The sequence below is a fragment of the Archocentrus centrarchus genome, chromosome 19 (genome assembly GCF_007364275.1).
Source record: "Archocentrus centrarchus isolate MPI-CPG fArcCen1 chromosome 19, fArcCen1, whole genome shotgun sequence".
Classification (NCBI taxonomy): domain Eukaryota; kingdom Metazoa; phylum Chordata; class Actinopteri; order Cichliformes; family Cichlidae; genus Archocentrus; species Archocentrus centrarchus.
This window is the reverse complement of record NC_044364.1, coordinates 17044469-17105416: the sequence shown is the minus strand read 5'-3', so window position 1 is coordinate 17105416 and position 60948 is coordinate 17044469. Positions and strand designations below refer to the sequence as shown.

Here is a 60948-nt window from a genome sequence, read left to right as displayed (position 1 = left end):
AAACCTGTTCGCAGGTTGCTGATTCACCCTGTGAACAACTGAGAACAGATCTAGACTTCTTTGGGGAAGAAGGTATGGGTGTAGGTTTTGTGTGAGCAATGGGAGAGCACATAAGCAGGGGTCTGGTCTTCCTCCAGGGCATTTTCTTAATTTCATTGGCTTCTGGTGAATTTTGTACCTTTTTCTGCATCAATCCATGATGAAAATGTACCAACCATCTTTGATATTTTTCTAAATAAGCTCTCTGCATTTGTTACAGGCGATAAGTCCTCATATATTTTGCATATAGAGGAAGGAGAATGACATTGACAGTGACACAGTACAATGTGCTGGTCTGCAGATGCATCCCTGCAGGAACCCATGAGGTTGAAAACCTGACAGAACAGCAGCTGAAATAACAGTTAACAAAGTGATCAGGACAGGAAAGACTATCAAACAAACTTCAGCTTCCCTTTGTGCTTAAAGATAGAGTTAGGAAAGCTGCTACAGACAAAAGACCGTTTATGTGTCTTTCACATGTCCTTCATCCTAACCAAGACTTATTTTGCCAGCATTTACGTGCCTAATAAATAAGATTTGCTGGGATTTTAGCGCCACCTTGAGGTCCACGCTGCTCTGCGCACGTGGATCCGCCTGAAGGCCGTCCATTAACTTTTCTTGCAGTCAATGATTATCGATAACTGCACCGATACAAAGTTCAATAATAAAAACCGCCTGAGGGAACATGATTAAGAGAGGACCATCATCATGCAGAGTACCACGTTTTCCTGCAGGTTTTTGTTTCAGTTCCTCAGCCGAGGTGTCGTGGGACCAGGCAAACCGCTCCGTGCGCAAAATGCCCTCCATCCCGTGCTAGGATGGATCCCCGTGAGGGGCTACTACAACTCTGCAAAGCCCCGGTACGCTGGGCCGGGAGGGGCGACCCACGTCCGAGTGGTGGACCTCCGCAGCGACACGGTGACCAAGCCGGGTCCGGCCATGCGCCAGGCTATGGCGGAGGCTGAAGTTGGAGACGATGTGATGGGAGAAGACCCGACAGTTAACGGTTAGAGTCATGCAAAGGTTCAAAATCAGCTTTTAAATACCGAGCTTTGGTGCAGAAACCCGATTAAAGAGAGAACAGGGCTTAAAGCAGGAAACAATGCGTATAAGTAGTTAAAAAGAAACAGGGGATTGCAGAGGAGGATAGCACTTACAGAAAGGGATTTTTTTTTCTAGTCTCACTAAAGTATTATTGATGCTTTTCCTGGTCTGTCTGTCCACATGTGCATTTGCATATTCGTATCAGCCCTAATGCAGAATAGTTAAGTTATTAATTACTTCTAAGAAATATAACAAGCCTACCACATTCATATATGTGGCACTCCGGAAGTGGTGTAGAGGTGTATGAATAATATAAAAGCTATTCAAATTATTGCTGCATTATGTTTATGGTATTTGAATTCATGAATGTTTTATATTAAATTTGAACTTTAAAATGCCATGACATGAAAATGAGAGGCGTTCTTTTTGTGCGTGCAGCCGTGGGGCGGAACCTTTGTCATGTTCCAATTGTTCCGGGGGGAGGACGTTGACAGCGACACCGGGTACTTAAATGGGCCGGATTATCCAATAATGCAGATTAACCACAGTCGGAGGCCAAAGCAAGAGGCCAAAAGGAAAAAGAAACAACCTCTTAAACTTTACATCTTCAAAACATTTCTGTGACAAAGATAATGCGTAAGTTATGAGTAGCAGCAGTGGATATACGACACGAAACTTTGGATCTGCACCTCATAACTGTAAAAGCAAGTGACCAGGGAATTCTAGCCTGCATTATTTTATTTGAAATATTCCAACAAAGAAAAAAATATTTATTTTCCATAAGTGAACATATGCCAAAATTTGCGCATTGCTTGAGAAAAGCTCTGAGCTTTACTTGCGCGTTAATTTTTAACACTTATGTAACGAGCAGGACTGTGAACAACTGCAACAGACAAAGCAAAGTGCTGCTGAAATGAAGGAAAGGAGACAACCAGAGAAATAGGGAGACCAAGGTCATTATAGTTAACTAAAACTAAACTAATACCTAAAACTAGATGTGAAAAAAAATCTGTAAAAAATAAAAACTGGACCTTTGAAAAAAAACAAATGATTTTGTTAAATAAAAATATTCTTAGTTTTAGTCTTTGTCGGGTTGGTAAACTCGACCTTCCTGATGAGGCTTTGATGGACGTGTTTACTGAAGCTTTGGAAATCTACATGACAATGAGTCAACTGCCTGCAAGATGTGTTGCTTTTTTTATTGTAATGCTTATACTAATTTTCCTAAATCTCGCCTCCATACAAAATATTAAAAAGACTAAAACTATTACTAAAACCAGTTTTTCATGCTTTATATAAAAAGGGACTTCCACCAAATGGATCACCAGGTTTGTAATGAATAAACACAGTTGTGACAGCATTTTAATGTTCCTTAATTTTCATAAAATACATTTTTGATTATCAAATATAAAAAATAAAAAAAACAAACAGGACCAACTAATCCTGAGAGGTATATCTAACTTAATGCAGTCAAACTATGCAGATTTTTGCTGTTTTACTTATTTAATGTTTTGGCTGCTGTAGCTGTTATTTCCCAACTTTTGGGTTAAAAAAAGTATATGTGTTCATATCTTTTAAGCATAAATAGATGCTCACACTTTTGTTTATGGTTTTTGCTCACTCATGTATTCCCTTTTGCTACTACAGTGAGAGTTAGAGCTGCTGTTTCAGCTGCTGTGATGTCTGCTGATCACCTTTTGGATTCTGTGTGGGTCCTCCTGTTGATCAGCACATCTGTTTTTGAGTCACGTGTTCACTTCCAAGCCCGTCAGCAGGAGGGACATTGTCTCAATAAGTAAAATGGGGAGATATGACTTTATAAGTAAAACAAAGGTATTTATGCTGACTTGGCAATCTATACAACACAACCCCTCTGTCCTTTGAACTTAGAACTAGAGAAATGTTTTACTGCACTGCACGGATCTAAAGTCTCCACATCTTTGTTTGTGAAATGCTGATCAAACCTAAAGCTTGATTTCTGCAGAATTACAGGAAGTTGCAGCAGATATGTTTGGGATGGAGGCCGCCCTGTTCGTCCCCTCTGGAACGATGAGTAATCTCATCGCAGGTCAGCTTTGCTTTCAACTGGCAACGTGTGAATCAGTTTTTATGAGTCGTGAATGGTGGTAAACATGCCTGCATTTCATTCTGCAGTGATGGCGCACTGCAGGGAGCGGGACGACGAGATAATTGTGGGGGACCTGTCCCATTTGCACATCTACGAGCAAGGAGGAAGTGCTCAGGTGAGTGTGCCAGAGCAGCTTTATCTGCAGTGCGTCTGTGTGGTTTTTTTAACTTGAAAAGATTCAGTGTGTTTCTTGTGTTTACACAGCTGGCTGGTGTCCACTCCGTCACAGTGACCACACTCCCTGATGGGACGTTTAACTTGGAGCAGCTGGAATCAAAGATCCGCCATAATTACCCGGACCCCCATTACCCACGCTCACGACTCATATGTGTGGAAAACACACACAACATACAAGGAGGTCGTGTGTTGCCTCTGGCTTTTTTGCAGGAGGTGTGTGCGTGTGTGGATGTCTTTCATTGTGTTAGAATAATATATTTTTTATTATGTCTGGCTTTATATCTTCTGTATATTCTAAAAATAGTTTGAAGTGAGTGGTTACATCACTGCAGTTGTGTGTGTGTTGCAGTGGCAGAAACAAGTGAAAGAAAAGCCAAGATTTCCATTTTTTCCCCCTTTTCCTGAAATCTTTAACACACCCATAAAGGCAAAGTCAGTGATGTAGTTCATCACTTTCACCAGACTTTTTCATTAGACACTGTGTTAGCAACATTAGCGTTTTTTCATTCATCCATGCATCTTCTTCACAGGGTCACAGGGGGGCTGCAGCCTATCCCAGCTGCCGTAGGGCGAGAGGCAGGGTACAGACTGGACATGTCGCCAGTCTGTTGGAGGGCTAATTCAATTTTATACAGCCCCAATTCCAAAAGCATCAGAACACTGTGTAAAATATAAATAAAAATAGATTGCAATGATTTGCAAATCTCATGAAGTCATATTTATTTATAATAGAATGTAGAAAAACATCAAATGTTTAAACGGAGAAAATGTTTGAATTTGATGGCAGTAACGCATCTCAAAAAGTTGCAACAGGTTCATGTTGAGTGTCTGGGGGGCAGTCAGTGGTATCAATTCCTTCATCCTCCAGGAATGTCCTGCATACTCTTGCCACATGAGGCTGGGTATTGTCGTGCACTACGAGGAACCCACCGCACCAGTGTAGGGTCTGACAGTGGGTCAGAGGATTTCATCCCGATACCTAATAGCAGTCAGGGTGCCATTGCCTAGCCTGTAGAGGTCCTTCCATGGATGTGCCTCCCCAGATCATCACTGAGCCACAACCAAAGTGGTCATGCTGAACGATATTACAGGCAGCATAATGTTCTCCACAGCTTCTCCAGATCCTTTCATGTCTGTTATGTGTGTTCTGGGTGACCCTGCTCTCATCTCTAAAAAGCACAGGGCACCAGTGGTGGAGCTGCAAATTATGGTATTCTGTGGCAGATACCAATTAGGCTCCATGGTGCTGGGCATTGACTACAGGGCCCACTAGAGGCCCTCAGGCCACCCTCATGAAGTCTGTTTCTGATTGTTTGGTCAGAGACATTTGCAGCAGTGATGTACAAGAGATCATTTTGTAGTTCTGGCAGTGCTCATCCTGTCCAGCTCTCCTTGAGTAACTGCCTGTCTGCTGGAATCTCCTCCGTGCTCTTGAGACTGTGCTGGGAGAGACAGCGAACTTTCTGGCAACAGCACGTATCACTGTGCCATCCTGGAGGAGTTGGACTACCTGTGCAACTTCTGTAGGGTTCAGGTATCACCTCATGCTGCCAGCAGTGACACCGACTGTAGCCAAATACAAAATAATGAAAGAACAGTCAGAAAAGATGAGGAGGGAGAAAATGTCAGTGGCCTCCACCTGTAAAACCATTCCTGGGTTTTTTGGGGTTTTTTTTTGACCACTGCCACTTCTTTTAAAGCTATGGTTTCTTTGTTGCCATGGTGATGCATCCCTGCTTGAGACTCTATTGTCCGTGGTCTCCAGCAGGGAGAATTCCCATTGAAAGATATTAGTTACAAAGTCATCATGACTGCCAAGAAAAAAAAAACATTTTGATGTCAAAGCAATAGCGAAACTTGCCCTATTCAAATATAATGAGGATCCAGCTTCTCTCAGAGATTTGAGCATGTTTGGATTGTTTGTTTCCATCTTTAAGGTGCGTGCTTTAGCAGATCGATATGGGCTGTCCGTTCACATGGATGGAGCCCGGGTGATGAATGCTGCTGTAGCTCAGGGGGTGACTCCATCTACCATACTGCAGCACACAGACACTGTCAGTGTGTGCCTCTCCAAGGTGGGTCTGACGGATATAAAAACACAGACAGTAGTGGAGATTCATCTTAACCAAGGCAAAGCTGGATTAATGTAACTGTCAAAATTTTGGGTGTATATCAGGGCTTGGGCGCCCCCGTGGGTACCATGCTGGCTGGATCTCAGGACTTCATATCCCGAGCGTTACGGTGCCGTAAGGCACTCGGTGGGGGAATGCGGCAGGCAGGCATACTGGCAGCAGCTGGAAAACTGTCTTTACAGTGTATGGTAGGAAGACTGGAGGAGGATCACCGCAACGCAAAAGCATTTGCTCAAGGTGAGTAGCTACTGGATAATATATTTAATAAAGCCATGCACAGTGATGGCATAGTTACCTTGAAAAAGTAATCCGATTACTGATTTACTCCTTTAAAAGGTAACTTAGTTACTTTACTGATTGCTTAATTTTAGAAGTAACTAAGTTAGATTACAAGTTACTTTATTAGTTGCTTTCAGCAGCTGCTGGTGTTGTGCCAAAAAGTGATCGATCGTCAGCCATAAAGTGATTCTGATGTTTCTGTGTGCTTTTATGTGTAATGTCTTTGCTTATATTGGTAAATAGAGTGCAGTCAACATGATTTATGAAGGGCTTATATATTACATGAAGAAATAACTTGTTTTCCAACAATCTTTAGGAGTCTGTTACTGTACCTACGTTATAATCGATCCAGAGCTTTTTGGCCACTTAAAATATCTTTACAGAACTTTGATGTTATATTTGTGATTTCTGCAGCCTTCTTAGCCAGATTTCTATTTATAAAGACATTTTTAATGTCAGACAGTTTTTACCTTTTAAAAAAAAAAAAAAAAAAAAAAACGAATATTTAAAAGTCACTTAGCCAAAAACTGATTGCAGCTTCTACCTTGTGATAGAAATGCTGTTTGTGGCTCAAAATGTCCTGGTATCATTCATGAGAGATATGTTTGACACGTTTCACAGATTACAGTTCAAAAAGTCAATTAAAGCCATTTAAACACAGGCAATCATTTTTTGGCAAACAAAAAAAAAAGTAGTCAGATTGGAGTAACGCCTTACTGACATCACTGGCCATGCACAGTCTTAGCTTCATACAGTCAATATTTTCTGAGTTCTGAGGGCCTGGAATTACTGGAATTAGACAAATTTGATATGGAATGACCCTTCTGCTTTTGACTATAAAAATTAAATACTTCACTGCTGCCTTTGTATTCCTGCTTGTAATTAGCTTGTTCCTTCTCCTCCTTCAGCTCTTCTTGACTGCGATCCTAACCTGTTTGCTGTGGACATCGCTACCGTAGAGACAAACATCCTGCGTTTCCACCTGCAGGATCCCAGTTTGAGTCCCAGTGAGTTCTGTGCCCGCATGGCTCAGGTTGGTGAGGGCGAGGAGGCGGCACTGGGGCAGGGTATACAAGTTCTCATGTACCCTCATTTTGGGAACTCTGTCAGGGCCGTGTGGCATCTTGGGATTTCTCCTGAAGACACTCAGCTGGCCATCCAGAAAATGCAGTTTGTGGCTTCTCAGCATGCGGAAAAAATCAGGACCAAGTGAAACTCAACATTTTTACTGTCATAATGAGGCCTAATCTTTGAATACTTACAGAGTGATACAGTATTATAATAAGGATGTGAACCTATTTATATGATTATTAATTTCCTTTTTACACATTAAATGTGATTAACCACGGCATCTTGTGTTTAATTTTGGGGTATTATTATTTATCTTTTATTGATGTGATGTGTAAGTAGAGCAAAGGTTCCAAATGTCACTTTGGCACAACTACTGTGACAGTCCTGGTATATTGTACTTGTGAATGTGAGCAGCGCTGTATTGTACTGCAAAATTAAGCATTAATATACAGTACCAGTGAAAGGTTTGGACACACTCACCCATTCATATGAAAGAGTAATTTCTGTGCACTGCTTAAAATTTAGCATATTTGGAAATCTGTTTAGCAGCTTTTGTTATTACTGACTTTCTTTTATAAACGATGGTTTCTTTGGGGCCACAGTGTAATAACCATGGGTGTAGATTTGCATCTCAATAAAAACATGAAAGAAGCATAAGACTTACTTCAAAAAACCCACAAGTATTTGTCACCTGATCTACATACAGATGTTTCCAAAATCAACAGAAATTAAGGAAATTGTCTGAGGCTCAGAGTTTCCTGGTGGAGGACTGCTTACATGCTGGCAATCGCTGGCGCATGGCCTAAAATTAAAAACTTTTGTGAGATCTTGCACAAGTATCTCGGGATCATTTCCAGTTGGATTTATTATTACATCAAAACAAAGAAGTCATATACAGAGCTCCAGACCAGATTACATCTCTCTGAGTGCTAATACAATTTCCGTATCAGTTCACAAAGTCTTATGCCCTCTCTTTCCCTGGTCTGCCTCTTGTTACTGCTTAAGAAGATCATAAAAGGGTGTGAGTATATATTTTCTTCTGTTTTTACAGCTGTCAGGGGGTTATCTCCCTTTCTGACCTCTGGTCACGTTCCAGCCTTGCGATCATCTGACCCCCCTCTGCTACCTGCTACCTCAGGGGTGGGCAAACTACGGCCCGCGGGCCGTATGCGGCCCGTTAAGCCTTTTAATCCGGCCCCCCGAATTTGAATCAATTATAATGGTAAACCTTGTTAATGTTTTACTCTCCCTGCAATTGTGGCGTTTATCGCTAGATGGGATACTCTGACACACTGACCTTTGTTGAGGTGCGCTCTTACGCTGCATTCAAGTGGTGTCAGAAGACCCGTCTTGCCGAGTTGTTTTTCCCAGTGGGAAAGTGATTTTTACGATCATTCCGACACCGCATGAACGCATCATTATTCAGCGTTTTCCCTCTTTGACAGCTCAACCCTTCTGCAATGATGAGCGGAGCTAAAAAAAGAAAAGTGGACAGAGAATGTCGAGTGTTTAATAAGGAGTGGACAACTCAGCACCGTCAGTTCATCGCGTTCTTAGAGGAAACTGATGCAGAGCACCATGACCTACTTTATCACTCCCGTGTCCGCTGGTTAAGCTTGGGAAAAGTGCTTCAACGAGTGTGGGACCTCAAAGAGGAGATCGGTGCATTTTTGGAGCTACTGGGGAAGGCCGACGAATTTCCTGAGCTGAGCAACAAGAACTGGCTTTGTGACTTTGCGTTTGCTGTGGATATATTTTCACACATGAATGAGCTGAACGTGAACATACAGGGGAAGGATCGGTTTGTGCATGACCTGTACACAAGCGTGAAAGCCTTCAAAGCCAAACTGGCTTTATTTTCCAAGCAAATCCTAAATGAGTCATTCACTCATTTCCCCACACTAGCTACACTGAAAGAGGAGGCTGGCGCAAAAGTTAAGAAATACAGCGAGACACTGGATGCGCTCCACAAAGAATTCTGCCGTCGCTTTGTTGATTTTGAGAAAATTAACAAGTCACTTCAGTTGGTGGCCTGTCTCCTGTCACAAGACCCCGAAACAGCACCAGAAGCAATGCAGCTGGAACTGATAGACCTTCAGGCTGATGCTGTCTTGAAAGAGAAGTTCAACTCTCTTAAACTGAATGACTTTTATGCGTCACTTAATGAAGCGGTGTTTCCAAACCTCCGGAGGACGGCACAGAAGATTCTGGCGTTGTTCGGCTCGACCTATGTGTGTGAACAGACGTTCAGCGTCATGAACTTCAACAAAGCCAGCCACAGATCCAATTTGACTGACCGACACCTCAGATCCATCCTGAGAATCGCCACAACAAAACTGACTCCAGACTTTGATGCGCTTGTTAAAAAGGGACACCAACAACACTGTTCCCACTGAAGTCAAAAGTAAGTTTCTCTGCTCTTAAACATGCATTTACGTGTTACATGTCATTTCTGTTAAGGTGTGCTCATAAGTGGTGTGCAGGTGCACTGCCTTCTCAATATAAACAATGCACACCAGATATATTTAACATGGCCACATACTGGCATGTTGTCACTGTTTCGATCTGCATGTCCAACCATTTTTGAAATGTTGAGGAGGAGAGTGATGATAATATCCTGAAGGATATCAAAACTTTAAATGCTTCAAAATGGTAACTGTTAGTATTTTTTTTTTAAACTGTATTTTGTTAATGGAATTTTCAGTGTTTTAAGAGTCATTTCAATAAAGAAATACTGTGGGACTTGGAAGAGATATTTTGTTGTATTGCTTTTGTTAATTTTCTATTAAAATTAAAGCACGTTTTCTACATATCCCATGTTATTCTTTCTCTTATGAGGTGAATTACTAAAACACTCCATCCATCTGCTCCTGGTCCGGCCCTTCTGTCAAATTTTAGAACCCTCTGTGGCCCACGAGTCAAAAAGTTTGCCCACCCCTGTGCTACCTGGTTTCTGTGTTTCTGCTTTCGAGTGACAAACAAACGGAGAACAAAGATAACAGACAACACGCACTTCTACCCTTTATGTCCTGTTATTAAGACCTTGCATTTGAGCAAACAATCATCTTCTACATACACATTACTATATATAACATAATCATATAACTTATACTTCACCTTCTGTTCAACTTCACTTCCTTATCTGCAAATTTACCACATGTCTATTTCACAGGAAAGTGGGCTTGGTAGCGCAGTAGTGTGGTAGCTTGGCAGCTCAGCTCCAGTCTTTCTGTCGCCTTCCAGCTTACATTTACTGATTAAATTTACTGAATACATGGCTTTAAAAACGTCATCGCTGAATAAAAACATATATGAAGAATGCCAGCCAACGGAGAAGATGTTGTTGAGTGTTTCTCTTATGCTAAGTTAGCCAAGTAAAGTTGTTCACTGTGTAACCTAAGTAAAACGCAAGTGCTGCTACGCAGGGATGGCGAATATCCCCACAGTATCGATCTCCATGAACAGCATCAACATGCCGCGATGTTCCCTTTACTGGTGAAAAGGCTCTCATGTTCCTTCCAGAGTAAAATATTGATTGACTCAGGAACAAATAAAACTGAAATAAACCAAACATCAGCCACTAGAGATTATCTGAGTGAATTGTATCTGTGTTTAATTTCTTCTCAGCAGCAAAAACCAGCGGGAGTTTTGAAAACAATGTGCCGGCAGTCAGGCATTCACCCCCCATATAGCGAGCCTCGGGCCGGCCAGCTGCTGTTAGACTAGTGGAAAGGACATCTCCAAAAACGTCGGAGCACTTTTGCAATTAAGCGATATCTTGATAAACTGAGCAGATATTTGATGTTTACACATCTACATTCTTGCCTGAAAACACCATAAAAGTTTATTTTGTGTCACAGAAGCAGCAATATTTCAAAATTTACTCATAGTTTTAGACGGTCTACTCCGCCAAATGCATTCTGGAATACTTGGCTGCACCAAGTCCACACCATAGATGCAGACTCGATAGAAGGGGCAGAGCAAGAACACACCCAGGTATTTTGAGCAAACTTGCCTATATAAGAAGTTCGAACTGAAACAAAACTTGGGCTCAGAGTGATGTTTCACAAGTACACAAGTCCACACAAGTCTCCATATTGAGAAACGGCCTCTTTTTTTTTTTCCTCTTAGGTCCCTTGCGGAGTTCCGTAAAAAGAGGACCATCATCATGCAGAGGACCACATTTTCCTGCAGGCTTGTGTTTCAGTTCTTCAGCCGAGGTGTCGTGGGACCAGGCAAACCACTCCAATGCGCAAAACGCCCTGTACCCCATGCTGGGATGGAGCCCCGTGAGGGGCTACTACAACTCTGCAATGCCTCGGTATGCTGGGCTGGGAGGGGCGACCCACGTCCTGGTGGTAGACCTCCGCAGCGACACGGTGACCAAGCCGGGTCCGGCCATGCGCCAGGCTATGGCAGAGGCTGAAGTTGGAGACGGTTAGAGTCAAACAAAGGCTGTGTGTACTTGTGAAATGTTGTCACTGTGAGAAGCGTGGATGTGGTAGCGTGGCCGAGTGGTCTAAGGCGCTGGATTTAGGCTCCAGTCATTTCAATGGCGTGGGTTTGAATCCCACCGCTGCCAGTGACATTTCGGGGCTGTAGAGCGGGTCACCTACTGATCGGAAGGTCGGTGGTTTGATTCCTGGCTTCTCCAGGCATGCCAATGTATCCTTGGGCAAGATACTTAAGTGTGAATGTTAGATAATAAATGCACTTAGCTTACTTAATCATGGAAGTGCTTGTATGAAATGGTAAATTTTGATGCATATAAGCTATATAAGAACTAATCCATTTACCATTTAAAGAGAGAACAGGAATTAAATCATTCAAATAGTTCAAAAGAAAAAGGGAATTGCAGAGTAGGATGGCATTTACAGAAACTGAATTTTTTTTTATTCTCATTAAAGTATTATTGATCTTTTTCCTGGTCTGTCTGTCCACCTGTGCATTTACAGATACTTAACTGGGCCGGATTATCCAGTAATCCAGATTAACCACAGTTGGCGGCCCAACCAAGAGGCAAAAAAGAAAAAAAAAAAAGCCGCATTTACATCTTCAAAACATGTTATCAAAACTTATTTTATAACAAAGATAATACATAGGTTAGCTGTAGCAGCAGTGGATTTAAAACATGAAACTTTGATTGGATCTCAAAAATAAATTATGCCTGCTGCACGTCACAACTGCAAAATCAAGAAACCAAGGAATATTTCTAGCCTGCATTATTTTTATTTGAAATATTCCAACAAAGGAAAAAAATGTATCTAATTTCTCATATTTCATAAGTGAACACATCCCAAAACTTGCTCTTTGCTTGAGAAAAGTGCCGAGCTTTTGTTAGGGTGTGTTTTTTATTTGTGAAGGAAGACACCTGAAACACTTTAATTAAAAAAATAAGACATTTAATCTATTAAAGAATCAGGTGATATCACATGTATATGGGCCATTCTTGTTCAGAGGCCTTCCCAGCCACCTGCCTGTGCTCCCCTCCCGAGAAGAGCACTGCTCTAAGTTAAACATAACAATTTTATACTACCAGCGCCTAGCACAAGCACTATCAATTCAAACAGATGGAGAGAGCTGTGGTTTAGACTTGGCCATCTCAGAGTGGTTCGTCCAGTGGTTGGTTCCGGCATCATCAGCAATAAAAGTTCTGTACAGAAACACACGCCTTCCCCTCTCACATATTCCTAATCATTACTTGGCAGTTTTATTCTCCTTAACAACAGGGTGTGATGGCCTACACACACCCTCCCCCCTTATACACAGATGTACATGTTTTGGCAAAACCTTTAAGGATGAGATAAACATATTCCTCTCTGAGACCGAGAAGGTCACAAATAAGATAAACATATCTCCCAAGAGGCCTGAAGTTAGTCTGGCACTATCTTTCTGTTGCTCTCTGTCTAATGTATTATTTAATTGTCTATTATTTGCTTCAGCCACTGTTTATTTATTAATAATTTGCTGGAGTTTACTTTTAAACATTTGTCATTTTATTCATTGGGTTAAAAAATAAAACCCCAACACTTCACTTTCACGTTAATGTTTAACAGTTATGTAACGAGCAGGACTGTGAACAACTGCAACAGACAGAGCAAAGTGCTGCTGAAAGGAAGGAAAGGAGGAGACAACCAGAGAAATAGGGAGACCAAGATCATTATAGGTAACTAAAACTAAACTAATACCTAAAAGTAGATGTGAAAAAAAAAAATCTTTAACTAAAAATAAAACCTGGACTTTTGAAATCTAACAAATGATTTTGTTAAATAAAAATATTCTTAGTTTTAGTCTTTGTCAGGTTTTTAAACAGGACCTACCTGACGAGGCTTTGATTGACGTGTTTACTGAAGTTTTGGCTGCATGACAATGAGTCAACTGCCCGCAAGATGTGTTGCTTTTTTTATTGTAATGGATATACTAATTTTCCTAAATCTTGCCTCCATACAAAAGTAATTAAAAAGACTAAAACTAAAACTATTACTGAAACAAATTTTTCATGCTTTATATAAAAAGTGACTTCCACCAACGGAATCACCGGGTTTGTAATGAATAAACAAGTTGTAACAATATTTTAATGTTCCTTAATTTACTCAATCATAAAATATATTTTTGATTATCAAATGGAGCATGAGGAGTCACTTTAATCAGCCCGAGCCAGGCTGAAGATAAAAATGTGGAGAAACAGCTCAGACTGAGTTTACTGACAGACCTGTGAGTTAGAGACTGAGACAGCAGCAGACCCCGGGGGTGGAGCTGACCTCAGGTCAGTTATTATTTAATAAAAACTGTTTTTGCTGCAGTTTTTGACAATTCAGTTTATGGCTATTTATTTGTTTAAATAATTATACAATAAAAATAGAATCTAATGATGGAATAGAAACCTCACTTTATTAATTTTTTAATTGAGAATTTCATTCTTTCTTCCATTACTGAATAAATCGGAGAAATGAGATTTACAGAAAAACTGCTTTAATGTTTCCATTTTAACCATTTTCTGATCGAAGATCAGCTGATAGATGACGGCTCTCTGACAGCCACAGCAGAGACTTTTCACTGAGTTACTGTTAAAGGTCAGAGGTCAGGCATACTTTCATATTTAGCTGAAAATATTCAGAGCAGCTTTCCAAGTCTGTGATGAATGTAAAGTTTTACCAATAAAGGCAAACATGTTATAATAAATGTCTCAGCTTTATAGGTCTGAAATATTTCAGACAGGTTTGGGAGGATGACACATTTTAATGAAAGAATGCAGATCGTGTTGGGAAAATGAATCCATTATGAGCAGATCCAGACTCTCTTTCTGGTTCATGTTGAGTGTGTGTGTGTGTGTGTGTGGGGGGGGGGGGGGGGGGGGGGGGGGGGGGGGGGGGGGGGGGCAGTCAATGGTATCAATTCCATCATCCTTCAGAAATTACCTGTTTACATGATGCTGGGCATTGTCGTCCACCAGGAGGAACCCAGGACCCACTGCACCAGTGTAGGGTCTGACAAGGATTTCATCCCAATACCTAATGGCAGTCAGGGTGTTGTTGATTAGCCTGTAGAGGTCTGTGTGTCAGCAGCTCCACTACTGGTGCACCAGTAGTGGAGCTGCCAAATATGGTATTCTGTGGCAAATACCAATTAGACTCCATGGTGCTGGGCATTGATGACAGGACCCACTAGCGGACATTTGGCCCTCAGGCCACCCTCATGAAGTCTGTTTCTGATTGTCTGTCAGAGACATTTGCAGCAGTGATGTACAAGAGATCATTTTGTAGTTCTGGCAGTGCTCATCCTGTCCAGCTCTCCTTGAGTAACTGCCTGTCTGCTGGAATCTCCTCCGTGCTCTTGATACTGTGCTGGGAGAGACAGCGAACTTTCTGGCAACAGCACGTATCAAGGTGCCATCCTGGAGGAGTTGGACTACCTGTGCAACCTCTGTAGGGTTCAGGTATCACCTCATGCTGCCAGCAGTGACACCGACTGTAGCCAAATACAAAATAATGAAAGAACAGTCAGAAAAGATGAGGAGGGAGAAAATGTCAGTGGCCTCCACTGTTTTTTCCTGCTTTTTTTTTTTTTTTTTTTTGACCACTGCCACTTCTTTTAAAGCTATGTTTTCTTTGTTGCCATGGTGATGCATCCCTGCTTGAGACTCTATTGTCCGTGGTCTCCAGCAGGGAGAATTCCCATTGAAAGATATTAGTTACAAAGTCATCATGACTGCCAAGAAAAAAACATTTTGATGTCAAAGCAATAGCGAAACTTGCCCTATTCAAATATAATGAGGATCCAGCTTCTCTCAGAGATTTGAGCATGTTTGGATTGTTTATTTCCATCTTTAAGGTGCGTGCTTTAGCAGATCGATATGGGCTGTCCGTTGGTCAGAGTTTGTTGGTCTGGATGGAGCCCGGGTGATGAATGCTGCTGTAGCTCAGGGGGTGACTCCATCTACCATACTGCAGCACACAGACACTGTCAGTGTGTGCCTCTCCAAGGTGGGTCTGACGGATATAAAAACACAGACAGTAGTGGAGATGGTCCGTCTACTTCACGGCCAACAGATTTTCATTTAGGAATCAGAAAACAAAAGTCTGAAAACAGCTCGTTTTCCATTACCACTTCAAAATTGGGAAACAAAAAAATGGAACATGAGCTGTTTCCCATTTTTTGGTTTTCTTAAAAACAAACGGAAAACAAAAAAACGAACCGTCATCTGATTTTATTTACGTGCTTGAAAATCAAACTGTAGATTTAAAAAATGGCAATTTTCTGGTTTCGGGGCTCATTTTTTTAATTTATCAAGATATTGTGTAATTGCAAAAATGGTCCGATGTTTTCGGAAATGTCTGGTGGGGGTTCTAACAGCAGCTCCCCCCACCAGATGTCAGCTGACCCGGAGAGAACGCCTGACTCCCAGCGCATCCTTTTCCAAACCCCCGCTGGCTTTCGCCGCTGAGTGGAAGTTAAACACAGATATAATTCACTTAGATGATCTGTAGTGTGAAAATGGGACAAACACAACTAGAAATACTAAGGGTGTGAACCTATTTATATGATTATTAATTTCCTTTTTACACATTAAATGTGATTAACCACAGCATCTTATGTTTTATTTTGGGGTACTATTGTTTATCTTTTATTGATGAGATGTTCCAAATGTCACCATGGCGCAACTACTTTGACAGTCCTGGTATATTGCAGTTGTGAATGTGAGCAGTACTATATTGTAAGAACTTTGTTAAGCATTAATATACAGTACCAGTCAAAAGTTTGGACACACTCACCCATTCATATGAATGGGTAATTTCTGTGCACTGCTTAAAATCAAGCATATTTAGAAATATGTTGACAGCGTTTGTTATTACTGATTTTCTTTCTTTTATAAAAGATGGTTTCTTTGGGGCTACAGTGTAATAACCATGTAGCCATGGGTGTAGATTTGCATCTCAATAAAAACATGAAAGAAGCATAAACCAGCATTTGTCACCTGATAGATTTATGTTTTTCATCACATACAGATGTTTCCATCAGTGTAAAGTGGTGCAGATAAGGCACAAAAATCAACAGAAATTAATGAAATTGTCTGAGGCTCAAAGTTTCCTGGTCGAGGACTGCTTACATGTGGCCACAAGATGGCATTACTGTATAAGGCCTCGATTTTTAATGACTATAAGCAGCAAAAGAGTACAATTCCATTCTGATATATGTTTCTTACAGCCGGGGGAAAAAAAGCATACTAAAATGACCAATATATTTTCTAATTAAAAAGAAGCCACTGGCAGCGGTGGGATTCGAACCCACGCCATCGAAATGACTGGAGCCTAAATCCAGCGCCTTAGACCACTCGGCCACGCTACCACGTTACACACCTTCTGGAAGCGTGTGTATTCATATAATAGCCTACCATTGTCTCAATATTGAATTTGCGTAATGTTTGTCAATTATTTTCGAGTACACAACTACATTTGTACTTATGATAGAAGCCCTAAAGGTACCTTTAATCGTTTTGATGAGAGCTAAAGAATGTATTTCAAATGTGTTTTGTAGCCCTGTTATACACGAATAAAATAACTGAAGGGCTGTTTTCGTGCTCTGTTGTGTGGCATGCTACCTGTTACTAATACCTAATAAAAAAAAATGTATGTGCTGGCGGAAATCCACCTGACGAAGATCCGAGTTGTCCCACGGAACCTGATTAACTAGGTAACCGCTGCTGCTTAGAGACTTGGGAGGATGGTACAAACTGTTCAATCAGCGGTGCTATCAATGGCCCCCCGTAATCCTATAATTTACTTGTTTTTGCGGCCTGGATTTATTTTATTAATTTAAATCACTGTTCTTTATGCTTTTTCGTGTGTTTCTTACCACCTCAATTTAACACTTATCGAAAGTCTTTTGTTATACGTAGCTACAGTCTGCTTTTCCGTGTTATCCTTTTATGTGGATTGTATTTCCGATAGTTGTGAAAGCAGCAAACGCAGGGGCGTGGCCAGCAGAGAACACTATGATACGTGCAGAGGGAACGTTTCGCCGTGGTGGACGGAACAAGAACAGCTACCCTCTGCCAGGCACGTTCCCGGACCTTGAGGATACCGCGGAGAACCAGGACGTATCCACTCTTGTTTGGTCTCAGAGGAGGGCTGAACTGCTGCTCCTGGAGTCCTGTGTATTTAAATGCTAAGTGAAACTAAGAGAGGGAAGAAGACGACCGAGGTGACTGGATTTGCTGTCACAGTCTGTCAAGATTGAGGGATTAGAGGTGTGTCTTTGCATCTGATTATAAAGTTGGTTGCTCATTTATTTTTACTTTAACACATCTAACAGCACGTCATAATTGACGAAATTAGACGATCATTTCTTCTCTTAATTCCCACTGCTGCATGCTGTAACATTTACAATGTCAGTGGCTACTGCTACTACTGCTGCTAGGTGTTTACAACGCGGGGGAACGACATTGAACCTGCACAAGCATGTGCTTGGGTCTGCATTCCTGTGATCTTAGTTTAAAAATCTCAGAACACAGTAACCTTTGATTACAGAGGAACAGACTGACTTGCTAGATAACACCGATACAGTGAATGCGAATGTTTTTGAATCCTGATGCTTTACAGATAACTCCATGATGTGTGTTTTGAATGAAATCTATATTTGTAATTATTGTGTGAAGATCTCGCCACTTTTAAGTCCTCACATTTGGTCTAAGAGTTGTGCAGCTGTGATACAGGCTTGTTTTGGGCAAACACTAACATGGCTGCCACACATTAACAGCAGGCTCTGGTTGCACTCTGCACCTTCCAGTGCACTCACACTGTATTGTCAAAACAGCAACAGAAATCATGGAGGACGAGCTCATGTTCAGCATGGAGGAGGACGGCAGTGCCAAGAGGCCTTCTGCCCAGCGAAGTGCCCTCAAACACCGAGCATCCTCCCTCAGTGAGTCCAACGCCAGCGAGGATGACGATGAAGACCACTTCATCTGCCCAATCCTGGATGACTCAGCCAGAGAAGTGTGCAGTCACCTTAAAAGCCTGGTTTACACACGGCAGCTGTCAAACTCACTTCCTAAAACCAACTTTATGTACAGGGTGAGCTGTAAGATGTGGAATATCACAGTTTCTATCTGGTTTGTTTTGCTGAAGCATCATCCTAACCACTCAATACTTCTGTTTGCCTTATAAGGGGAGATGAGGCGCACATGCCTGCACACACGTACTGCTGGTGTGTCTGGTATTTAAATGTGTGTATGTGTATGTGTTTGCTCAAGTGAAGCGCTGGCCAGCCCACTTTTTAAATGTTCTTTCTGGCAGGAAGCAGCAGAGAGCAGCTTCACCTCATGTGATTATGATGTGTGTAAACACGGCTCTTGCTGCTCAGCGCCTGGCTCTCTCCACATCAGCAGAGAGCTGCAACAATAGCTCGATTCAGTGCGCACGGCTCTTTATCAGAGCGACTGTGCGCTGTGGGGGATGAGTTGCCTATTGAGTTTTTATGTGGTGTTGTTGTTCCAGCGCATCTAGGCTGTTAATGTTATCTGAAATGATGCTGCATACATTTCCTGTTGATGATGAAGGATCCGTTTTCTTTACCTCTTTGCATAGAACGAAAAAGAAACAGATACAGTGGCAGAGCATCGCTCGTACAAGGTTTTGTCTGAGAGTGCACGGGTATGTTTTGGATCTAAATATGTTTTTATTCTCTCCCTCTTTACCACTGACCATCCATGCCTCCAACTCCCCACTCTACCCTTTAATTTTTGCTGCTCCCTGCTTTTACTTTTAACCACTTCATCCCTTATGGCACCCCCAGATCTTGTTCTTTCTATTGACATGCGTGGTGCTCCTGTATCATGCAAATCCCTCACTCTAAAATAGAAAGACATCTGCTAAACAGTGAGTAGTGGCGCACGAGGAAGACGTGCTGCTGTCCAGCGTAGGTTGGACCAAGGCTTAGGTTACGTACTAACAGATTTAGATTACTAGTGTCACCTGATTCAAGTTATTTTTTGAAAACTGCGCATGGTAATCACATTCACTTTAAGGGAGCTGTAAATTATTTTATTATAGAGCACGATACCTTGGTTGACCCAAGGTATCACACCGCCGTAAATCCACTTATAATTTCATGAAGAATTCATTATTCTGTATTTTCGTGATTGTGTGCTTTTTGTCGTGTTTGTGTTGTCCTCATAGTGGGGTTTGCTTTGTGTTTGTGTGTCATGTTGTGAGCTGCTCAGCTGTTTTTCTCTCAAGTCCTTTAAAGACTGAGGGGAGCCCTCTAATGCAGAACTTGAGACATTATAGATTTCAGATAGAGAGCAGAACATGATTACAGAGAAAACAATACGTGGATTGTTGAGTAAAAAGAACAGACTGGCTTGGAACTGCTTGTATTGTACAAATTAAACAGCTTTGCATGGAAGGGCTTCCCCTCTTTCTTCAGTGTTCTAGCAATCCTGATGTGGGAAACAGGCTTTTTATCAAGCACAACAAACACTGCTAAGCTAATAAGACCTTTATATTTCTTTTTTTTTGTTTTTTCCCGCAGGCAACATGGCTGCACGCCATTGAAAAGGCGAAATCAATGCCCGACCCTTGGGCACAGTTTCACCTGGAGGACATAGCGACTGAACCCTGCATTCGTTACAGGTTTGGCTTTGACTTTGTGTCAGAGATGAAACTCTTTCACAGCAGATTTGACCTCTGGTGTTTGACCCTCTGAGTGTTTACGCTCTCCTTCAAGTGGTCAGTTAAGTAGAGCTTGTTCCAGCATGCACAGTACTAGAACAAGATCATCAGTGACAGCAGTGTTTTTCCTGTTATGTGAACCCAAAACATTGCTGTATGCAGCTTTTTTGTTTTTTCTTGACTCGGGGAATTTTTGTCCCTCCACCCATGAGCTTATGGCCCGAACAGAAGAAAATTAAGCAGGATTGATAGAAAATTAAGTTTTGCTGATTAAAAGACATTTTTGTTTAGCAAATGGTGAGAAATCACAAGTAAAGTCACAGATTTCTGTTAAAATAAGATAACACAGACTCATTGCCTTTACAGATTCGGCTTACAGATGTAATCCTCCCCCAAAGGCACGTTCTGTGCCAGGAAAAACGGCAAAATCTTGCAATAATAGCCCAGTGGTATTATATTTAACATGCAGCCAGTCTGACTGCTTACTCAAATTAAATTATTTCCAGTGATGATATTTTTATGTTATCACATTCTCAGGCAGGAGCTTAAAATTCAAACTAATCTGCACTGACTGATGTTTTAACCACTTGGAAGAGAATGCAACAAGCTTTAAATGAAGCTGAAATGACTGAAACGCTAGCATACAGTTACTTATTTACACATGCAGCAAAAATGTGGCTCTCTTTGGCTCTGTTTATGGTCTACAGTAACTCCCAAGGAAGGTATCAAACCCTTTAGCTGCTTGTATTCCCCTCCTGGTTGTTAAGTGTTTAGTTTACCCACGAAAAGTGACTGCCCTGCTGATGGGCGTCCGTTGGCCCATCCACTTCTATTTTATTATCTCATATTTGGGTGTGAGTCTGAATGTGTGCCCAGATATTATGACCAGCGTACTGTAGCTGCCACAAGAGTGGCGGTCCCAATCTAAACTGTAGAAACATACACAAGTTTACTGGGTGTGTACCAAAAGCAGGAGGAAAAATCCTGTTACATAACACACTGCTTGTATTTGACTGCGTGGGCGGATGGCTTGTCAGGAGTTGGGATTTGCCCTCGTGCTCCCTTTCCATGTGCTAATTTTACCCTAGTGTAGCCTCATTCCTCTTTGCCCCCCTGCAGGGGGAACTTGGTGGGATGAAAGTCAGAGTACACTACGTTCCTGAAGTGAAGATTACATTTTGGAAAGGGAACAGGGTTCTGTTCTTATGTGGATACATGAATGGAAAAGGAGAGTCTAGAGTTTTGTGATGTGCAGCGGCACTTTTAGTACATGCAGTACATTTTACTCCACGCAGTATTCATTAACTCAGGACACACGCCCAGCTAGGCCAAGCAGACAGTCTGCTCTTGTCCAATAGTGTTCACACCCACATTTATATCACCAAAGTTAACTCCCTTTACTTCAAAATAACTTCAATCCAAAATAAAATGGATAAGAAAGGCCAAAATGACCTTTAATGAAAAATCATTCCCTGCTCCATTCTTCTCTTCTTCCTTGATAAGAATAATTAATGGATTGCTGATGGCGAGGCTGCGCTCTGCAATCATGACCAGAACAAAGAAGCTCAAATAACTTCCATGATGAATAGTTTTATCTCTGTTATCTTGGTGTGTTGGGTTACTGACTGCGGGAGAGCATTTGGCTTTAAAACGTCAGGTCAGCGAGGTGATGAGCCTGTGAATGATTAACAAAGTAACAGGTGGAAAACAATCTGAGAAAATATTTTCTCCCCAGCAGAGCAGGGTTAGAGGTGCTGCTCTGTGACTTAAAAAAATGAGCCACAGATGTCTCACAGCAAGAAGACACAATTACAGAGCTGAAGTACATGGAGTATACATGTACATGGAGTATACATGGGCAGCTGGAGACACCCTGGATGAGTAGTTATTCCTTTTAATGCTGCTTGGTGTCCAGCTGATAATGAAATTTACATCAGTTGGGTTCAAGTGGACCCTCCCACACTCACAGACGCTGATACTGTAACACAGACTCAGATTTGGGTACACCTAAAAATTATCCTGTCGGCCTCATTTTTTCTTTTTTCCAGAGCCAATCTTATGTTTTCAGGTGACTTGTTTTGGGTGACCGATCATATTCAGCTTACACTGAGCAGCTACAGTTAATGCAGTGATGCAGTGATAACATTTTGACAGTTTGCTTAAACATAATTTAGACTTCTGCGTTGAATCTATGCAGAAACTGCAACGAAGCCATTGCCAGCACTTATATCTGTGCAGACTGCAATGTATAGTTGCATTTATAGGGAGGTGCACATCAGCTTACAGTGTGGACTTAGTGTGGAAACATAATGTCACTTCTTCACAGATGTGGTGCAGACACGGTTAAGTCGACCGAACAATCTGTTGGTAGCTAGCATGGAAAACACGATTTTCGTAGTTGATTTTGTATGTTTTGAGACCTGGATGTTTCTCTGAAATTCTTTGCATCCTTTAGAAATTACTGCATTAACAATAACAACATTGTTACTGTTGTATATTGTGTTTCAAATTCTCTTAAAACCTAACCCTACAAAATGATGTACAACTATGAAAAGAATGTAAAGAAACAACTGCTGCGACTTTACGTATCCAAAGCCACTTTTTTTTCTTTTTTTTTTGCCATCTAAATCAAAATTTCAAGTTTTGTATCTCAAAAATTTGAGATACTCAGTGATAATCCAGTAATCCAAATCCTACTACCTCTTTCAAATGCAGATGCTCTGATGGTGCGTGATTTAAGTATTCAAGTGTCAAGAAAAGCATAGAAGCCATCATCTTTCTGTAGTACATGATTAAATAAATATTAATATAGTTGTTCATCTTCACAGGTACAATGCCGTTACAGGAGATTGGTTTCAAGACCAGATCCACCTCAAGATGGCTGCACAGGTGCTACCTCTCACTAGAAAAGTGCACTTCAGAGACTCGCAGTATCTTTCTCTCTCTCTCATCTAATTTATTTCCTCCTGTCTTGTTTCTCACAGCCTTTTGGGAAAGGGGCCATGAGGGAGTGCTTCAGAGCGTGAGTCTGTATTCATTGCTTCTTATTTAACGGCTGTTGCCCGCATGCTGTTCTGGTCTCTGTGTAAAGACAACAGAGAAATATGTCTCCCGTAGATTGGAGCCTAAAAGCAGCACAGGTCCACATTCCCCAAATTTCTCAGTCAGGATAACAGCAGCTGACATAGTCATTACTTCCTGGGAATCGCACTAAACAAGCAAGTCTCAAAGTATTGATTCCCTGGATGTTAACTTGTTAAACTCAGTCAGAGCGTACGCCGTCATCACGGCCCCACTGTGGCTTGTGCTTTTGCGTGGCATGGCAGATTCACAGAGAAAAGACACATTAGTCTAATTGTTAAAGTTTAATCCTCTGTTATGTGGGGAATGTAAAAGAGAGGCATCCATCAACCCCCCCCCCCCCCCTAAAAATAAATCTACCAACCCAAACATTAAAGGTCCTAAAAAAAAGAAATTCTGCAATCTGGTATGTTTTTCCTCTTAGATTTATACACATGTGGCTTTAAATCAGTTTTTCTTCTGTGACCCGGGATCAGTTAGGGCGCATCTGATGCTATTATTAAAAATGGCTTTATTTATATATTTTGATAAAGATTTATAGCAGCGAGGGAGTTTCTTTATCTTTAAAGTTATGTACATTTACTGTTAATTTCTTCTCCCTGCAGGAAGAAGTTGTCGAATTTCTCACACAGCAGCAACTGGAAGTCGGCATCCAACTATGTGGCCAAGCGTTACATGGAGACGGTGGATAGGAGTGTTTACTTTGAGGATGTCAGGCTGCAGATGGAGGCCAAACTTTGGGGCGAGGAGTACAATCGCCACCGACCTCCCAAACAGGTACGGGAGAAGCATTTACTGATGTGATGGGATGAGGCGGTGTGTCTAATAAATCAGCAAAAAAGTCCTTCAGAAAGAGTTCTTCGGAGCCCCCGCACCTGGCCTCTGATTGTTTCTGTTTATGCAATTATATATTTATGCAACACACACACACAACCCTGATTTGGACGAGCAGTTAAGAAGATGAAGATGCAAAGCTATTTTACTCTGATAGCTTTGCACGGTTTCCACTTTATAAAAGATCATTTTATTATTTTTTTTTTTTTAATAATCTCATACTGACCCCTGATTCAGCCTCTCAGATCAACCTGTGTCTGAAACAAGCTGTTTAAGCTGCTCTGGCTAACCCCCGATACATTTTAATCCATCAGGTGGACATCATGCAGATGTGTGTGGTGGAGATGATAAACCGACCCGGTAAAGCTCTCTTCCATCTGGAGCATTACATCGAGGGCAAGTACATCAAATACAACTCCAATTCCGGTTTTGTGAGGGACGACAACCTCCGCCTCACTCCACAGGTGAGTGGTCACCTGTGGAGTGGTGTTAATACATGCTAAAGACACACACTAAAGACCCAGTCAAATATAATTTCCATCTTAAATCCATCAGGCCTTTAGTCACTTCACCTTTGAGCGGTCGGGCCACCAGCTGATCGTGGTGGACATCCAGGGAGTTGGAGATCTCTACACTGACCCTCAGATCCACACAGCGAAGGGGACCGACTATGGAGATGGAAATCTAGGTGCGCATACCTTTTGGCAAACTGCTGCCGTAAACCTCTATCAGTAAATGTTTGAGAAGCTCCAACCTGATCACACCTGTGTTCCAGGTGTGCGAGGCATGGCCCTGTTTTTCCACTCTCACCTGTGTAACAAGATCTGCAAGAGCATGGGCCTGACGCCGTTCGACCTTTCCCAAGCTGAGACGTCTCAGCTGGACTGCACCAACAAACTGCTTGTAATGTCTTTTAATCAACAGTCTTTAGGAATAGTAACAGTATCAAAATAGGAGCAAAATGTTGTGAAGAATTAAGAGTGTTATTTATTGGAGGCCATTTTTTAATTTTTAAAAGCCAAACTTTGATTAAATTTTCTTTTGCACTTTTCCTGCTGAGCTGCTTGACTTCCCCATTGCTGCTCGCAGCTATATCTCACTTTGTTCACAATTTCCATATTTAGGCATGAATATGTGCTCAAGGTTTATTTCCTGTTTAGTAGATTTGAGTCTGCGGCTTATGAGTACAGAGCAAAGAAAAGTCTGAATTCTTCTCCTTTTTAACGTTTGCCTTGTTTTATGGTAGAAGTCAGCCCAGACGGTGCTGAGGGGGTGCGAGGAGCACTGCGGTTCTCCTCGTGTTCGCACCATGTCAGCCAGCCGGGCGCCTCCGCTCCTATCCCGCCTGTCTGAGACCTCGTCTGCAGATGAGAGCATGAGCGATGTGGAATCTATCCCCTGCTCCCCTCTCATCCTTCCTTACTCCCCCCCAGCTGCAGCTGGCTCTCTAGGCAAGTTAACCATCAGTAGCTGCAAGACAAATTTACTGCAGTACCATTTATTTTGTAAATTATGAAACCATAATTTCCAAAATAAACCTGAAGTTTTTATTAACTAAGACTTAAAGCTAGTGACTGAGTCCATAAAGCCAGCAGGAAAGTGTTTACTGAGGTCACAGATCATGTGAGCAGGAGGACTGAGTTTCTCATAGACTTCTATATAATCCAAAAGCTAACCAGAGGCTTCCATGCTGAGGAGCTGCTAGTGGTGAACGGTTTTGCGTCTTGTTTACCTTTTTACAGGCTTATCTTTTACCGGCATGTGTGAACACGACAGACTGAGCAACACAAGTGAACACAGGGTAAGTACGAGCTTTTAATTTAAAGCACAAAGCATTGCATCACCCCCCAAGCTTCCAACTGAGATAAACTTAACTGATGACCTCTGCTTGAGTGCTTTTATGCACGTTATTTTGTTGTCAAAGGTCAGCTTGAGTGTAACATAATTCTGTGCTGCTCAAACAGTTATTATTGGACTTGTTGATAGAGGCTTCCTGCCCGGAGTCAATATTTCTAGTCTTGATTTTTGGCCGTAGGAATCAGAAAACAGCGGGGACAGCGGCTACCCCAGCGAGAGGAGGAGTGAAGGGGATCCGAATGACCACATAGATGGGGTAAAGACTTTTGCCATTTAATCAGTCCAGAGGAAGCCCTTAAATAACGATGAAATATATTTATCTGTATGTCCAACATTTATTAAGTGTGTATATATGTTGTATTTCCTGGGATCCAAGTCACATTTTGGATCCGATTTGTGAACGTTCTCTGGCATGTTATGTGAATCCAGCCTAAACAGGCGCCATTTATAGCACTTATTCAACATTTGTTTGATTTCCTGACAGCTGGTTTTACAATCTGTATCATATTATATCACATAGATCCATCATCACTACAACAGACAGTATTCAGAGTCTGATGAGGAAAGTATCAGACGGGTAAACAAACTTAAATATCCCTAAACCCCTTCCTCATCTCAATCATAATCATCATCGTCACTGTAATCAAATAACACTATTCTAACTTCACACTAACATTACATTTATCTTTGTTTCCTCATCACTTGTTTAATCACCTCTCCTCTAATTCAGCTCCTCCTACTCTGTTTCCCCTTACTAGAGGAAGATGGTAGCTCCTCCAAGAGTCTCTGCAAACTTAAATTCAAACTCTTCTGACAGCGACTGGGTGATTATTTGCATGGAAGCTCCTGAGCTAGGTGTTTCCTTGTGCAGCGCTTTGCGGTCTTTTTTTTTTTTTTTTTTTTTTTTTTTTTGGCACAAAGCTGAATCTTTGCCTCAAGCATCGCTCTGCTTCCAGTTGAGATTTCTGTGGATTGAACTCACTTCCGCTGTTTCCACGTCTAATCTTGCTTTTTGTTTTGTTTTGTTTTGTTTTAATCCGCTGAGTGAATGAAACCAGTCTGAAAATACAAATTAAGTAGACATTAAAATGATACTTGGAACTGAAACACCATCTACCTCTTTCACCTTCACCAGCTCTGCCATCCTGCTTATTCTTTCTTCTATGACTGTGTGTGTGTGTGTGTGTGTGTGTGTGTGTGTGGTGTGTGTGTGTGTGTGTGTGTGTGTGCGCTCCTTTTGCATAAACTGGGGTGTACTCCTCCTGCTCTGAGCTTAAAGCAGATATTCCTGGATGGGTACACCCCTGAGACTAGAGTGTGACTTTTTAACCATTATATATTCCATGCAGTGAATAACAGATGCTAACTTTTTTTTGCTTCTTCTGGATCTTCTGTCGCCTGTTTCTGCTCAGCTGACAGAGGAGAAGTGGACCTTCTTTCACTCATCCCGCGCTCACGTCCACCGACCTTCCTGTGTGGCCACAGAGGTGGAACGACTCAACAATCTGCTGCAGAAGAAGATCGGCCAGTCGATTCTTGGAAAGGTAAGAAGGATAAAACACTTACAAACACGTCAGTTAATTTAATGTTTCTGTGCCTCTGCTGTAGTGTTTCTCAAACTGTGGGGTGCACGCAAATCCCCTTTTTAGCCAGTTTTTGATATCTATCTTCTGTTTTAGCCATAAAAAACAAAACAGTCTGAACTCCTATTGTAAATTAAACATAATGTTTCATGTGTTTGTATTCTGGATCTCCCACCCAGGTCCATCTGGCGATGGTGCGGTACCACGAAGCGGGCCGTTTCTGTGAGAAGGACGAGCAGTGGGACCAGGAGTCGGCCATGTTCCACCTGGAGAGAGCTGCCTTGTGTGGAGAGCTGGAGGCCATCGTAGCCTTGGGACAGTGCTGTCTGCAGCTGCCTCATCATATACTCCCAGAAATGCAGCTGGAGGTACCGTGTACGTTTATTGTTCAGCTTAACTTCCCACTGTGGCTTTTTATTCTGATGTATGTGTGTTGTTGGCAGGATAATGCAGGAAACAGGATGAGAGGGTTCAAGTATCTGCTGCAGGCTGCTGAGGCCGGAGACAGATCTTCAATGATCATAGTGGCCAGAGCCTTTGATACTGGGGCCAGTCTGTCTGCTGACAGGTCAGTGAAGGTTCATTCAGGGCAGATGGGCCTGTTTGAGTTGAAATATAGGAGTCTTGGATTCCAAGGGGATGACTGTACTGCCCTCTAGTGGCCTTTTGCAGCTTATTTTCATTATTGTATCACATTTAAAGTTGCAGGTTTTTAGTGTTTTTTTTTTGTTTGTTTGTTTGTTTGTTTTTAATTTAATGGAGATTTGTGAGTTACAGCATTTTACCTTTTACTTCCACAGAAAGCAGGACTGGTCTGAAGCGGTTCACTGGTATGACAGCGCGCTGAACATGATGGACTATGACGAGGGAGGAGAGTTTGATGGGACTCAGGATGAGCCTCGCTACCTTCTGCTGGCCAGAGAGGCAGAGATGTACCAAGAGGGAGGCCACAACCTCGCCGCAGACCCACAGAGAGCAGGTTCGACTTGACGCTGGCCTCTGTGCGCCGAATAAAACTGAATGCATCGAGAAATCCTACGCCGATTTCTGTTTGAGCATTGTCCTGGTGCAGCACTAGGTTTTTTTTTTTTTGATCTGTGGCACAGAGAAGCTTTAGTTTCGTATCACTTTAAATAGCAACTTCCCGTAACGTCTCATACTGTCTCTCTCTCACGCAGGTGATCTTTTTACTGAAGCCGCAGAAGCTGCCATGGCGGCCATGAAGGGTCGACTGGCCAACCAGTACTACATGAAAGCTGAAGAAGCCTGGGCATTAATGGAGGAGTGACTCCAGAGCCACGGGACTTGATGTGTGGCTGTTTTTTACACATTCATGGGAAAACCTGAATGATTTCAGTTTACATTACTTTTTTATGACAGAATTTTTGCTGTTGGCAGTTTGTGTGTGTGTGTGTGCGTTGAGCCATTCAGGATCATATTTTTATCTTAAGAATTCTTTCTGTATGCTTGTAAAGCTAGACTTCCTGGCTCCTCTTTACTTTCACATCAAGGATAACATTTAACGTGATTCTGTGAATATAATGTTTGACCTATCAAAGAAGATTGTTTACTTATTTTGATCCAGATGTTAACACATTTATGTTTAAGAGAATTCATGTAATGGAGTATGAAACTGTAAAATAAAAGTTTGCCTTGCTTTTTATTGATTATCCTTTTCTCGATTTTCTGACTAGTGGAAACACTAATATAACCTAAAACTAGTAAAACCTAATGTGGTGGTTAGTAATACTGGGACACCAGAAGATCACTCTGTCATGCAGATTGAGCTTGAATATCAGATTGGATGGGGGGGGGGGGGGTTCTTGAAAACATTGTTCTTCCTCTTTTTCCCAAGGAAACGTGTGTCATCCTGCTTTGCATAAAAGGGCTTCACAGGCATGGGTATTACTGCTAGTAAGATTACACCTAAATCAACCATGTATTGGATCATCAAGAAGTTCAAGGAGAGAGGCACAGCCATGAATAAAAAGCGGTACCAAACGTCTGAGTGCAACTTCTGCCAACCATCCAAGTGATGAAGAACCGTTCCTTTTCCAGCGTGGTGGAGCCTGAGGCAAAAGTGATGGCTTACAAGCTCGGGGAACAAACACTGAAAATTTGGGTCCATGGCAGGAAACTCTCCCGACCCTATTCCCATCAAGAACTTGTGGTCAAACTTCAAGAGCTGGATTGACAAACAAAACCCCACAAATTCTGAGAAACTCCAAGCACTGATTATGCCTGAATGGGCTGCTATCAGTCAGGATTTGGCCCAGACGTTGATTGACAGCATGTCGGGGCCAATTGCTGACATCTTGAAAAGGAAGGGCCAACACTGCTCTTTGCATAAACCTAATGTAATTATCAAAAGCTCCTGAAACTTATGAAATGCTTGTCATTATTCTTCAGTATACCATGGAAACGTTTGACAAATAGATCTAAAACCACTGAAGCAGCAAACCAAAAAAAAAAAACAATCTTTGTGTCATTCTCAAAACATTTGGCCACAACTGCACAGGAACTGAGAGTGCAGACACTGCTTCTTGAAGAAACTCTGAACTTCTGATGTATTCAGTAAAATGTTTCACTTTTTTTGTTTTTTTTTTTTACTAGTTTGTTGTTTCTGTCTGTTATGGTAGCAGCATCAGAGCCAGTGACACTTGGAAGCTGAACAAGCTGATTAAGAAGGCTGGCTCTGTGCTGCAGACCTCTCTGGAGCCTCTGAGTCATTTACTGAGAGAAGGCTGTTACACAAACTGCTGAACATAATTGACAACACATCACAACAATACTGTTGTCTCACCCCTGCACAACAGTATTTTTCAGTAGGCGTCCTAAACTCCACTTTAATGAGAACAGACATGAACTTTTTTCCTACTCACTGAAGTTGTCTACATCCTCTATCTACTGCTGCAGTCTTAATAAATGTCCTTAATAGAAGTCATATAGTATAAACTTTCTAACAATTTGTCATTACCCGAGAGGCCCCAGGGTATATTTTGCATGTCTTTGGATCTCAAATTACATTATTTGTTAATTGTTTTATTATTTCATTACATTTTTCTCACGTCCATTAGAAACAACTATAACCCAAACACAAAAACCTATTGGACCTAAAACGTGGGCACAAGTCTGCATCTAAGGTCAGACAACAAAAGTGGCAGTTTGTTAGTTTTCAGATCTTTTGAGAACAAAGTATCAGATTTCCTCCTCCTTTTTCTTTCTGGCTTCTCAGTGGTTATTAAATTCTTGCCTGCATGCAAATGACATCAGAAGACAGGAGTGGATATTCAATGGTTCTATGAACTCATATTTCACATTGGTCATTGATGAAGAAAACTCTGGAAACATTGTTGCCTTGCGCTGTAACTTTTTCTTTGCTTCCTTCAGGGTTTTGTGGGGGACAAATACCTGTGTTTCATATATTTGAAGGGTGTTGTGTTAACTTTGGTGCACTCCGTCTACCTTCAGAGCACTACATATTTAGGTGTTTGGAATATTATAGGTTTGAACGGAGAGTCCTCCAGTGGTAGCGTGGCCGAGCGGTCTAAGGCGCTGGATTAAGGCTCCAGTCTCTTCGGGGGCGTGGGTTCGAATCCCACCGCTGCCAGGATGTCATTTTTCTATTTAAAGTTTCTATTTAAAAATTAAAGTTATCCATACGTAGCCACCCACTGTAGCTGCTAATTAATCAACAGTCTACCAAAATAATGAGACAAGAAGGGTCTGGCGGACTCGCTGTGCATTATGGGCACGGGCTCCTCCCCACGTGTCTGTGGAGCAGAGTCAACATGGTATCACAGGAGCAGTATCCTCCAGCTGGCTTGAGTTAAAACTCCACTTCAGCAGCAGCTCTTTGCACCACCGTCCTGGGCTGTCTACACCCGGATGAGATAGCTAAAGCTGTAGGTGAAAAGCGCAGGTGAGAGAGGAATCTGCTCCTGTTTACATAAAGAGGCGTTAAAATCAGGCCCGGTGACTGAATCTGTTATTTTAACTCACACGCCATGCTAAGCTAGCTCACGCTAGGCTACAATTGCTAGCTGCAAGCCTGGTAGCTAATACTGCTGCTTGTATGTTTGTTTTCAGGAAACGAGATCTTTAAGGTGGTCTTGCGTTTCCCGTTTTCTTCTTTTTAATGCTCCTTTTTTTTTTTTTTTTTTTAACAGAATAAAAAAAAAACGTTATCCCGCAGTGTAGTGTAGGCCCATGTCAAGTGCTCAAAGGGTTTGCTGCTAATGAAGGTAACTTAACCATAAACACTCCCTATAAGCGGTCAGTAAATGGGCGTTATACCTATTTGAAAACGCTGTTTTGTTAGCTGGTCATAATGTTTGATATGGTAATGTTTGCATGAGGAGCAGTCCTTTACTGCTGGGTTGCATCATGTGAGTTTTACCTGAGTGTGTCCGTGAAGGCATCACATGACAAACTACACGAACGTCATAGGAAGTTGACCATCTTATGGTTTACTTGTTGGGATGGGTTATTTAAAGAGTATTGGCTGCTATCAATACTGAGACCCCTGACACGAACTGTGACGTAACCATGATGTGCCGGATCACTCTGTTCCTGTCATTTGCTGCCTTTGTTGCCAGTCTGGGTGTAGCCACTCCATAACAGTAACAGGAGTGTGCAGCCGGACATTGAGCTCCTGTAACCCAATTTTATCTTTGTTTCCAGGTTGCCCCTACCCCCCTCCTCCCCCAAGATCTGCCCCTCTCACCCTCCTGCTCCAACTCCATCAACATGGCCAGTGGAGATGATGATGACCCCATTATAGAGGAGGTATGTTTACAGGCTGACGTAAAAGGGTATTACGGTCCTATATAGCATATTGTCTGCCCCATGCACCTTCATTGCTGTTCTGCTTTTATCAATATGAACACAGCCTTAGTGGCAGTAAACAATTCCCAGGTGTTTCCCAGACATAGACTCTATTAGGTATTATCAGGTATCAAGTAGAGTACCGGCTGCTGGATATTTGTATACATACAGGCTCAAATATATACATGCACTCACTTAATAGTTTAATAAGTGGTGCTGAAGATTCTACAAAGTTTTTTTTAACTGGATAAGCACAAGGCCTATTAATTTCTCGTTAGTCATCGTGATTGATCACTAACTGCCATGAACTGGAAACTGTGGGAACACCAGTTTCACTGTCTACAGTGAAGTGTGTTTTTTTTTTTTTTTTACATTGTCATGGACTGAGAGGGTGCCACCAAGAAGAAGCCCCTGCTCCAAAATCAGCACCCTCAAGCATGACTAAAATTTTGCAGCTGCTCACACGGACGAGCCAAATGCGAGAGAGCTTTTATAGTCAGACGAGACAAAGATTGAGATATATTGCACAAGTAAAGGTGAGGACTTTCAAAATTAAGAACACTGTATCAGCTGTCCAGCATGGTGGGTGGTAGCATCATTCTCTGGGGCTGTTTAGCTGCCCCTAGATTTTTCATCTTTAACTTAACAAGTCAGTAGCTAGACGATTGGAACTTGGACACAAGGACAATGATCACAAACAACCATCAAAACTGGTTTTCGAGTGGAAGGTTCTGGAATGGCCTTCCCAAAGCACCAACCTCAACTGTATAGAAAATTTGTGGACTACACTTAAAAGCTGGGTCCGTGCCAGGAAACCAACCAATTTAAATGAACTCTACCAATTCTGCCAAGACAAGTGGTCAATTGTCCAGCCAGAATGATGCCAGAAGCTTGTTGATGGCTACCAAAAATGTCTTGTCGAGGTACAAATGCTAAGGGGACATTTAACCAAATAATAGCCTATGTACATGTATATATTAGAGTCTATGTTGGATTAGAGAAAATCCAAAATCAATTCAAACTTGTGCTCTCATGCTGTATAATCAATCTGAGATAGGATCTTTCTAATTTTAGCAATGCTGCACAAAAAAAGCAGTCCTACATATTTAATGTGCATGCTTAAGGAGCTATCCATACCACACCATCCAGAGTAAGTTTCTGGTTAGATGCCATGTTTCTAAGATTTTCAGGGACAAACATAAAGACTTCAGTTTTGTCGGAATTTAGGAGAAGAATATTACTGGACATTCAGGCCTTTATGGCTTTGACATTCCTGTAGTTTAATTGATTTGTGTCATCTGGCGTCATAGATAAATATAACTTGGTATCATCTACATAGAAAAGAAAAAGCATGCAGTGTTTTCTAATAATATTGTCTAGGGTGGTGTTTCTCAAACTGTGTGGTGCGCCCCACTGGTGGGCCACAGAGTCATGACAGGTGGGGCGCGAACGATCTGGGAGAAAAGTTATGCGAAACAAAAGTTGAACATCGGATTAATTCTCACAGCGGAACAAGGAAACGTTAGCAGGTATGTTAGCACAGCGACTAGCGAAACTCTCCACCGTCACCGCCCGCTTTGCACATAGAGCCTTCATGCCGCCTTTTTGCCACCGTTCCAGTTTCTTAATTTGAATCTATGAAAAAATAGTATTTTTGCACCAGTAAGGTGATTCCCAAAGAGCTATCAGCTTTCTTGCATTTTTTTTTTTTTTTTTTTTTTTGCAAGAGGCACAAGTCCAGAAGAAGAAATGGAGCAGACATAAGACACAACAAGCATCTAAAATAATCTCTGAGTAATGCCTGAAATTTTGAGTTTGTGCAGTACATTTGTAGGAAAGTCTGGTTTAATGAGAAAATCCTCTGGCTCCTCGTGTCAGCTTGTTTGACTTTGATCTACATTTTTGTTTCTTTTAGATTGACGTGTACCTTGCCAAAAGCCTCGCAGATAAGCTGTATCTTTTCCAGGTGAGCTTTTTCCTTTGTTGTACCCAAGTGCTAATGGGCGCGACCCAATGTGTGAGGAGTTTTGTTGAGTTATCTGGAATGTCTGTCTGTTGATGTTTAATGTTCAAAGAGTCACTATTTAAGTTCACTGCTTCCTCCTGTTGCAGTACCCTGTCCGACCATCCAATATGACCTACGATGATGTCAACCACTTGGCGGCTAAGATCAAACCCAAGCAGCAAAGGGTAACCAGAAACCTGATGTTTGTTTACTTTTAGCGTTTTCTTGAAAATGTGTTTGTTTTAGGAGAGACGTGTGAATAGGGTAAAGCACATTTCCCAAATTACTTACTTACATTAAAATAAATATTTTTTTGTATTGCAAGTTTTTGGGAATGTTATGTTTTAATGTGCAAATGGGGCATTATCTACCAAAATATATGCTAATTTGCAGAAGTTATGAGAACAGAATCTTTTGATAAAGCTGGGTTCATAATATCAGGTCAGTGTACTTGTATGTCATTTATTTTATGTACGGCTCCTTATGCAGGTGGAGCTGGAAATATCCATGGACATAATGAGTCCAAACTACTGTCGCAGTAAGGGAGAGCAAATCGCCCTGAATGTGGACGGCACGGGTTATGACGAAACCAACACCTACTCAGCGTATGTCTGTTTTTTTTTGGTTTTTTTTTAACCTTAACAGTTTATTTATAGATTTTTCTTTGATTCATGCCCTTTCCCCAATCTGACTGTTCATTTTTAAAACTTCCAGTAAAGTGATGGACAAGCAAACCTTCTCATCCATCCAGGCCACCACCAACACCTCCAGATACGCAGCTGCTGTGCTTCGCAAAGGTCTGACCTGATTAATGGGTTCAGCAGCCTGTGTGTAGTTGTAGTGTAGTGTGGCACCATGTTTGTGTTTGTAGGCTTGTCTGAACTGTTCCTGTAAATACTCAAAGGTCACTCAGTACAGAGTCCCTTTTTTATCTTTTGGTTGTAAGGTCACATCCAGCTAATTAACCATATGTTTGCATTAATATCCACACACATTATGAATCTGCAATCAGAGCAGGATTTATGATCTGATTGTTTTATTAATGGTGTTAACAGGTGAACTTCACGTCACACCTCTGATGGGAATCCTTCAGATGAGGCCGAGCTTCTCTTACCTGGACAAGGCTGACAACAAAACCAGAGAGAGAGAGGCGGCCAATGAAGGTGTGTCTGCTTTTCCTGTTTTCCAGGTTAAATTATAAGAAGGATTAGTGTAGTATACACAAAGAAAGGTGTTTTTTGTTCTCTCAAACCTTGAGATTGTCCTAAGATAAGCAGAAATTATTCATTGAATCATCTTTAAATTTTAAAATTCTCCTTCTAGAATCTTATATCTGAAAATTTGCTGCTTTTCTCAGTTAAATGAAGTAATAAACCAAAGATCTCCAGGTTTTTAGTTGTTTGTTAGTCAAATCCTGATGAATAAAATTAAAATGTTGCCTCTGGATTCAGGGTGCAAGCAGTTTTTCACTGTTTCTGTAATTTAATTGACACAATATTGAAGTTAATAAGAAAACAACTGTCTTTAGCTGCATTTTTGTCTTAGAGCACTTCATTTTTATAATAACAGTTTCTTAAAACACTGTGGTACGAGCAGGTATGATTACGGTTATATGACCAGAGTCTTGTGTGTACAGGTGGAGACTCCTCTCAGGATGAAGCCGAGGAGGAAGCCAAAGCAATTACGGTAAATACTTAAATGCACACTTGGGCACAAGCTCATAATTACCCTGATTCAACTGTCTAAAATTTCTCCTGCTCACGCTCCAGGTGAGGTTTGCTCGTCCCGAGTCGGAGCAGGCCCGTCAGAGAAGGATCCAGTCATATGAATTCCTCCAGAAGAAGCAAGCGGAAGAACCCTGGGTTCACCTGTCCTATCATGGAGTCAAGGTAAAGGGAGCGCTCATCATTTAAGGTTGAATTTGAAAAAAAAAAGAAGAAAAAAAAGTTGAATTTGTCTAATTTCATGACAGCTGACATTATGAGAGATTTGTTATGTGCTCGCAATGCGTCATCATGAAGCAGTTTGTGTTTGCCGTGTCGAATTCAGGACGGGCGCTCGGAGCATGAACGGCAGTACCTGTTCTGTCAGTCGGTGGATGCCTCGGAAAACTCTGAACTGGTGAAAACTCCAAAGTGAGTACAAACAAATGGCTTCTTAATACATCACGCTTCTATTACAGGGCTTCGATGGGGTGTCTAATTTATTTCTTAGCCACTGATGAAAAATTTTGAGCCATATGTCAATGCATTTTTAGTTCTGCTCTTGTTCTGTTCTCCTCTCTCACTTCTTTTATTTTCTCAGGGAGTATCTGGCGATGTTGATGCCGCCCCTTACAGAGGAGAAAGTGTAAGTGTGCTCCCCTCTCTTCTGGTAAATGTTTTTACATCTAAACTGAATGACAGACGCATCATTAACTCGCTTTCCTGTCTGCGTGTTAGCGTGAAGCCTGTGGGTCCCAGTAATGTGCTCTCCATGGCTCAGCTCCGAACTCTGCCGCTGGGAGAACAGGTCAAGACCCTGATGAAGAATGGTAGGTTAAGATTGGGAACAACTGAGTGCTTTTAAGAAAATATGTTTTGTTTGGGGTTTTTTTTTTTTTTTTACCTTTACCATGAAGTTGGTCAACATTTCCCATGCAGTTTCTTCTTTGTGCCAGGTGGGGGCACCAAAGCATAAGCGGTGACATTCTCTTCCTGACTTTGCACTTTGTTTTTAGATATAATAACATGTATTTCACTCGCATCATGTACGATTAAAGCCATTTCCCTGTGTCTCTCCTCTCCAGTGAAGGTAATGCCGTTTGCCAACCTGATGGGCCTGCTTGCCTCTGGCACAGACTCGACCTCAGTGCTGCGCTGCATCCAGCAGGTGGCACTGCTGGTTCAGGGGAACTGGGTTGTCAAGAGGTAGGACCAATGATCTTTTATCAAACAGCTTAATTGAAACAAGGCTTGTCTAATTTCTTATTTTTATGTTGAGTGAGACATGACTGATGTGATATTCTTTATAGTTTTATTGTTGTCTTTTTCTCCACAGTGATGTTCTGTATCCTAAAAACACCTTCAGTGCTCACAGTGGTGTCCCTGCTGAGGTCCTCTGCCGTGGCAGAGACTTTGTGGTGAGCTTCTGTCACTCTTTAGTTTATTTTTTCCCCCTCACCTTTTATGGAGCTACCCAGAATCAAACCAGCGGCAATATAATGCTTGACAGTCGTAGTTTAAATCAGATTTTTTTTCTCGTAGATGTGGAGGTTTACTCTGGAGCGCTCTGTGATGAGAAAGGAGATTGCGTCCGTCATCAAAGTAAGGACGTCACCAAAATGAGACGTTTGATTGAATGTTTCTGTTTGTTAATAACGAGCCTGAGAGAGTCACACTGATATCTGTGGTGTTTGTAGGGGTGTGGTTATTGGAAGTAGCTGAGTAAAATTAATTATTTAGTGTGCACAGTTTTCAGGATATTTATATCATGCTACTTTCCCACCACCGAGGAGCCGGTTCGTGTGCCAGTGCTCGTGCTGTTCCCAATGAACCGGCGAAACGCTTAAGAACGGGCCCGCGTTTGCACCATGTTTCTGTGAACTGCTCCTTTACGTATGAGTGGGCGGGTCCCCGTCTGGACACGGAAGCCGAAGCGCACAAACGTGGGAGAGCACGCTCCTATTTCTTGTGCTGCAAATACGTTTTAGGGTCCAAACCAAACTACTGCTGCATCTGTGTGCAGCACAGAGGGAAACACAGACAGCGATTAGAGCAAGACGACAAGTACGCACTTTGTGTCCTTTTGTCTGTGATATGAACTGATACAAAGCAGCAAGTTCAGCCTTAGAGCCCAACCTAATTCACAGCTGTGAAAATCCCTTCACTTTTCTCATGTAATACACATGTAATATAGTAGAAAACCTGATGTTGAGACAGCAGAGTCACGCCCTTCTGCCGCTTTCGTCACGTGTTCTTGGTTCGAGACCAGCTAGTTTGCAGGGCCGGAGTTGAACCTGTTTTTCGGCCGAGCACCGAGTGCTTTCGCGGTGGAAAACTCGCCTAACGGTTCAAATAAAGGCACCGGCTCCAGAACCCTGTTGGTGGGAAAGAGGCTTCAGAGGCTCGTTGCATTTTGAATTAGTCCCTTTGCATCCTCAGCATTCAGTATGTGGAAGGATGCTGTTACTGAAGTTCTAATGTCCCTCAGTGTATTGCTCTGTTTTATGTTTGCAACCTCGAGGTTGCAGTTGTTTGGTTCATGCAGGTAAACAGAACTAAAATCTTCCCGTGACCTCTTGCAGCTTCCCCCGGAAGACGTGAAGGAGTTCCTGGAACACGTGGCGGCTCCTCGGGCCAACCGGGGCTGGGAGTTCCTGCTGCCTACTGATGTAGACTTCATTGAGAAACACCCAGATGTTGCCCACAGGCAGAACATGCTGTGGCTTGGCATCCAGAGCAAGTAGGCAACACTCGAAGAAGGCACCAGATCAGCAAAAACCATTTAATAGCGCGACACTCCACTGGATTCGAATAATCTGGCTTTTTTTTTTTTTCTCTCTTTGAAGGTTGGAAAAGGTGTTTAATTTCTCTAAAGAAGACTTTGTGCCAAAGAAGTCCGCTCAGTCTGGTTTGTACTGAGTTACATTTTTACAACTACCCTCTAAATGATATCTGCATACTCCTCTGAGCTTTTTTTTAAAGTTTTCCGTGTGGTGTTTTCTAGATCCCGTCCACATCAGCGGGGAGCAGCGTCTGAAGATGGCTCAGGAGCGAGCGCAAGAAAAACAGTCGTCGCTGCAGAAGGACCTGGAGGCCAGGCGTGGAGGAAGCAGCGTCCGTGTCAAACAGGAGCCCGTCAGCGACAGAGAAGATGAGCCAATGGACACATCCTCCTCCTCCATTCCCAACGGTTCTGTCAATGGTTACCCCAGTGCCACCTCCCCTGACTTTGACCACGCTAACAGTAATGGAGGGAGTCCCACCAACACGCCGTCCCCGGAGCTGCAGGATTTCGTGATAAAGACTTTCCGGAAGCATTTTGTGCTCACGCTGAATGAGCTGAAGAGGCTGTTTAACCTCCATGTGGCGTCCATGCCGGTCGGTCGGAGCGTCTTCCACTCCATCTCGGACCACATGCTACAAGACGCCATACTGCTCAGCCAACAGTGCAAACAGATAATGGTGCCTGTGAGTATTCAGGGAGAGAAAAAATATAATTTTCTGTGATCGAAGCTCTGGATATTTTAGCAGTTTATTTTATTTTGTTTGTTTGTTCCATTCAGGATACTTTTTTTTTTTTTTTTTTTTTTTCCCCCCCCTAACTTTGTTTATGCAGAAATATTTGAGTGAAATGCACACAATTATCACAGAAAAATTTTCTGACTACCATTATTGGGCTATTGGGGCTGCATTGGTGTCCAAGAGTTTAAACAGTTCATGTAAACATCTGAAATCGGGAAATACAGTTTGAAGGGTTGGTTTCATTTTGTTTTTTTGATGTAGTGGATTTCTTCCTTCAACATCTTGGTAAATAATTAACGTCGGTTCATCCATCCCTTATCCAGAGTTGGGTTGTGCTGGGAGCAGGATATTCCAGACTCTTGTTTGGTGTTATTTATTGGATTGGATGATTGAGATCTGAAGAAAAAAGACATATTGTTAGTTTAACAATTTTCATTTTCATTTAACAAACCGGAGCCTCAGTACCATGTGGAAGAACCATACACAGCCACAACAGCCTGGCACCTCCTCCTCATGCTGGTCACCAGCTTGGTCACAGACTGCTATGAGATGGTATCCCATTCTTCAACCAGCATTTGTCACAAGTCAGCTGATGTGGTTAGGTTGGTCACTCTGGCACGAACAGCATGCCCAAACTGATCACGCGTGTGTTCAGTGGGGTTGATGTCGGGACTGCAGGCATGCCATTCCATCCTGTCCGCTCCCAAATTCTGGAGGTAGTCTCTGATAAATCCCACTCTGCGGGGCAAGTGTTGTCATCTTGGGAGGATTCAGTTCAGTCCCAGACTGTGGAAATATGGGATTGCCACTGGTTGCAGAATATCATCTTGATATCTCCACATTGAGATTGTCTGCAATGACGACAAGTCTGATTGTCAGCACCTGGGGTACCAGAGGCTCAAACCAAGAGTCAACAGCAGAATGAGCGGTTTGGCATTGGCAGAGAAGATTTGGCAAATTTTTCATGGGTGCAACCCGCATACTCAACTCTGCTGCTCAACCTACAAATGCAATTTCCCTACAAATGTGGCAAAAACAGGCTTTCCAACACTGTAATATTTATTGCTAAGAAGCATTGTTACAAAGAAATCCTCAACCAGACACTTTTTGTGCTAAGTTTATATATAAAAAGGGTGGCAATAATTATCGTGTAAAGTGCAATTGCGGAATAGTGACAGAAGATGGCGCCTCCCTCCTTTTTTGATCTTGTGAAGTTTGTTTTATTATTATTTTTGGAGTGGATTTTTCCCCTTGATTAGTTGGTGCAGAGAAGAGAAGACCCCCCCCCCCCCCCCCCCCCAAAATGAAGAGATGGTTTTTCTGGGCTTTGTGAGCAGCAAGCAGATAATCCAGGGCAAGATGTCTGCAGGTTGTTGTTTACAAATGCAGATAAATTTTTAACAAACATTTTTTTGGCAAATGCAATCGTCTGTTTGTCCTCCACACACACTGTTCACCTGCATACAACCAAAGCCTGTTCAAAGATAATTCGTCAATCTGTAAAGAATCCAAAAAGCTTCCAGTAACTGAAGTGTTCCTCCTTTGCCTGCCGATTCTGCATATTCAGATCTGTTTATATAGATTGGTAAAATGTGAAAGAGTGAAGTGAGAGTTTAAGAAGTGCACATTTGGTGCTGCAGAATATGAAAATGACAAGAAAAACAATACAGTTGGTGCAAAGTAACAGGATGAAGCAAACCACTGACCACATCCACTGTTCAGTACACGCAGCCATGTGATGCAGTTTAGGGCAAGGCTCGTTGAACTGTTACAGTAGCTTCAAGCTAAGATAATCATGTAGTGTCTGTGTCACAGGGTAGTAGTTCAAAGAGGGCCTAATATGCTTTTCCTAATTTTCTGTCACATTGTACTCTTATAATGCTGGATGCTCACAGGAAACATTGTTTTAAACACACTGTAGCTTAAAGTTGAAGTTTAATGGTCATTTGATGAATTCATGGTCACAGACCCAATATAATACAAAAAAAAGGTTATTTTGAACTGTGAATTGTGCAGAGCTACTGTAGTAGAGTGCAATAATAAAGCTATGGAGCTGGTCTCTGTTTAGTGTTAAATGGAGTGGAGGTTTAATGTGGGGGATTTCTTGTTGCCAGCTTGAATGCAGGTATCAGTTTTCCTGTCCAGAATAACAACATTAACGGTCATTTTGCTTGTAGGGGAATGCACACCTTGCTGTAGTCACCTGATACCTCCTGTGTTTTTAGTCTCTTGGCCTGTTCCCTGAGCTACAGTGGTTGTTTGTTCAGTATGTAACAATGTAGTCTGTTATCATCTTATAACCTGTGCTGTTATTGGTGTGGTTTCTCACGGGGCAGGAAGTGTTGTGGTTTTTGCCACAGATGCTTGCTTCATTAAGCAGCCAGGCCCAACCCTGTCTTGGCTTGGGTTTTATCCTATCTACATCCTTGATGTTAGAGGATTTTGAGGACTGTGGGGGGAGGGTGTGGTCCAGCTTTGTTATGCAACAGGTTGTTAACCTCACAGGAAAGCTTATTAGTTCTCAGCAAGGGGTTAAGCCGGGAGGCTGTCTGCAGACGCAGGCAGATCTGGAATCGGGTGATTTGACCTCCACGCCACTGTAAACATGATTATTTAGATGTCTGGCAATTCACGGGTCAGTGTCAAGTCAGTGGGTTTTATTGGGAGATGCAGTACTGAACAGGGATTTTTTTTTTTGATTTACTATACTATGTTAAACTGTTTCATAACGTGACACTCAGATCCAGATGCATGCCTAAAACATAGACTGTATACAACAGATGGACAGAGCCATGGTGATATCACCCATTGGTCTCTGCACTTTGCATTTTGAGGGTTCAATATTAGTGTTTGGTCTGTTAGAGCAACACTTAGATGGTCATTAGAGGTACTGCTGTTTTATGTGTTGGTTTCATTTTTCAGCTGCAGATGGTCTCAAACCAGTCCAAACAGTCTCAGAAGACTTAGCTTCCTGCTCAGACTGAGAGCAGGTTTAGGGATCAGGATCCTTTTTTTTTTTTTTTTCTCTCTCCTCTAATATTTCTGTTTCCCTCTGACTTTAGTTTCCTGCTCAGACCAAAGCGGCCCCAGATGAACAGAAGGTGTTTGGCTTGTGGGAGACCGGAGAGGACTTCGACAAGGTAAACACTCAACACTCTCAAAGCGTTGCTCTCATCTGACACTCGATGCTGCCGTTAGCAGCTAAAACACACCACAGGCCAGAGTCTGTAATCACTGAAATTTCAGAAGAACTGAAAAAACCACAGGCAGCAGTGTTTCAGCGTGGGACATGACTGTTCGTTACTATAGGTGCACTGTAACACGAAGCAGGACGCAGTTCTGTGTGTTTTCTTTGACTTTTGTAAAACGTCTGACTGAAGACTGATTTGCAACTTCATGCAAATGACCAATTATGCAAATTAGGCGACGATGTCATATAGCGACTTCTATTTTCAGCGGTGGAAAATTTGACGTGTTTTTTAAATACAAAACTTGACAGGTATGAAAATGTGGTAGTAAAGACACGGAAGATGGATACTTAATTCAAAAATTGAATCAGGTTTGCTTCTGATGTAAATTTAACGGTGCATTTTTCCAACCATAAAAAAATATATAGTACTTTTTCTTTCCTGTAAAACAAAGTTGGCACAGTTTCACCAGTAGCCACATGACCAAACATGCCCGCCAGAGCTAGACGGACAGGAAGACGTCTCACTCCGTTAGGGCTGCAACTGAAGATTATTTTGGTAGTCGAATAATCTGTCATTTTTGTTATTGATTAGTCAATTAGTCATTGATTATTTCAATCTTAACTCACCTGTTCAAGCCTGCCCACCTGTTAACATCACCTTGTTCTCTTCTCACAATTAAAATAATGACCCATAAAAATATGCGTTTGAAACTAATCAAATGTATTTTTAACATTAATGTGACATCACAGTAAATATCAAATAAAAAATGCATATTAAAGTAAATGCAATTTTTATTTTTAAATTAAAATATAATGTGCAAATAAATAAAAATGGCCTCTGTCCAAAATTTCAAATAAGGCTTCAAATTAAAAAGATTTTTCCGTCCAAAACAGCTGAAAAGTTTACAGATGATTCGGTTCATACAGAGGTTTACTATTCAGAATGAATGCTGATATTATTATGAGAAAAAAAAATAGGAGCCATCGTAGCTGCTCCTATTGTCCTTCACTCGTTAGCTAACATAACTGAAATGGCGGTGCTTAGCAAACATTATCCATGGGAGCTTGTTTCTGACAGGTAAACGAACAGAAACATTACTGCACAAACATTAACAGGTATCTACGGCACACTAACGTACCCATCCAGGGTGCCGGCGTTTTAAACAGTGCAGTGCAGCTGCCGTGGAAAGAAATCTCTGCTTTGCACAGTCTGCATTCAGCTTTACTTTTGTTTTCGGTGAAATGCTCCCACACCTTTTGACAGTCTGTCTCCATTTTCTTTAATTTTCTCCAACCTCCTCTCTGTTCCGCTAGTGTTCCGCTGTTCTGTTACTTTCTTCCAGTGTTGCCAGATCTTGTGATAGAAACAAGCAACCAGCTCTATGAAAACAAGCCCAAAATAAGCCCAACTGGCAACCTACAACATTGTGTAAAACTGAGGCCCCTTTTATGCAGTATAGCTCCAAGCAGTATAGCTCATTTCTTTGTTTTGTCTCATTGTGTTTTGGAGCAGTGAAACCCATGTTTCTTAGCCTCATAGAAGAGAAGGGTGCACAGTCTTTTTGTGTGCTTCTCGGTATTAGCATGTTGCATCAGCATGGTGAGCACATATTTCACACTTGCAAAATCTGCAGAGTGCCTTTGATACGTCTCTCATCAGTACGGCAGCTACTTTCTGAGGTGTTTGCGGATGCAATTTTAACCCCCCCATAACACACACACACACACACCCTCTCAAGGTTTACTGTGTTCATGCCTGCAGATCTCACCTATTCATGGACTTATAAAATACAAGATTTCTATTACAGACTTTTATTTTCTACCAATCACAAACAAACGAAAAAATGTTTGTGTGTGTCTAAGGGGGCGACAGGAGAAGGGGAGGTGAAGGAGCACAGGGGTGCCTAATCAGTGCCGTGCCTCTGTTATTGATCATATCATATGCACAGCTGTTAAATATAGAAAATGCAACTAGATAAATAATTTTGCCGCATCTTGTGAGGCGCCCCTATGGATTGCATATAGCGTACACCCACTTTTTGCGCCACTGTCTCCCATCCGAGCTCGGATCCATTCTCTAAGTGCGCTCTTTCCCCCCCCCCACTCTTTATTATGTTTTCTATATTTTCCCCACTTACTGGAACTCATTGTTATCCTTCCTTCTCACTCTGGGCTGTTATGAGTGTTTGTTTGGGTGTGCGCCCTGTCAACATGGGCAGGAACGATAAACAGGAAACGGGGGCTTGGAAGGGACAAACTACCTACCGCTCGTCTTTTGGTTTATTATGGGGCGCCGAGAGATAATCGAGTTTCACTCAGAAAGAAAGTCAAGCCCAAATAAGCGACTTGACGTTCAAAAACAAGCCCAAAAAACCGCAACCTGTGACTCACAAGATTTGCAAGCGACATTAGAAAAAAACAAGCCCAAAGTCGCTTATAATAAGTGGACTTGGCAACACTGTTTTCTTCTGTTGCATTCTTCTTCGTTGGTGTTGTTCTTGCTGGCAGACAATGGAGGCAATACTGCCCCATGTCTTCCTGTAGTGTATTGCAATTACAAAATCATACGATAAGCGGAACAAAATAGATGGATGGGTTTAAAAGTACGACACTTCGACAATGAAATTCCACATCGACAAATTTTTGTAGTCGACGTCATCGATTACATCGATGAATCGTTGCAGCCGTACAAAAAAACGGAGTGAGTGTGAAATTGTCCCAAACCTTGGATCATCTAGCGTGCTGTGTTCTTTCACCATTTGCCGCCATGACTAAACATGCCGCTGAATGCTATTGCACATGTGTGAAGCTCGCCAGAGATAGACAGCCAGGAAGATGTCTCGCTCCATTAAAAAAAAATCATTAGTAATAAAAAACGACTTATCGACAATTAAATTCATGGTCAACTATTTTTATTGTCGACAATGTCGACTAATCGTTGCATTCCTAATCTATATGCAGTTTCTCAGCTTTTCAGAAATCATCAAGTGGCCATTTGAGGAAGTGCATTTGTTCACACTTCAGTGTTGCTGCTTGGATTGATTTGGATTTTGTTTCCCAACAGGTCAGAGTATAGTATGCCTTTTGAATTCATTCTTCTGTGTGGTTTTGTTTTCCTCCTGCAGCATCGCCGGCTGCTCTACGACGTGTTTGCGAAGAACTACCGCGTCAGGAGGAACATAATCCAGGCCAGACTGGCTCAGGAGTTTGGAGACGTGTCCAAAGCCGACATTGACCGGCTGCTTAATGTGAGCGGAGCTCTGATTCTCAACATCTGCCTTTAACCAGATGTTTTCCACTGATCTAACCTGTTGTCTTTTTTTTTTTTTTTTTAGGAGTGCTGCAGCAGCCACGCAGGGATGTGGTACCTAAAGGGAACAATACAGTCCTGACCCCGGGAGCCTGCCCCCCTGCGGTCACCCCCAGCCAATCATATCCACTCCTGGGTGTCTCGCGGGAGGGCATTGGAGAGATGAGAGCCAATCGCAGCAGCTCGCCCAGCTCTGAGAGTGGGCAATTTGAGGACAAAGATGTCGGCTGTGCTCAGAACAAGAAGCTTTTCTCATTTCAGCTGAAGCATTTCTGATGTTCATGTGAGCACCCTGATGCAGGGGGAGGATTGAAGCTCCCCACATACTCTGACAGCCGGAAAGTCTGAGGGGGAAAAAAATGAACTAGAAAGATGAATATTTGCAGTTTATTAGTAGTTGTTTTTGCATTTATGACCTCATGTTTAATTATTTTTCAATGAAACTTTTCCACATCAGGCTGGTGTTTACAGTTGAAAGCAGTCGTGGCTCAAAGCGCTTTCACTTCATCCCTCGTTGTAAATTTTGCCAGAGAAAACATGTTTTACTTCATTGCAAATGTTGCTTAAGGCCTTTTTAGGCAGGAAACAGTTTTCTCTTTGTACCTATTAATTTTACACTTTCTCCAATCACACTTTGAGGAGTTTCAGCTGAGTATGATATTTTTATTTAAATAAATAAATGGAGAAGGGTGGGTTTAAAGCCATCAATGCTTAGTTAAAACATGGCCAAACACTGTAAGGCAAAAAGGGGGGGGAGATAAAATCAAAACAAGCAAAAGTGTTACTGAACTGAAATCTTTCGATGTCTTTGGCAATCATGGACCTCCAAGCTGCTCCATCAAATGTGGCTTTTCCACGTTTGTGTTGCTCAGTCACATGCAGATTTCTAACCTTTTAAATGGATGATGTTGAGGGTTTTCTTGGTTGAATGTAAAGATTCAGATACCCCCCCCTTTAATGAGAGAAACTTTGAGTGACTGATTTTGATGAGAACCAAGAAATATGTGATTTGGATTAAAACTTAGATCTGTCTTTGTGCAAACACCAGTCCAGCGCGAACACTGGACCTTCTTAAGTGGTGATGCAGTTGATATGCCGACGTTATTGCCACGTGCTGCTATCTTGAGCCTCTATCTAAGTGCCTCTGCCTCAAAAGGCTTTCAGGACAAATGCCCACCCTTCATATGAGGTAACGCTTTGATTTTCAACACAAGTTGTGGAAATAAAAGCTGAATTTCAGGCCAAATCTCATTTCCTCCATCATCAAGTATTCCTAGTAATATTTTTTCCATTGGTTGGTTATTTTGCTCAATAAACACTTTAAATGTTTGATGTGTTCTGTCATTATTGTTACTGTAGTTTTCTGATGAAGTGTGGCACAGAAGCATGAATGCAGAGTCAAGTCCAAAGGTGGTTATAAAACACCAAAGGTGTTTTATAACCACCTTTGGACTTTGACTTTTGACCACCTTTGGACTTTAGACCATGTTTGACACCAGTAAGTCTTTAAAGGAGGCTGTTTGTGCTAATTTAAAACTCAGTTTGTCCTGGATTCTATTAGAGTAGTGTTGTATGATTCAGAGGGTATGATTTGTATAGTCCTTCATTTTATCCTCTTTCTGAAACAAAGATTTTATCTCATGCTTTTAACAGGTTAGTCATACTAAAGTGTAAATAGGGTGGCAACTAGGAAAAATTGGTGGTTGCCCAGTGACTGCCTCGAATTTTTTTCATATTCAGCAAAAAAAAAACCTTTGCTGTCACCTCTAGGTGACCACATGCCTTGGAGACAGGTTACCTGGTGGGAGGCAACCTGTCTCCAAGTAACTGTGGTACGACTCAGGCTGACTGCGATTGCTCTCAGGCAGGTTGGTGAAGGTTTGTGGTTGTATTCTGGTTATATATAAAAAATAAAGTTGCCAAGTGTCATCTTCCAGATAAATCCCTGTCCTGCAGCAACTATGTCACTGTCTGTGGGAGAATTTCTGTTTCAAATCAATGAAGTTCTGGCTAGACTAAATAAGTAGTTAATGCGATTTTTTTTATGTATGAAAATGGCAACAGATTTGTGACTTCAACTGATTTATCACAGTTAATTGCATTTTATCACAAACAGATTGCATGTAATTCCCATCTTGACTCCATTTTATTGCAGTCTTGACACATGAAAGCTGTTTGAATACAGCAACTAAGCACGAGTGGTCACAGACCTGGTCCCTGTCTACGAGGTAACTATTTCAAAGGTGATGAGATAGCAAAGTAATAGTTTTGGTTGTATTCTAATCTCCAACCATTGTTTTCACTAGTGCAACTGTAGCCTTAGCCAGCTTTATTCTGATTGGCTGAACCTAGCAAAGCGCATGTGGGTGGAGCTCCTGTGCTCATGGGCAGAGCTGTGTGTCTGAGATGACCATATTAGGAAATTCCAGTTTCACTGACGTCATACAGAGCAAAGAAAAAAAAATTGTCCGAAATGGAGAGTTTAGAGCATTTAACTATTTATCTAAATATATATTTTATAATATTGTTACATATATTATCTTTCATTATATAATGATTTAACCTCTTGAGACCCTGTGTCCTCATATGAGAACATTAAATTTTGTCTTTTTGAACCTTCTAAATACAAAAATGTTTTATACTTTAAAAAAATTGTGACATATGTTCAAATTATAAACCACAGACAAATGAGAGGTCACTGAGAAGAAAATGTTCTAAATATTTTCAGATGGGACGACCCATGTATGATGATATAAATTGTGATTAAAGCTGTGACCCTCCAGAAGATTTTCAGATATTAAAATAGGCCATGTTAGTCTTAAGTTTGGGAATGGCTGCAATAGATATTTAAATGGCCTTAAAGCACACATGAATTTAACATTTGTGACATCCCATTAAAAATGAAAAACCTAAAATCTATTTACTCAGTTATTGCCATAACTTACCCTAAACCTTCAGACTATTTAACCATAATGAGCAGCTCCCACAGTTTCTCTTCTAATATTTCTGGGTTTTAAAGCCTGGAAGCCTTTTTTTGGACTCAGAATAAACCATATTTGGACAGGTGGAGTGTCAAATTATCAGCTAATGGTAGCCAGTCCATAAACTGTAAGACATATTGTATAGACACAAACTGGTTGCCATAACAGGTAGCTCCATATGTTTGATTTGGGAGACTTTAAAAAGAAAACAAACAAACAAACAAACAAATGAAACAGAACACTTTTCCTGACCTAACCCAAAATTATTTGTATCTTCTCCCTGGACTGAACCAAGGGTATTAGACTTGCTAGCCCAACGTGTAAACCACTATACTATGGAACCACTAATGCACAGATACAGCTAAATGCTAACTGGTGCAAAATACCAGAGTTTCATTCACCGCAACTGAAGCACAGACTTCTTGGATGGTCTATTATTAAAATGAAGCATTTAAAAAAAATCCCACTATGCCTCTGATTACTGTCGCTGCTGCTGGTTAAACATGTTTACACAACCCATAATCTGTTTTTCTTTATATAATTTATGATTCTCTCACACTACAGCAGCACGATTTCCCCTTGGGCTCAGGGTGGTTATAGCTCTAATTTTAATTCTAAATGACTCGTTTTATTTTTAGACTGCATTGGGACTCAGCACAGTATCTGTGTGGCTGACTTCAAAGCAATTATTAGATTGTGAAAGTGTATCAGTGGAGTTGTACTGTATAGATCTGGTTTAATCATCATTTTATCATATTTTACAGCAGACTGACTCTCTCTCACACACACTCACACACACAAAAGACAGCTTCTGTCTCAGCTTGCTTCAGGTTTTATGGCTCAGAGAAGTAACATTAACCATGAAACAGGCAAAAACACACAGCAGATTATTCAGGTCTGTGATGGAGACAGTAGCATGTCACATGTTGCATTAATTACATTTAAAACACACACTGGAGAGCACCGATAATGCCTGTGCAATTCTAAAGTGCATCTCGTGATTTTACAGGCATCTACACATACAGTAGATGTCCTTGTTGTTTTTGCTGAACAAGGACTTGTGAACGTCAGGCAGCAAAAGCATCAGAACTGCTGCTAAGAAAAAGCTTCTAAATCATACTTCAGGACACTGTTACAGGTTATATATCAAGTACAGTTAATATTTTGGTAAGCATTATTATAACATTCACTTACTGCCATCTAACCTACCATATGATAATCAAGTATAAACTCAGAGGAGGACAATGATTACAAAAATCCTAATATATTAGAGCACCTTAAAATCACCAGCATCTATCTCTGAGCTGCATACTTTGAATCAGTCAGCCTGGCAATGGTCACACTTACAGGTGCAGGGAAAACTATCACCAAGACATTTTTGCTATAGCACTAAAGAAAAACAAATTATATTTACATTCACATAGGCTCATAAAAACTTGGTAAACAAAAACAGCCAAAACAGATGCAGTTCTATTTTATAGGGTTGCAATTTCCTAATCATTTTGTAGGACGTTTCCCAGAAAAAGAAACACAATTTGTAGTTAATGTATTTCAATTCTGTCATAATGAACTCAAAGCTGAAGCAAGATGCAGTCATTGTTTAGCTGCCTGGCCAACAGTTTTTATTGCTTTGGTTCCCTCTTTAGGCTCAGCACAAAACCTGCTCAGCACCTCTGAGACGCACAGTGGCTGATGGAGAACTGAGAGGCTAACGGGGGGAGACTTCCCTCAGCAGTTGGTGGCAACTAAAAAACATCAGCCCTACAGTCATCAGGTGGATGCAAATTATTGATAATCCTGCACCACAATACATGGATGTATAAAGGTTTCATTGCGTTACCAAAAGGTACTGATGGCTCCAGCTTCTCTAATGTGTACATTTGATGGTTATTAGTCTATGACAGTAAATTAATATACATTTGGTTTGCAGACTGCTTGTTGGATGTAATCTTAGTCTATAACAAATTTCATAGAGCCAGAAAGTGTTTACTTTAAGGAAGAATTCTACTTGGAAAGCTGCCCCACCCCCACATACATGAATAAAAATTGACACTTTTTTGCAAACTCAAAGTGATCAACTGAAACAATTTCACTGGATGCACAGAAACTGAATACTGTCTCCATGTTTTCTAGAATTTGCATCTTTACCAGCAATCCTTACTTTGAAACAAAGTGTTGCCAGCTTAAAGGAAGACACAGAAAAGTTTCCTCAGGAGCCTGCTTGTGAACAGGTTTGTGCAAATTGAGGTAAAGCGATTGCACAGTAGAGATGGTGGCGTCAGGCACTGGTGTTTCTGTGCAAAACAAGCCACATCTGTGACGTGAGCTGGTGATATTAGCCTTTGTGTTCCTGCATTGCCCTCATCTCTTAACCCGTTCGTGTGGTGATCACAGTTCCTGGGCAGAAAAAAATCTTTCAAAGAGTTGTTCCATAACAGAAAGACGGTTACTGGTGTCATTGTTTTAAAACTTTTTTAATGAGTATTTCATTGGGAAGAGCTTTCCCAGCTGAGTGCTTTCCCCCGGTTTTCAATCAGGTCTTCTTTGGTTTTCTGAATGCGGGAGAAAATTTCCCTGAAGAGTTCCTTGTACTCCGGCTGGTGAAAGTCATCCTCAAAGTCCTCCCTGTCTGTCAGAGAAGCAAAGGTGGTGATGGTGGTGGTGATGAGGGACGCAGTCTGAACTGACTTGTGACTCTGTCTGTCCTGCTCATCTTCCTCAGAGTGGCAGCGCCGCAGCAGCTCGTCGTACTTCACCTGTAAGGCACTGTACTGGGCATCGACTTCGTTGAGTAGCGAGATCCCGCGATACTTAACTACCTCGGCTCGGCGCACGCAGGAGCACTCGTGGTCGTAGATCCCGTCAGGAGAGTCGGGCATCTGCGTCGACTTCATCAGCCGCTCACTTCCCCAGCGCTTTAGGACCGCGGGGCTTTTAGCTACAGCTGTCTCTCCTTCACTCTCCTCCTCCGGGTTGAGGAACACTTCGTGCGGCAGCAGGCTGTGGAGGACAGCCGGCTTGTTGGATCTTGCGGAGGACTCTGATGTCCAGAGCTGACGAAGCTCCTCCGCCTCGCGTTCCAGCTCAGACAGTCTGGCCTGATGAGAGAGAATAAAGACTTAGAAATGAAAGACAAGAATATCAATGATGCTTTAAAGTTTCCTTATGCTGTCATTGCTATTGTTCTTCCTTTTCTTAATCCTTACAAGGTAAATGAAATTATAGTAAAGCCATTTCACACATGTAGGCCAACCCTGTTCCAGTGACAGAGAAAATGACAAACTACATTTCTCCCATATTGGCTTCTCTTCATTGGCTCCCTGTTAAATCCAGAATCGAATTTAAAATCGTTCTCCTCACATACAAGATCTGAATAATCAGACCCCATCTTATCTTAAAGACCTCATAGTACCATATCATCCCAACAGAGCACTTCGCTCTCAGACTGCTTACTTGTGGTTCCTCGGATACTTAAGAGTAGAATGGGAGGCAGAGCCTTCAGCTTTCAGGCCCCTCTTCTGTGGAACCAGCTCCCAGTTTGGATTTGGGAGACACTATTTTTAAGATTAGGCTTAAAACTTTGCTGAGTCACTAAGACTTCATGATTCTGACAGATTACTGTGATATGTTTTTTTTGTTTTTTTCTGTTAGTCCTGCAACTGACTGGCGACCTGTCCACGGTATACCCTGCCACCCACCACCTGTGACCCTAAATCGGATAAGCAGTCAAAAAAGTGGATGGATGCAATCTGGAAACAAATTTTAAGGACAGAAGTTAAAAAGAGTGAGAAAGGTGAGATATATTGGTCACACTTACCTGACATCCTGCCATCCCTGCCAGCTGCTGCTCCAGCTCTGCATTTTCTCTGGCGAGCAGCTCGGCCTCTCGCTCTACTTCCTCTCTTCGAGCGCGCTCAGTGGCAAACTGAGTCTGAAGAGCACGGAGGGACTGTCGGAGGGACTCCTGCTCCTCTTCCTGCCATGATGTGGAAGACAACTCGAGATCCTCTGAGGGTTTGTCGCAATCATAGTTGTACCTGCACAGATAATTAAAGCTAAATTGCACTTTTCACCCTTTTATTTTAGACATTGATTTCTCTTTGGATTTTAGGATTTTTCAGTACACTGACAATATTTAGATGAAAGGATTTAAACGAATTTAGTGTGCAGACATGAGAGTGATCATGTCTGCACCAGGGTTATAATAGTTTTGGATTTTACATTATAGTTTAGTTTTAGTTAGTTTTTACTTTTTTTTCTTTAATTCAGTTAGTTTTAATTAGTTTTCACAGAGGTTTTTCTCGTTTTTATTAGTTTTTATTTTTGGTTTCATGCTTAGTTTTAGTTAGTTTTAGTTAGTTTCAGTATTAGTTTTAGTATTTTCATACCTAATCAGGTGCAAGATTCAAGGCGCAAAAGTGATTGTTGTGTAATGAAAACTTGACAAAAGATACCGTTTAAAGAAATATAGTCAACAACCAGCTGTTCACAAGACATGCTAAATGTGTGTAATATTAAGGACACACATGAACATCAACAGGGAGAAACAAAGAAAAACATGAACTCCCAAACTCAATAAATTCTACAATAAACTCCACAATAAAGTTCAGCATCAGTGCAGCAGATTAATAACGCCTACATGTGGTGTTTGACAAAAACAAACTCTTTGAAGGAGCTCAAATCCAGCTGCATCCTGATGTTCTCACCACCTGAAGCTGCTTCTGTTTTGGAGCTAGCTCGGTTAGATGCTGCTAATTAAACTTGCAGGGTCTTTGCGGCCTCTGTACATAGCCTACGGAAGTTGCCGACCTCATGTCCACATTTATGCTTATGTAGCTGGATTGTGTGTGTTATTACCTTGTGGTCGTGTGCAGGTGTTTTATATGCAGCGCAGGCTGGGACTTCTTTTTTGGTCCTCGCTCTTTGTGCTCAGTTTTTTAGGTGCAAACATATTTGTCCCTGTTTTTTTTCACTTTCTTCATTCCTTCACGTCCATCCTGATAGTTTCAGCAGTCTCCTACTAGGAATTTGCTGACAGTTGTGAGTCCTTATATTGATGCTTTGATTATTATTCCTGATCGTTATTCTCTCACTGATAAAGTAGCCGGAAACGCACAAGGACGAAACAGTTTAGTCACAAGTTTCTGGGCTGCGTGGACCCGACAAGTAGTCCCGTTTCTCAGAGGCGCAGGCCAGGTTACCTGGAAGGATCAGAGCGGTTTCTGTTGTGCGCTTCTCAGGTGGACTTTGATGTTGCTGGTTTTTCCTGACTGAGAAATGTTCCGCACATTTTTCATCATCCACAACAAGACTTTAGATTCTATCTGTGCTCTTGTACTCAAAGAACCTCCATACGGGACTCTGCAGCTTTCTCTGCAGACCGCAGCCATTACTTTGCGGACCAGCGCGGTGAGCGCACGCACATGCGCACACACTCAGTTGTCCGATGGCGCTCCCAGCTTAAACTCGGAGAGCGGAAACAATGATTTCATATCAATCCACAAGGCTTAAAAAAAAAAAACAAGTAAATGAAAGTCAGTTTATGGATAATTTCAGTTAGTTTTAGTTAGTTTTGTAAACTCACAATTCAGTTTTAGTTAGTTATCGTTTTTTCCTTTTAATTATAGTTTTTATTTATTTCAGTTAACGACAATGTTTTTTCAATTTCAGTTTTCGTTATTTCGTTCGTTTTCGTTAACTATAATAACCCTGGTCTGCACACTAAATGTAAAGAAGGTAGGGTAGAAGGAAGCCAATGAGAGAACTTTTAATGGAGATTACTTCATCAGCTAATCGCATTCACCCATCACTTCTTTCTCATCTGTGACGCATCGGCTTCTAAATGTGGCAAAACAAATGATAAAGGTGGCAGTAACTGCAGTAGGGAGCCAATACAGAGCTGAAAATGAGTCTGATAACAATAAATAAAATAATGACAGGTGGGGAAAAAGGGAAAAAAAAAAAAGCACAATAAGCAAGGAATCAAGACCTTATCAGTAGCACCCGGCTGCCTGTATGAGAATCAGTCAACTTCAGACAGATATTGAGACACATTTGTTCCCTCCAACTCAGACTTTGACCTCCTCTCTTCCAACCTCACCCCCCCACGCTGCACTCTGACTTTAGTTATGACCCGCTGCGTTTTTATCAGTGAGATTTCCTGCGTGTTGCCAGGGAGCCCAGCTAACAGGATTACACAGCACAGAGACTAAACCGAGGCTGTGAATGAACACGTCAAACTACAGATCAAGATGAAGTGACCACGGCATCAAAGACGCACAGTGCTGTGAGGTAGACGTGCTGCCAGCAGGAGTAGGATTAGCACAGATAGGTTAAAGCTAAAGTTGGGAGGATTTGGAAAAAAAAAAAAAAATAAAGTTTAATTTTTTTTTTTTTTACTCTTGTAGTCTGATTGCTCTCAGATCCCCTTCAACCAAACAAGACAAGCTGACACACTTCCTTCCACAATTGCCAGAATATGCGAAAATTTTAGCGCTGATGTTTTAACCTGCAGGTGTTGGTCCAGATTTTGGATGTCCAGCCACAAGGATAGTGCTGACAGGACATTTCTCAGGTTCTAATAATAATTATGCAATGTGCATCTGTGGAAAATGAACTAAAATATCAGCTGAAGTGGAAAACATCTCACATCAGGAACTTGGGTAGTAAAACATCATTCTGCTGACGCCAAGCGACTGCGATTTGTGCCCTGGAGTAGATTAAGTGCCCGTAATATGACTCTAGCAGACCATATAATGAAATCAGTGTAGAGATCAGAGAGAGCGTTTACTTTTACTTACATTTAACTGATAATTGAAAATTTTGGCCCCTTTTAATATGAACATCTGGCATTAAACAGAGAAGATGGAAAAACCATGACATGTTAGCAGAACCATTTATGATGATATAAACAGATAGAGGCTTCAGATCGTCCTGTCTGAAGCCAATTCTCTCGACTCCTCATTTAAGCGCCACTGATCCGTAATAATTTGTGTTTGCGGGTTACCCACCTGAGTGTGTTTTGCAGCTCCTGCAGGCAGGACACACTGTGAGTGCTGCGAGGCCAGCTCTCTCTGTGTAAAGGCTTCTGAGGTGGACAAGGACTCAGCTTCAGCTCCTCCACCTGATGTTGCAGCTCCTCCACTTGCATCTGCAGCAGCTCCACTGTTTCCGTTAGCCTGCACATAAAAAAAAAGATACAGAGTTAACAAAATTTAAAAAGAAAAAAGTTTTATTAAAAAAAAATAAATAAATAAAAAAAATGGAGAAATGCCCAACCCTTGGATCTTCTGCTGGGCCACCCGGTTGTCCAGAACAAGTTTGTGGTTGCTCTGCTCCAGCTCTCGGGCCGAGACGTCGAGCTGCTCGTACACTTTTGCATGCTGGTCATTGACCTGTCTGAGGAGGTCCACCTGCTTTGTCAAGTACTGGAGAAGAGAGAGAGCAAGGTGTTGGTGAGACAAGAGAAAGAGGGAAACCTCTCTCATAAGGAGACATCTATATTGTTTCCAGAGTGACATCTGCTAGAGTAGCTTCGCATGATTCACTGTTTAAAATAATTGTCATTTATCTCATCCTAATAGATATTTTCGCTCCTCTCCCTTTAAGACCACCCTCGCTGTAAGCCTCCTTTCATTTGATTGGCTGCCCCTCACAAACAGAAGGTTTGAACAGCTTGTAAGTGGTGCTTCTGCACTCACACTCAGGGGTGGTTCTACGGGTGGGGCCACAGGGGCTTTGGCCCCATCTGAAATCTGATTGGCCCCCTGAAGCGCCCCTGTCCTGTCACTCATCTGTCCTTCGTCCGAGAGCGAGGATCACATTATAGGAGGATGCAATTCCATGCCGAAACACCAGTAGCGCTAATGAGCCAAAACGGAATGCTCAGCGTGAATAAAGCTTACAGAAGGAAAAGAAGATTTGAACGATCTCGCGGAGAAAGCTTTTTAACCGTTTGTTGGTAATGATAAGTCATAAATCCCTTTTTACTTACAGCTGTCACCTAGCGTAAGTCTGACAAACATTAATTTAAGAAGCAAAGTTAGTTAAGAGTAATGTTAACCGGGGCCCTACTTGTGTTTGGACATGAACGTTAGCATTTCGCTAATTCATGTACTTCTTTGTACTTTGCATTTGTGTGTTGACATTTACTATAATGTTTGGCAGTGATAGAGAAGAATATGAAATAAAAAGGGTCAGTCTCAGGTGGGAACTCAGCAGTTTTTGAGCAAAAGAGTGAGTCTGCCAGCTGAAAATGAGCAGGGTGAGAGGAGGGAGAGAGCAGCAGAACACAGTAGACCAGAGGCTGGTCAGGAGCAGGACACCTCCAGTCCCTTTTCATCAGGTCAGAAATCATTTAAGGAGAGCAACAACAGTTAATGCTGTAATGTATGAAATGTCTGATATTGTTATTTAGTGAAATGGCACATAAGTTCACTGAATTCTTACATCTCATGGTGATAAGATTTAGCATAACTTTAATGTAATGGCTTTCATTTTTATTGGTCCGTATATCACCATATACTGTGGCCCCCTTGATGGCCCCTTACTCAGAAAAAACCTAGATCCGCCACTGCTCACACCCCAGACTATATTAAGGAAATCTTCTCTCACTGACAACAAACAGAGCCAAGAGGAGATAAAAATATCTTAACCAAGCATTTAGAGCACACTTATTTGCTGTGAGAGCCAACAGTTAGAGCAACATTCAACAGTATATATGTGACCAGAAAAAAATTATTTTCTGGCAGGATAACAGCCCAGCAATAAAATTTAAAGAGACAAAGTAATAACTTTGTTTCCTGGCAGCACTTAAATGCCTCCTTTAAGTCACAGATCCTCTGAGAACAGTTTATCTAACCGGCTGCTGCAGCCAGGAAACTTTCGTCATCTAATCAGTTGGCTCAAAATCAAAAGAAAGAAAACCCCCCTGCTGATAAGTTACTTCACACTGCCCGCACACACTAATATAAACAGTCCAAAGTCAAAGTGTGTCACAGTCACACAGGCAAGCTGTACATTTAAAAGGTGGTTTTCATGGGGCTTCTCTTTTTTAGTTGCCTTTCAATCCAGTGACGAGTGAGCCAATCAATCAGCTAATCAATAGTAACATGGGTCAACAGTGATGTCACATGTGTCTGCTTCAGGTCTTAACAGATTAATTGTGTATGTCAGCAGTTTAATGCAGGGATGGATTTAGAGCCAGACGCCCCAGACTGAGCCTGTTTAGCCAGAACTCTACTAGAATTTACCTCCCTAATATGCACACATGGGAAGATGCAGGGTGTGACTAGATCAACAACAGGAGGACTCCACTTTAGGATAATTATCTCATCCTGGTATTGTCTACAGTCAAAACAGCCTCTACCAAAAAGGCAGGCAGATTGAATGTTGCCTGAGAGGCATAATTGTGGGAAAAGAAAGCTTTTAAATGCTTGCAGTTTTAACTCGGGGCAACTTTATTGACTCGGGGCTTCTCCTGTCTTGGATAACAGTTCAGTGGTCCTTCAAGGACCGATTAATCAACAAGAAAGTGTAAAGGTCGAGGGGGACACGTCTGGCTCTGTGCAGCAGCATGTTTTAATTTTCGCTTCTAGGCTCATTTGAATGCAAAGTAACACTCTGCAAGCATTAAAGGGGAAAATCAGTGCTGCGTGAGAGAAGCAGGTTCATCTCTTGATGTTTGCAGCATAACCTGGTCTAATGAGAGCTGTGTTTAGGGCTATAGTGCATGAGAGAAGTGATGTCTTTACCTCAATCTCCTGCAGCTGTTCCTGGTTGGTGGAATACATCTGGTTGAGCCCCTGCTCCAGCTCCCTGTTCCTCTCCAGAAGGGTCTTCCCGAGCTCGGCTGCCAGCTGCAGGTCTGCAGGAGAGAGGAAGAGATGTGAAACCGCATGTTCTTCAGTGTTCATGGCTCAGTGTCACTGATTGTGAAGGCACGAGGACTTTACAAGCAGATCTGAGAGGTGCTGTTGGTGTTGGCAGGAATCCAGTAACCCCAAACTGTCTCTTTAGTAACTTATAAACACTTAAGGGAATCATAAATGCACGCACTTTTGAATTTATGTGGTTTTCTAAAATCTGCCTTGCCATAAAATGTGAAACACAAAATGTGACTTTTACACACATACACACACACACACACACACTAGCGTAAAAACAGCACATGAAGACTGAAAGGGTGAACAGAGTCAAAGGCACATTCAGGCAGAGCGTTTCTGTTTTTTTCACTTTGCCGCATATGTGAGTGTCCTGCTGACTCCTGGATTTTCCTGCACCCTTCCAAGACACGCAAAATTCCCACTAAATCAGACTGTAGACTAATTAAACCCCCCTGACTTAAACCCCCCACAAATTTGTGCAAATTTTGCACCTGCATGTCTTAAAATTTTATTATAATGTCATACATGTATTGAATACCATGCATTTATTAGCTGTAATGCCCCTATATTCTCTGCCTGCATGGCAAATAAAGGTTAAGTGTGGATCTTTAAGCACTGAGAGAAAAAGAGTGCAAGGATACTGTACCATGTTCAAGGTCTTGCTTGTCGTACCACGGTTCCTCCTCCTTTATCTCAAATTCTTCTTCCACAATCATGTCTGTCAGCATCCTCGGGATTTGATTTGACTTTATTAATCAGTCACACGCTTTGAGGATTTCCTTCTGTTTAAAAAATGCCCAAATAAACAACAAAAAAGGACTTTGATAAATGAAAATGACCGGTTCCTTTAGCGTCCTATCCGCCCCACAACCGGCACCGGTGTGCGCTCATCACCGGCCAGACGTACTTCCAGCTCACCGCTCATGAAATCATCAGCGCTCAGGGCGGCATTCCGGTTTGGATTTTCAAAATAAATGTTACAGCGGGACAGAACAAAAAGCCTGTAAGGAGAACAGATATCAAATAAAAATAAATAAAACCAAAGCGCACTAATTAAAAAACAAACAAAACAAAAAACGGGTTAATATTTTTTGTTTATTTGTTAAAACATATTTTGTAAAAACTTTTATAGCAAACGAGTGAAATTCGGTAGTTTGGAAATAAATATGAGGGATTTCAGCAAGAAAGACCTATAGTAAACACCCAGTCTGTAACTTACATTTGAAGTGTGCTAGTTATGTTCATATACAGAATAGTTAAAGAGTTTGAATTGTTCAAAATTGACATCATATATAATTTCGTTTTCTAACTTAAATTAATAAAAGTGTATTCCTTATAAAAAATTATTCAAATGAATAATAATAATAATAAAAACTATCACTTTGGTATGTATTTATCCTCATCCTGACTGTAAAGTGCAAGTTTCTTTAACTGTGTTCGTATTTGCGACTCTTATAAAGAACACAGTTCAACTTAATAAATCAGCCAGTCAATATAAGAGAGCCATTTATTCCTGTTGTTTCCTTACATTTGCTTTGATATAATGCACCCTTTTAATGCTACAGAAAATCACTAGAAGTGGGATTTTTTTGGACACAGCACCAGCAGGAATAATCTACAGCAGAACTTTAATTATTTACTGGAACTTTAGTGGACTACCCAGATTTCATGTGGACTCTCTTTGTGAATAACAAATGAAGAAGTATCGTCTGAGCACTGGACTGTTTTGAGTGCAGAACTATATGGTAACCCATTTTAAATGCCTTTATTGTAGCGACATCTGGACAAAGCCAAGGTAAAACAAAATTGTGCTTTTATTGTGAATATTGGGCCGTGCGGTTTCCGGTATCAGTTTGCCACACCTGCTCCTCCGTGTTTGGTTCACCCCTGCGAAACGGCAGCGCACTGATTAACAGCCACCACACGGGGGGGCTGCAGAAACATGACAATAGACGGTATGAAGGTAGACCCACAGAAAGCGCTGAACCCTTAAATCTTCTGTTTTAGTTAAATCAGTTTTGTGATTATAGAAATACACACAGGCTCCTCCTCACTGGCTCATTAAGTGATCAGATCTGCTTCATCACGTAGAACCTTCTAAGTAACAAAGTTACACTGCACCTTCCCTT

General features: G+C 41.7%; 4 protein-coding genes and 3 non-coding genes across 15 annotated transcripts; 5 read left to right on the top strand and 2 right to left on the bottom strand.

The window, feature by feature from the left end:
* Positions 1–596: 596 nt before the first annotated feature.
* Positions 597–7150, top strand: tha1 (threonine aldolase 1). The gene is made up of 7 exons (XM_030755159.1): positions 597–1045; positions 3068–3151; positions 3238–3326; positions 3416–3601; positions 5326–5463; positions 5565–5757; positions 6708–7150. Exons 1-7 carry the CDS (start codon positions 748–750, stop codon positions 7010–7012), a joined length of 1293 nt encoding a protein of 430 aa, XP_030611019.1. The 5' UTR covers positions 597–747; the 3' UTR covers positions 7013–7150.
* Positions 7151–11370: 4220 nt separating this feature from the next.
* trnal-uag (transfer RNA leucine (anticodon UAG)) lies at positions 11371–11452 on the top strand. Its single transcript has one exon. It is a non-coding gene; the product is annotated as a tRNA-Leu (tRNA).
* Positions 11453–16634: 5182 nt separating this feature from the next.
* On the bottom strand, positions 16635–16716 carry trnal-uag (transfer RNA leucine (anticodon UAG)). The gene has a single exon. It is a non-coding gene; the product is annotated as a tRNA-Leu (tRNA).
* A 660-nt stretch (positions 16717–17376) lies between these two features.
* On the top strand, positions 17377–29060 carry eef2k (eukaryotic elongation factor 2 kinase). Of its 9 annotated transcripts, none has more exons than XM_030755236.1 (19): positions 17377–17617; positions 18184–18443; positions 18957–19022; positions 19903–20003; positions 22871–22931; positions 23027–23064; positions 23729–23900; positions 24272–24421; positions 24513–24645; positions 24733–24860; positions 25207–25408; positions 25700–25758; positions 25993–26070; positions 26573–26638; positions 27227–27358; positions 27577–27765; positions 27841–27965; positions 28198–28376; positions 28576–28716. In XM_030755236.1, the coding sequence occupies exons 2-19, from the start codon at positions 18195–18197 to the stop codon at positions 28683–28685; spliced, it is 2238 nt and encodes a 745-aa protein (XP_030611096.1). In that variant the 5' UTR covers positions 17377–17617; positions 18184–18194; the 3' UTR covers positions 28686–28716. The 9 variants fall into 9 exon arrangements, with proteins under 9 accessions (XP_030611096.1, XP_030611094.1, XP_030611100.1 ...); XM_030755234.1 differs by having other exon boundaries at positions 25204–25408; XM_030755240.1 differs by lacking the exon at positions 18184–18443 and having other exon boundaries at positions 25204–25408.
* A 1865-nt stretch (positions 29061–30925) lies between these two features.
* trnal-aag (transfer RNA leucine (anticodon AAG)) lies at positions 30926–31007 on the top strand. Its single transcript has one exon. It is a non-coding gene; the product is annotated as a tRNA-Leu (tRNA).
* Positions 31008–31183: 176 nt separating this feature from the next.
* polr3e (polymerase (RNA) III (DNA directed) polypeptide E) lies at positions 31184–47277 on the top strand. The gene is made up of 21 exons (XM_030755834.1): positions 31184–31319; positions 32081–32185; positions 34140–34190; positions 34337–34414; positions 34719–34834; positions 34944–35026; positions 35285–35392; positions 35866–35915; positions 35999–36118; positions 36279–36364; positions 36534–36578; positions 36671–36762; positions 37018–37138; positions 37269–37350; positions 37475–37534; positions 38515–38672; positions 38779–38840; positions 38937–39400; positions 42517–42594; positions 45770–45892; positions 45980–47277. Exons 2-21 carry the CDS (start codon positions 32147–32149, stop codon positions 46034–46036), a joined length of 2073 nt encoding a protein of 690 aa, XP_030611694.1. The 5' UTR covers positions 31184–31319; positions 32081–32146; the 3' UTR covers positions 46037–47277.
* Positions 47278–49749: 2472 nt separating this feature from the next.
* LOC115798685 (cerebellar degeneration-related protein 2-like) lies at positions 49750–59714 on the bottom strand. The gene is made up of 6 exons (XM_030755624.1): positions 59466–59714; positions 58688–58800; positions 56214–56362; positions 55946–56113; positions 52753–52972; positions 49750–52033 (listed from the first exon to the last, which is right to left on the bottom strand). The coding sequence occupies exons 1-6, from the start codon at positions 59545–59547 to the stop codon at positions 51422–51424; spliced, it is 1344 nt and encodes a 447-aa protein (XP_030611484.1). The 5' UTR covers positions 59548–59714; the 3' UTR covers positions 49750–51421.
* Between the last annotated feature and the right edge of the window lie 1234 nt (positions 59715–60948).

Coding starts and splice junctions, on each gene's coding strand:
- tha1 (XM_030755159.1), top strand. CDS start 748: ATGCAGAGTACCACGTTTTCCTGCAGGTTTTTGTTTCAGTTCCTCAGC. Junction 5,464..5,564: donor TCAGTGTGTGCCTCTCCAAG/GTGGGTCTGACG, acceptor GGTGTATATCAG/GGCTTGGGCGCCCCCGTGGG. Junction 5,758..6,707: donor CGCAAAAGCATTTGCTCAAG/GTGAGTAGCTAC, acceptor CTCCTCCTTCAG/CTCTTCTTGACTGCGATCCT.
- eef2k (XM_030755235.1), top strand. CDS start 18,195: ATGGAGGACGAGCTCATGTTCAGCATGGAGGAGGACGGCAGTGCCAAG. Junction 23,901..24,271: donor GCCACCGACCTCCCAAACAG/GTACGGGAGAAG, acceptor TTAATCCATCAG/GTGGACATCATGCAGATGTG. Junction 25,759..25,992: donor GCAACACAAGTGAACACAGG/GTAAGTACGAGC, acceptor TTTTGGCCGTAG/GAATCAGAAAACAGCGGGGA.
- polr3e (XM_030755834.1), top strand. CDS start 32,147: ATGGCCAGTGGAGATGATGATGACCCCATTATAGAGGAG. Junction 36,763..37,017: donor CAAGACCCTGATGAAGAATG/GTAGGTTAAGAT, acceptor TCTCCTCTCCAG/TGAAGGTAATGCCGTTTGCC. Junction 37,535..38,514: donor AGATTGCGTCCGTCATCAAA/GTAAGGACGTCA, acceptor GACCTCTTGCAG/CTTCCCCCGGAAGACGTGAA.
- LOC115798685 (XM_030755624.1), bottom strand. CDS start 59,547: ATGCTGACAGACATGATTGTGGAAGAAGAATTTGAGATAAAGGAGGAG. Junction 58,801..59,465: donor CAAGCAAGACCTTGAACATG/GTACAGTATCCT, acceptor TCTCTCCTGCAG/ACCTGCAGCTGGCAGCCGAG. Junction 56,114..56,213: donor GCCCAGCAGAAGATCCAAGG/GTTGGGCATTTC, acceptor TTTTATGTGCAG/GCTAACGGAAACAGTGGAGC.